Source organism: Ambystoma mexicanum, chromosome 7q (assembly GCF_040938575.1).
Source record: "Ambystoma mexicanum isolate Mex_15411 chromosome 7q, UKY_AmexF1_1, whole genome shotgun sequence".
Lineage (NCBI taxonomy): Eukaryota > Metazoa > Chordata > Amphibia > Caudata > Ambystomatidae > Ambystoma > Ambystoma mexicanum.
This window is the reverse complement of record NC_090941.1, coordinates 1,052,287,030-1,052,359,118: the sequence shown is the minus strand read 5'-3', so window position 1 is coordinate 1,052,359,118 and position 72,089 is coordinate 1,052,287,030.

Here is a 72,089-nt window from a genome sequence, read left to right as displayed (position 1 = left end):
ACGCGCTGAGCTGTGGTTTTGCTGCACCATATCTGGGATCCCTGGAACAGCGTGGTGACGTCAGAGGATGTCTGACTGAACACGGAAACACTGCACCGCTACCCATAGTAACAGGAGCCATGCTGGGAGAGGGAAATAAAGACATAGTCCGCAATCTCCAGCGCTGCCAAAGGGAGCCGCGGCGCCAGCGAGACATGACAGTATGCCCTCCTCTAAGGGCCCCCCCACCGGGTTTGTCGGGGTGAAACCTATGAAAGCGGCGAACAAGCAAAGGTGCGTGGACAGCAGAGGCTGGTTCCCACGAACGGTCCGCTACAGTGTACCCCTTCCAGTGGATCAGATATTGAAGCCAACCATGATGATAATGAGAATCACAAACACCAGAGACTTCGAATTCGGGACCATCATCAGTTGACACAGGTGGAGGACAGACCTTAGAACGGCCAAATCGATCTGGAACATGGAGCTTGAGTTGGGAAACATGGAATACTGGGTGGATTCGGGACCAAAATGGTGGAAGCTGTAATTCAAAGGCTAGAGAGCCCTTCGACCTCAAAACTGTGAAAGGTCCAAAGAATTTAGGAGACAATTCAGACGGAAGCAAGTGTCTGGGAAGGTATTGTAATGCTCACCTGAACTCTGCGGGAACCTTCTGGAACTCCAACTGACTTCTACCTTCCTGGGAACTAGACACAGAATTTCTGTGAAGAAAATAACAATTTTCCCTTCCTTAGTTTTCTCTTGTTAAATAGGAGGAAAAGACTGGTAACTATGGGACCAGCAATAGCTCACCTTGGTATTTAATTTGTTGAGCTCTCCATCCTGTTCTATACAGGGGCGCAAGTCCTGAAGATGGCACATAGGAGAATAGTTTCTTTTATAAGGGGCTAAATGGGCACTTATGGAGAGCAATTATCACTAGGAAAAAAGGAAATGACAGAAACCCTATCCTAATTTGACCCTAAAGTGGCAATATGCTGTGGTGAGATGCGTGTGTAAAATTACAGAAAAACTTCCTCACTACACTGCGTGATGGAATAGTAAACCCCTGAAACAAATAGAAGAGTCAAAGAACTACTCGGTCGGAAACATGGAAACACCTTATGACTTTGCGTAATATGAACATTAGTGTGACCAAAAATATCTGACTAGAAACAAACTTCCAAGGCAAACTCAGCAGAAAGGGCACGAACCCGCTAATAACAACGTAATACCCTGAAATGCGTGAGGGATTCTAATAACATTTATACACAATTCAATGTATCTGATAAGGCAGCAAAAACGAAGCAATTGCATTTGCACATCACTGGGAGTACTTGCGTGATAGAAAACTGCCACGGACTGTGAGGTGAGGAGACCGCTATGACAGGACTCCGGACTATGGACTGTGACTGAGCCGGGACGACAGCAAACTGGAAAATACAGGAAGGGAACTGATATCTAATAAATGTTACTCATGGAATGAACAGTAATTATCTGTGGACAAGGAATATTGAGCTGTGACAGGAAACGGAGGTACGCGGCGAGCGTTCCATCTGAACTCAGACAAACGACGCGAAGCGCGAGCCTCCTGATGGGCGGGGCTTAAATAGCCAGCACATGAAAACAACTAGACCCGCTAGCTAACTGACCCAGAGGCACCACCTAGCGGCCATTAACGAAACTCCAACCAACCATTAACATGGGGAATTAGAATCAATAACCAGCTAGGGCACATTAATTCCCTATGAACCTGCATTTCTTAGGACTAGTATGGGAAAACTAACCTGGGGTCATGACGGTACCCCTCCTCAAGGACTCTCCTCCCGGCTTATTGGGAGATTCTTAACAATCTAGTGGCATGTATGTTTTCTTTAGGTTCCCAAGATCTATCTAAGGGACCGTAACCTTTCCAGTCAATCAGATAAAAAACCTTGTGCCTGACAATCTTGGAGTCTAAAATATCCTTCACTTCATATTCAGATTGATTGTCTTCAAGCTCAACGGGAGCAGGAGCTGGTTCTAAACGAGTATCTGGCGTTACTGGTTTCAGTAAAGACACATGAAAAACTGGATGAATTTGCATCTTCCGAGGAAGGGTCAATTTCTTTGCCACTGGGTTGATGATGGCTTCTATGGAGAACGGACCCAAAAATCGGGGAAGAAATTTCTTTGAACCTTTCAACATCAAATTTCTGGAAGATAGCCACACAGAGTATCCGACTTGAAACTTAGGAGCTACACTTCGATGGCGGTCAGCAAACTTCTTCTGACTTTCCTTGGCTGCAGATAAGCTAGCTTGAGCCCTAGTGTGGGCCGTTGAGATGAATTCATGGAGAGTTTTCACAGCAGGCATCTCTAAAGGTTCTGGAGGTTCAAAGGCAGAAGTTTAAGGATGTCTACCATGTAATGCATAGAATGGAGAAAGCCCAGTAGAGGAATGAGTTGGTTTGTTGTAGGCATATTCTTGTCATGATCTCTGCTTCCAAAAGGTCAGGGTTTTCCCAACTCCCTTGGAAGCAGATCCATAACCCAGGTTCCGAGTGCCAACCAGTCCCAATTGGGACCTTTTGGACCCAGTCCTGGCGCCAGTGGCACCAGGCTCATAAATATGCCCAGTCCCAGCGCTGGAAGCGCCGGGCTCATAATGCTTGGGTGGACTTACCTGCAGCAGACCATGCTGCTTACTTGCCTGCCAGTTGAGCCTCTGATCCTCTTCTGTTTGGAACTACTTTTCCTGTTGGGTGGGGCTGGAGCCACTCCCTAGATTCAGAACACTGGAACTCTTCTGGAAGGCAGGAACTCTTTTTTTACCAGGAACTCTTTTCTTACTTAGGCGTGGCTGTGGAAGGAGACACCTAAGCACTACAGGAGGCTATTTAAACCACACCCGGTGGATGAATCTTGCTTTGCGTTATTCTGCACCCTCTGCAGCAGAACGCTCATCGTGTCTTCTGCATCCGGTCCTGGGCCTAAGGAAAAAGGCTTACCATCCTGAATCCAGTCTTCAGCAACACCTATAAAGACAAGAAAGAACAGGTTAGCATTCCGGCATCTGAAAGGCAAAGGCTTACCTACTCTTCGTGCGCTCCGGAGGTCTTCACACTGCATTCCGGCATCTGAAAGACAAAAGCTTACCAACTCTTCGCACGCTCCGGAGGCCGTCGGCGCTGCATCTCGCATCTGAAAGACAAAACAAGGTGCGTTTAAAGACATTGGGGAACTTTAATACTCACCTGCCATTACTCCTTTCCACATCTAATCCAGTGGGTATTCCGGCACCCTGCAGCCGCTCCGAACTTGTACCTGCAAAATAAAAAGACAGTTAGAGCGCTTTGTGAAGCTGGCAACAAGTGCTTACTTACGTGCTTCCAGGCGCTTCTATTCATCACACGGGCTCCATCTTCAACTCACTTCAGCCCGTCATCCGCCATCGCCGGAACCCTGCAAAACAAGAGACATCATTATTAAAGACTTGAAAGACATTTGAGTTACTCGAAACTTACCGTTCGTGCAGTAAACGACGGACAGCAGTCCTCTGAAGTCAAGAGGCCTGCGCTACCTATCCAGTGAAGAAACTGGCTACAGCACCCTGCCCCGAGGCAGATGGAGAGCTCGGCATTCACTTACCTAAGGTGAGAGCGTTAACCTGTGGGGGTCTACAGGAGAGGAGAAGAGGAAAGAGATAGGGACACCCCAATAACCCCAGTTCATTAACCCCGTATTTTCTATCTGCAGACATCTTACTCTGCACGTCAGGCATACAGGGCACAGAGGTCCAGCCCAAAGAGCCAATCGGGTGCTGCACATCACCTTTGAAGATACGGTAGTCGCCCAGTCAAGACCGGCGCCTCTGCGAGAATCAGGTGAGCGTTACAGAACGCAAAGCCTACCGCAAAACTCTCGCCCAGGCGCTATGGAAACCTCGGATACTGACCACCTAGCCCGGTTACTTGGGGAACTAAGGGCAGAAGTGCATGCAGCTCGTCAGGAAACGAACGCTCTAAGAAGGGAACTAATTATTTCCAAGGAGAGAACAGATGATCTTGCTAGACAATTGCTACAGTCACAAGCCGGACAGACCCCGCTACCCGCATCAGGGGCAAATCTTCCTTCAACATCCTCTATGAATCCAGTGCAGATCATCCTACCTGGGAATGTCCCCCTGGCTCCGCCCGAACGATTTTCTGGTGACCCAAAGAGGTTTGCGATATTTATCAATCAGTGCCGGTTGCACTTCTTATGCCGGCCAGCAGCCTTTCCTACTGATCAAGCTAAAGTAGCTTTTGTACTTTCGTACCTCAGTGGCAATGCGGCAGACTGGTCGATCCCTCTAGTTAATCAAGATGATCCGGTTCTCCATGATTTTCAAGCCTTTCAGCTTAGTATGGAAAAACTGTTTGCAAGACATGCACAGGGGCAGGCCTTGGACAATGAGCTTCTTTCGTTGCGACAGGGTAATCAAGACCTTTTGGCTTATATTGCATCTTTCAATAGACTAATAGTGGAAACTCAATGGCCTGAGGACAAAAGGATTACGCTGTTTTATAGAGGTCTACGTGGAGAGCTCAAAGACGTTTTAGCCCAAGTAGTGAATCCCCCACAAGACTGTTCGGATTATATAGACTTGGTCGTTCAAATAGATCACAGACTGCAGAACAGGAAGGCCGATCGTTCCAAGTTTGATGCTCGAGTATTTTCCAAACCGCCAACTCCTTCCAAAGGAGTAGACTCCGGGGAACCCATGCAAATAGGGGGTCTGAAAGGTCCTCTAACACAAAGGGAGCGGGAAAGGAGAAAACAGTTGCAATTATGCCTATATTGCGGAAACTCAGGGCACTTTCTTCGAGACTGTCCGGTGAAACCTGCCAAGAAGGCAGTAGGAGCTGCAGTTACCACAGTTACAAACTCTGAGCAGGGAAACTACCTCGCCCGACAAGAATAGAGGTCCTCTTGCCGAGCGTGAAAACCAGTTCCGTGACCTCGCATTTCGTGATACTTATGGTCCTCATTAGCCCTGATAATCCGGGTCGATTACATGCAATTGAAGCTTACGTCGACAGCGGTGCCTTCGGCAATTATGTGGATCATGAAATGGTTTTGAGGATGAATCTAACTCTTTGTCCCAAGGCTGTAAAGGACGTCATTACTACGGTGGATGGTACGGAGATAGCCTCCGGGCCAGTAACGCACACCACTCAAGAGGTGACGCTAGTAAGTCAAGATGGACAACATGAGAAGATCGTGTTCGATGTGATCAAGGCCCCTCAGTTCCAGATTATTCTAGGAATACCTTGGTTAGAGAAACACAATCCTCTGATCAATTGGCGAGCAAGAACGGTCCAGTTTCCAGAATGTGTCTCTACGTGTCACCCTCCACCTGGTGTTGCACTGGCAGCAATTTCTTCAGAGACTCCCCAGTTACCTCTCGAATACCTAGAATACCAAGATGTTTTCCGGAAGGAGCAGGCTAACTCTCTACCTCCTCATAGGTCTTATGACTGCCAGATAGACCTGATACCTGGATCTACTCCTCCTTGTAGTAGAATTTATGCCCTCACCGAGCCTGAGAACCTTCACCTTCGACAATACCTGGATCAATACCTGGCAAATGGGTTTATTCGTCCCTCCAAGTCCCCTGCCTCTTCAGCTTTGTTCTTCGTTCCAAAAAAGGAAGGAGACCTTAGAACTTGTATCGATTATCGCTCCCTGAACCAGATCACCGTTAAGAATAGATATCCGTTACCTTTGATCCCTGAACTCCTGGACCAAGTCAGAAAAGCATGCATATATACAAAGCTGGATCTTAGAGGAGCTTACCACTTGGTACGAGTAAAAGAGGGCGATGAATGGAAGACGGCCTTCCGCACCAAGTATGGGCTATTTGAATATCAGGTCATGCCCTTCGGACTTTGCAATGCCCGGGCCGCCTTTCAATATTTTATGAACGATGTCCTCAGAGAGCTCATAGATGTGTGTGTTGTTGTTTACATCGACGACATTCTCGTTTATTCTTCATCGGAATCTGAACATCGGAAACACGTGAAAATGGTCCTCGAAAGATTGCGTCAACACAAACTTTTCGCTAAGTTGGAAAAATGTGTTTTCAACGTGACTGAAGTTGAATTCTTGGGATTCATATTATCACCTGGCGGAGTGCGTATGGATTCAAAGAAGGTCGATGCAGTTCTCAAATGGCCATCACCATCCTCTGTAAAAGGTGTGCAAAGCATGTTAGGCTTTGCTAACTTTTACCGCAGGTTTATCCCCGAGTTCTCTCGAATAGTCCAGCCCATCACTGCCTTGTTAAAGAAAAACAAACGTTTTGAATGGTCTACCGAGGCGGAACAAGCTTTCCAGGATTTGAAGACTAAATTTATCTCTGCACCAATCTTAAAACACCCTCGCCCCGAACTCCCCTATATCGTGGAAACTGATGCTTCAAGCCTTGCCATGGGGGCAGTTCTATCACAAAAGGACCCGGTAACCAATCAGTTGCATCCCGTGGCATTTTGGTCCCGCAAATTCTCGCCTCCTGAAGTCAATTACACGATTACTGACAAGGAACTTCTGGCTATCAAGTCTGCCTTTAAGGCTTGGCGGCATTATCTGCTGGGGGCCCGACACACCGTTACTGTGATTACGGATCACCGAAACCTGCAATATTTGAAAACCGCAAAAGCCCAATCCTCTAGACAACTCCGTTGGGCATTATTCTTTGCCGAGTTTGACTTCATAATTACCTATCGACCTGGTACCAAGAACGGTAAAGCCGATGCCCTTTCTCGGATGGGAGTGGAAGAACACTTGCTCAACCCTAAACCTGTACCAATCATTCCCGAACAAAGAATTCTGGGTGTAATCACCACAGAATCCATAGAGGAAGTTAAGGATAAAGCCAGGCAACTTGTAACTCCAGCAGACATACAGAATTGGCATCTGCAGGGAAAGGACTTTGCAGTAAATGACAACTTATTGTATTTCCAAGAACGATTGTACCTACCCAGCACAGGTTTACAGAAAAAAGTAATCTCTTGTTATCACGACTCTTTAATGGAAGGTCATCCCGGTATAGCCAAGACCTCAGAAAAGATCAAGCGCTACTTCTGGTGGGCGTCTTGGAAAAAAGATATCAGAGACTTTATAATGTCCTGTGGAGTATGCGCCCAAAACAAGAGTCAAAAGGAAAGACCAGCAGGCCTCTTACGCCCTATTGACATCCCACCTCGCCCTTGGCATACGCTTTCTATGGACTTCATCACCGATCTACCTCCATGCTCCGGATACAATACGATTCTAGTAATCGTGGACTTATTCTCCAAGATGGCGCATTTCATTCCGCTCAAAGGCTTGCCAACAGCAGCAACTCTGGCCCGAGAATTTCTCGAAAACATCGTCCGACTGCACGGTTTTCCTTCGGTTCTAATTTCGGATCGAGGTAGTCAATTTATTTCTCATTTTTGGCGAAGTTGCTGTCGGTCGGCTCAAATTGATGTGAGACTATCGACCAGTCACCACCCTCAGACCGACGGACAAACCGAGAGGACCAATCAAACTCTGGAACAGTATTTACGCTGCATGCTGCAACAAACTGAAAAAACTTGGAAAGATATCCTTTGGATAGCCGAGTATGCCTACAATAACTCTGTCCATTCGGGAACTGGGAAAACCCCGTTTTTTCTTTTGTACGGCAGTCACCCTCGAACCTCGGAGTTGGATCCCCTCCAAGATCTTGAAACACCAGCAGTAGACTACCTGCATTCTACAATCACCCAAGCCTTTAAGGAAGCTGTTTCTCACCTTCAAAGGGCTAAAGAACAATACAAGAAAGGAGCAGATCAACATCGGAAGGAAGCCCCTCACTATCAAGTAGGGGATCAAGTCTGGTTATCCACCAGATATCTATCTCTAAAAGGGCCACGCACATTCAATCCAAGATACCTTGGTCCCTATTCCATCACTACCATAGTAAACCCAGTAGCGGTCAAGTTGGACTTGCCCCCGCACATGAAGAGACATCCGGTCTTACACGTCTCTCTATTAAAACCCGTGCAACCTCAAACCCGACTAACCAAATCTCCAAAACCTATTCTAGTTGATGGAGAACTCGAGTTTGAAGTCAAAAGCATTCTGGACTCCAAGATCTCCAAATCTAAACTATTCTACCTAATTGACTGGAAAGGCTACGGCCCCCAAGAGAGATCCTGGGAACCTGCTGAATATGTCCACGCTCCTCGCCTAATCAAAAGATTTCACCGAACATTTCCTAACAAGCCAAAACCCCCGGAGAAGCCCGGTTTGGGAGGGGCCTTGAGCGGGGGTACTGTCATGATCTCTGCTTCCAAAAGGTCAGGGTTTTCCCAACTCCCTTGGAAGCAGATCCATAACCCAGGTTCCGAGTGCCAACCAGTCCCAATTGGGACCTTTTGGACCCAGTCCTGGCGCCAGTGGCACCAGGCTCATAAATATGCCCAGTCCCAGCGCTGGAAGCGCCGGGCTCATAATGCTTGGGTGGACTTACCTGCAGCAGACCATGCTACTTACTTGCCTGCCAGTTGAGCCTCTGATCCTCTTCTGTTTGGAACTACTTTTCCTGTTGGGTGGGGCTGGAGCCACTCCCTAGATTCAGAACACTGGAACTCTTCTGGAAGGCAGGAACTCTTTTTTTACCAGGAACTCTTTTCTTACTTAGGCGTGGCTGTGGAAGGAGACACCTAAGCACTACAGGAGGCTATTTAAACCACACCCGGTGGATGAATCTTGCTTTGCGTTATTCTGCACCCTCTGCAGCAGAACGCTCATCGTGTCTTCTGCATCCGGTCCTGGGCCTAAGGAAATAGGCTTACCATCCTGAATCCAGTCTTCAGCAACACCTATAAAGACAAGAAAGAACAGGTTAGCATTCCGGCATCTGAAAGGCAAAGGCTTACCTACTCTTCGTGCGCTCCGGAGGTCTTCACACTGCATTCCGGCATCTGAAAGACAAAAGCTTACCAACTCTTCGCACGCTCCGGAGGCCGTCGGCGCTGCATCTCGCATCTGAAAGACAAAACAAGGTGCGTTTAAAGACATTGGGGAACTTTAATACTCACGTGCCATTACTCCTTTCCACATCTAATCCAGTGGGTATTCCGGCACCCTGCAGCCGCTCCGAACTTGTACCTGCAAAATAAAAAGACAGTTAGATCGCTTTGTGAAGCTGGCAACAAGTGCTTACTTACGTGCTTCCAGGCGCTTCTATTCATCACACGGGCTCCATCTTCAACTCACTTCAGCCCGTCATCCGCCATCGCCGGAACCCTGCAAAACAAGAGACATCATTATTAAAGACTTGAAAGACATTTGAGTTACTCGAAACTTACCGTTCGTGCAGTAAACGACGGACAGCAGTCCTCTGAAGTCAAGAGGCCTGCGCTACCTATCCAGTGAAGAAACTGGCTACAGCACCCTGCCCCGAGGCAGATGGAGAGCTCGGCATTCACTTACCTAAGGTGAGAGCGTTAACCTGTGGGGGTCTACAGGAGAGGAGAAGAGGAAAGAGATAGGGACACCCCAATAACCCCAGTTCATTAACCCCGTATTTTCTATCTGCAGACATCTTACTCTGCACGTCAGGCATACAGGGCACAGAGGTCCAGCCCAAAGAGCCAATCGGGTGCTGCACATCACCTTTGAAGATACGGTAGTCGCCCAGTCAAGACCGGCGCCTCTGCGAGAATCAGGTGAGCGTTACAATTCTGCCACCCACAATATATCCAACCAAGAGTCTTCTGTTTGGTGAAGCATGCATCGTAAATACTGTTCTAAAGTCTGGTTGGTGCGCTCCGTCTGACCATCAGTTTGGGGATGATGGCTGGTGGATAGTCGAACATCAATCTTGGCCAGAGCACAACATTGCCTCCAAAATTTAGAAACAAATTCACTACTTCGGTCTGAGATTACAATGGAGGGAAAACCATGCGCCTTAACAATGTTCTCCAGAAATATCTTGGCCAATCCAGAAGCAGTCGGAAGTCCTTGGACTGCAATAAAATGTGCCATCTTGGAGAATAAGCCAACCACCACTAGAATGGTGTCAAAACCCCTACATGGAGGAAGATCGGTAATAAAATCCATTGACACGGTATGCCAAGGATTCGGTGGTATATCCAAAGGTTGAAGAAGACCGGCCGGTCTTTTCTTAGTATTCTTATTTTGTGCACAGGTTCCACAGGTTTGAATAAATTGAATGACATCTTTGCGCCATGTAGGCCACCAGTAGTGTCTCTTGATTTTTTCCAAAGACTTTGTGACCCCTGGATGTCCCTCAATCAAGGAGCTATGGTAGTTAGCAATTACTTGTCTTCTCAGTTCTTCAGTAGGTAGGTACAAGCAATTTTGATAATGCGGTATATCCTCCTGCAGGGTGAATTGATCGCCTCGATTAGTCCAGGCAAGCAGCTCTTCAGGAACCACATTCCTCTTGACTTCCTTCAGTAGTTCTTCATAAAAAGGGTCTGAAGTGTTTAGTAATCCTAAAACCCTTTCTCCAACAATGATGTTGTTTGGAACTTGGGGAACAAAGGTCTCGTCTTCATTGCCAATCTGGGACAAGGCATCAGCTTTCCCATTTCGAACTCCTGGCTGAAAAGTGATGACAAAGTCGTACTCTGCGAAGAATAAAGCCCATCGCAGTTGTCTAGCCGATTGGGCCTTGACTGAGCGGAGATACTGCAAGTTTCGGTGGTCAGTAAGGATGGTGACTGTGTGTTGAGCACCTAGCAAATAATGTCTCCATTCCTTTAAGGCACACTTGATTGCCAACAGTTCCCTGTCTGTAATTGTATAATTTCGTTCTGCAGCTGAAAATTTTTTCGACCAAAACGCCACTGGATGCAAAACTTGAGTCTGTGGATCTCGTTGAGACAAAACAGCCCCCATGGCAGCACTCAAGGCATCTGTCTCTACAATAAAAGGTAAGTCAGGACGAGGATGTCTCAATATAGGAGCCTCAGTAACCTTGGACTTGAGAGTCTGAAAGGCAACTGTGGCCTCCGGGGTCCAGGCAAACTTCTGGTTCTTTTTAAGCAAAGACGTGATGGGATGAACCAACTGCGAGAAATTTTCCACAAATCTTCTATAGAAATTTGCAAAGCCTAAAAAACGTTGGACTCCTTTCACCGAAGTTGGAACTGGCCATGATAGAATTGCCTCCACCTTACGAACATCCATCTTCACTCCTTGAGAGGACAGCACAAACCCTAGAAACTCTACTTCAGGAACATGAAATCAACATTTTTCCATTTTCACAAAAAGCGAGTTCTCTCGCAATTTTTTAAAAACTGCTGAAACGTGATTCACATGCTCCGAGGGGGTTGCTGAAAAAATCAAAATATCGTCAATGTATACTACTGCGCAGACATCGAGCAAATCTTTCAAAACGTCATTCATAAAGCACTGAAATGCTGCTGGCGCGTTGCATAACCCGAATGGCATGACTTGGTATTCGAAGAGGCCATACTTTGTGCGAAATGCAGTCTTCCACTCGTCGCCTTCCTTCACTCGGATCAGGTGATACGCCCCTCTAAGATCCATTTTGGTGAATATCTGAGCTCCTTTAATTTGGTCCAACAAATTTGAAATGAGAGGAATAGGATATTGATTCTTGACAGCAATCTGGTTGAGTGCTCGGTAATCGATACAAGTTCTGAGATCGCCTTCCTTCTTGGCAACAAAAAAAAGAGGCGAAGTAGCAGGAGACTTAGAGGGTCGGATGAAACCATTGGCTAAGTATTGGTCTAAGTATTTCTTCAGGTGAGAATCTCCTTTCCCCGTTAATGAATAAATCCGACTACACAGAATTTCACTTCCAGGAAGAAGATCAATCTGACAATCATAGGTTCGATGTGGAGGAAGCTCCTTGGCCGATTTCTCTTCAAAGACGTCTCGGAATTCTGCATACTCGGGAGGTAGTAAGCCGATTATTCCTAACGTTGATACAGAGACCTTCTTCATTAAACAGGAATCATCCTGGGTGTTTGTTTTACAGCAAGATTCTCTACACTCAGCAGCAAAGGTCAGAGACCGAGTTCGCCAATCAATCCTTGGGTTATGTTTCTCCAACCAGGGCAAGCCAAGTATAATTTGGAGTTGGGGAGAGCTAATAAGGTCGAACATGATTCTCTCTTCATGTTTCCCCTGACAACACATAATAAGGTTCTCCGTGCGTTGAGTAACAGGACCTGAAGCCAAAGGCATACCATCGACTGCTGATACATTGTCAGCTTCGTGCTTGTTCACACGAGGAAAACCTATCCTAGTTGCCAAATCGATATCCATATAATTTCCAACTGCTCCACAATCGATGTAGGCTTGCAAAGTCTGCATTCTGGTTGGTTGTTTCGTACTGGATAAGGTAATGGGAAAAACAAAATGTGAGGTCACCAAACCTTTTTCCATGCTTGACAAGTTAACCTCTACACTTGTCGGGCACTGGAGTTTTCCGAATTCAAGTCCTTCTTGTCTGGGTTAACACCTCCAATAGGCTTCCGGGAAGGTTTAATAGGACACTCCTTGAGAAAATGACCAGCCTTACCACAGTAAGTGGGGCGCACAAAATAAGTTCTGTTTTCTGAGCGAGAGCGATCCATCCTTCTGTCTTGCAATCTCTGATCAAGTTGTACCGTTAAATCAATAAATTCTGCAATTCCTTCTGGAGGATTCACCACCTGAGCCAGGACGTCTTTCAATTCATTACGTAGTCCTCTCTGAAATAAGGTGGTTCTTTTCTCTGTGGGCCAATTAGTTTCTGCCACCAATCTGTTAAAAGTTGCTACATATGCCAACAATTCCTGGTTACCTTGGCGAAGTGAAAACAACTCATTATCCAGAGCCTGAGCATGACGTGCAAACAATTTCTCCATCTCCTTCTGAAAGTCTGCAAGATTTCTCAAAATCGGATCATCCCTATTTACTAACGGGATTGACCAATCAGCTGCATACCCACCCAAATAGGATAATATAAACGCTACCTTGGCCTGATCAGAAGGAAATACTCCAGGGCGACAGAGGAAATGAAGCCGGCATTGGTTGAGAAAAACCGCAAACTTCTTAGGATCTCCTAGAAAGCGTTCAGGAGGAGCTAATGGGATATTGCCGGGAACAATTACTTGAACTGGTGAGGGAGGCATGACTGAAACGGGGGCAGAAGCACTGGCAGAAGGCAAGGGAGTTTGACCCGCTTAGGCTTGCAACATCTGACGAGCTAAATCATCAGTGCAATCCCAGTTAACAATTAATTCTCTCCGGAGAGCACTGGTTTCTGAGTGGGCTGCATGGACCTCAGCCCTTAGTTCTCCCAATAACTGGGCCAGCTGGTCTACTTCTGGAGTTTCCGTAATGTCCAGGCAGAGTATTTTTCAAAGTGGGCTTCGCGTTCTGTAACGCTCACCTGAACTCTGCGGGAACCTTCTGGAACTCCAACTGACTTCGACCTTCCTGGGAACTAGACACAGAATTTCTGTGAAGAAAATAACAATTTTCCCTTCCTTAGTTTTCTCTTGTTAAATAGGAGGAAAAGACTGGTAACTATGGGACCAGCAATAGCTCACCTTGGTATTTAATTTGTTGAGCTCTCCATCCTGTTCTATACAGGGGCGCAAGTCCTGACACAGGAGAATAGTTTCTTTTATAAGGGGCTAAATGGGCACTTATGGAGAGCAATTATCACTAGGAAAAAAGGAAATGACAGAAACCCTATCCTAATTTGACCCTAAAGGGGCAATATGCTGTGGTGAGATGCGTGTGTAAAATTACAGAAAAACTTCCTCACTACACTGCGTGACGGAATAGTAAACCCCTGAAACAAATAGAAGCGTCAAAGAACTACTCAGTCGGAAACATGGAAACACCTTATGACTTTGCGTAATATGAACATGAGTGTGACCAAAAATATCTGACTAGAAACAAACTTCCAAGGCAAACTCCACAGAAAGGACACGAACCCGCTAATAACAACGTAATACCCTGAAATGCGTGAGGGATTCTACTAACATTGAATCCTCTATCAAGTGCTAATGATAGAAATGTCCCGTAGGCCAATAGTACACATAATGCATTCCGACCCCTGTGTTTCCTCTCTGAGTCTTCTTTCGGAATGTGACTGCAGTTTGTTTGTGTTCCCGTGTTTCCTCCCCCTAGATGATACCCTGTCCCCCCTTGCTTACTTTTGTAAGTGGTAGGTGTGTCCCCCTATTTGGTGCTAAATTAGCACCTTTAATACAGAAGGAATGGGAGAACCACTCTTTTACAGTCAAATGTCTACAGGTGATTGGCCAAAAGCAAGCCTGATTTTAAGTGGTCCAATCCCTGCCCCTGTAACACGTGGAATTTGCCTTGTTGCATCATACCCAAAGTGCTTTGTATTTTAGGACGTAGTAGGGATAAGAGGGAACGAAAAGTACAGAGAGACTAAAGATGGTGAATCTTTTCACAACTGTGCTGAGCTCCCTCTGACTTTACTAGTCCTGACACCTTCTAAGACCCATACATCAAATGCTCTTTAGTTGAAACACGTGGGTGTGAGGCTAATCTTTTGGGTAGGGTGTGTCCTTTGATTGCTGATTCCCAGAGCAGCAGATAGGATGCTCTGCTGGAGAGCGGTGTTGCCAACCTCACAAAGGACCAAAAGAGAGACCAGTCTTTCAATCTCCTGTCCAGCTGGCTGGCAGGGACAGGCATTCAAACCAGAAAACACAAAACTCTTCCACATCTATCCAGGACTCACAGTGTTGACACATGCATGATATAAATGAGATGTGATGTAATAATTATGCAATCCCTCTACTACCTTACCACATGGAATATGGCTTATCCTTTTATAATTGCCCTGCCACCAGGTGTGGAGTTCAGCATAATCATATTGGAACAGAGGTGTAAAACTAAAGGAAATCACTAATCTGCAGTTACTTGGCTCTCAGAGCACCTGCCAAGCATGGCACCTGTGACCTCCTAACCTTCTTTGTACCACTGCAGAGCAGGAGGTGCAGATCAGGAGACTGATGCAGCAGGGCAGACGTGTATGCCATGCTTTTGCCATGGAGCCTAATGAATGGCCGGTCTGAGATGTAATTACGGTATTACTCAAATTGACCTTTTACAATTGACCTTTTGCACAATTGACCTAATTATAGTTTTCCTAATTGACCTTCTGCACAATTGACCTTTATATTATTTTAGTTATTTTATATATGTATTGGGTTGATTTTGGATTATAAATAATATAAGGGGATTGGGTGGGGTGTTGCAGGGGGTTTTGGATTGGGTGGGTGGTGGTGGGTGGTTTCCCCCGTATATATGTCCTAATTGACCTTCTAAATTAGGTCAATTCTCCGGAGATCAATTCTCCCGAGGTCAATTGTGAAAAGGTCAATTAGTATACAAACGTAATTACCCATCTCTTTTCATTAATGTATTAATACAAACTAAAAAAACAGACTTCTACACACTTGTAAGGTGCAATTCCTTACAATGGAAGCCTAACAAACACGGTGAAAGCCTATGTTATTAAACCCGACGGTGCTCTAAAAGTGCATTCAGCTAATACCCCTCCTTGGTTTGATGGTGATTCAAAAACATGAAACATATTCTCTTGGGGGTCTTCAATGCTACTGGAGGAACTGCTTTTCTAAAACGGTGTACTCTGGGGGGTGAACACGAAGCTTTTGTTTCTAGTAATAGAAAGGATGGTGTGGAAACCTTAAAGAATCAGCACAACCTCTGGCAAATTCTGTTAAAGGGTAACATGGGGGCATGGGTGTAATTTTAGGGGGGCAGGGGTATTTGTCCACCCCAACTTTCATGACACACTATTCTGTCCCCATTAATTTGGCTGGGGCACCTTTTCCTCAGATGCAATGTCCCCCCCAACATTTTCAGCAAAGTTACTCCAATGCATGGGGGCCACAAAGTTCAGTGTTAATATAGTATTTGTTATTTTTAGTTGACTGCTTGCAAAATGTGAATTACTCATGGCTAGGGGCATAATGGGTGACATTATTAAATGTTTTTTCACAATCTGCAATATTATTTTACATACTATAATTTGTATAATTATTGTACAATTATGTGGTAAATGCAATGGTTTTTGGAGGTAAAGGTGAGGATTTTCCTCTGCCAAAATGCTTTAGGGAAATTCTCCACTTAATCTCCAAAGAATGAGTTTGGCAATGTGGAAAAAAGTGCAGAAATTGTGCTTCTGCCCAAAAATAATGAGTGGTAACTGAATCACCACCATATATATACCACACTGCCAGACCTGCAATGAGGCCCCAAGTGCCTTAGTGTTACCTCATATATTGTTGCACTTGAAGAACCTGCTACTCTTTATCCCCTCCCAAGTTTAACAATATTTTCATCTCATAGTGTTCCTTGTGTACCTCCCGTACTATTTTAAAAGAGCACAGTTGGCATGTTAAATGGACGTGTTTACTCACCTGACAGCTCTGCTGAACCGTCCAAGGATTGATTGCTATGAGAATTGTCCAATATTAGACACTCTAAGTCCACTACAAGAGCCACAATCTGGGTCTCCTGAATTACTACCAGCTTGCAAGTGACCTTGTTTGGTTGCCTGTTCCAGGCATATCTCATGATGGATGGTCCCTTTCTCTGACTCCCAGCAGTCCGCATGCTATACCGTGAGCGTAAGAGCGTCCCATCAGTCCTTCGAGTTCCTAGGATTTATCAGCAGGTTCTTTGTACAGCACAAGAGTCAAGTACAGCATCTCTTCTTCGAGTAGGCACCTTATGTACCTTCACTCACTCAGGCTTTCTTCTTTCATTCCACCAATCGAATTAGGGGATTTAAAGAAAGATTTTGGTGGACAACCCATCAGGCTGATCACAAACACCACTAAACACACAAGGCCACTCCCACAGGAAGTTTAATAACCTGCCCAGTGTCATGAACAGTTCTATGCCAGTTCAAACCACTATGGAGGCTGCCTCACTGGGCTTGCAAAGCGTCTCATTAATTCCCTGAAGAAAAGAAGACCCTGAAACAAAGTGGCTAAAGCTAGGGATTAGACCCCGATGGCTACCATAAATGGTATATATGTGGCTATTAATTCACTATATCGACTTTCACATCTGGTGAAGTCAAAAGGTAATACTAGCTGCCACCAGCCTACCCTCAAATACCAATGTAGAGTGAGACAATAAACTTAGGAAAAAGGGGGGAATTAAAAGGCACCACTGGGTCTGTAAGCCTGATGGGTGATGCAGGGCCATGATACTCTTAAGGACTGGAAAATTCATGTAGACAGAGGAGGAATTCGTAAAAAGTCCCTCTGTCGGACAAAGTAAATTATAAACCCCCAGAAATTATGGAGGGGTATATGCTAAAAGAATATGGCTCCTACAAAATGAGATTGCAGAACCCACAAAAATTAATTCCTCTCCTAACTGCTGATCAGCGTACAAATAAATCCTTCACTCCTGTAAATGGCTAGAGATTGAAAGTAAGTTCTTGCGTCACACTGTAGAATGAATGTATTTATTTTCATAAGGGTTATGCCGTGTCTCTCCATTGAACTTAACAAGCAAATCGTGTGGCTATCCTGGGTGCAGATACTGCAACAATGACTTCTCCAAAAAGGACAGAATAGGAAGATCTCCTGATTTCAGTCTGTGAGCCACTTCCCTGAAAGCCTGACATACTAAAGGATGCTTCACTTTGCACACTGCAGCAAAACAAGAAGATCCAAAAGTAGGATCCCCCCATCCCCTGCACACTCTCATAAGCTGTGAATACAGCAAATATTCAAAGTATAGACTTTTAGGACAGTAGGTATATGATAAAATGAAACAAGCGAATACATATATAGTAATTATACAAGAATAAATAATAGAGATAGTCCTTTTTGTACACACGTCAATTTCACATGTGGCTACACCAACGTGTTGGTACAGTATTTGGGTGAGAATGCCCAACACCAATAGCCTTTTGGATGTGACCCCACATCAAAATAAGTGCATTTTGTTACTAGACATTCCCAAGGCCCTGGTGGGCTGTTATTCCATCCCTAAGGCACCTCTTTCATCCAAATCATGCTCTTAAGTGTAGGGAAAGGCCATCCCATTGGGGCTTACCTGGGCTATGTGGTTTGTTGCGCAACCCATATAGTAACACTAAAAAATTGAAGTAAGGAACCAAATCCTACACAAAAACAAATGAGGACCAGCATAAGTAAAACAACTTCCCATAATTCACACATAGATATGATGGTTCTTGATATTAAGGTGAAACCAAACTTGAACGGGTGGCGCTATTACACTGCTGAGACACTTTAAAATCATCAATGTTTCACATTCAAGAGGGCAATGGTGCAAAGAGAAGAGTTCACGAGTCTGAGGTAGTTCACTGTAATAGAAAACAAACTCCAACCGCAACGCCCCGCATAACAGGATCCATGCAAATAAGTCAATGTAGAGCCAAACTATGGCTATATAATCTAGGTACAATAACTTACCCCCTCCCGTATTCCCCCTGCCACTTCTCAACAGGCAAGTATTTCAACAGGACACAGATCCCCAATAATATGCCAATTACAATCTCGCTAACTCTGTGCCTCATACTATGGCTAAAACATCATCATTCGATCAATCGCACTGTGAAAAAACCCCAACATGGACATATCAGTAGGAGCGCAGCGCCTCTTAGTCCCGCTGTTACCGCTGTCAGGTCATCCCATTCAACAGTGTTGTTCAATCGTAGCTTACCATTCTAAGCAGAACACTCCTGCAATACAGCTTTCTCCATATGTCTAGATCACCATGGAGACTGAAAATGCTACCAGCATACACGGTACGCCAACGTGAAAATACCAGTTAAATTTAGTCATCAGCAAACACTAAATAAGGACTACCGGTGTGTTTCCCTTGCAACGTTCGTCCATCTTGGAAAGGCTTGTGTCAAACTATTGATAGTTCTCCACAAATACTACATGTATGTCACATGTTTCAGAATCCTTGATCAGCTACTCCAATCCACCCTTGTGGATGGGAAAAGAGTACATATGTGCCACAAATAAACCTCTATCTATGGAAGTTAATTACAAGATCGTAAACCCGCTATGACAGATTGCATACTGTTAACATATGCAGGTCCCTAGGGGGACATTAGTCCCAATCATGATAAAATATAGTGAACACGTGCTGCCTGTCTATTAGGAGAAAAATAATGCAACTATAAGGCACCATCGTACCGTGACTATGCATAAACAGCATTGCATGGTCCAAAGTATCCCCAGAAATGATTGAATCCACTGCATTGCACAGTGTCAAAGTAGCCCGAAAATTATTGAAAAACAATCTTCCGACGGGTCAACATCCAAGGGATATAGGGATAGTTGGTGGGTGCTCAACCCCTTGCATTTCAATTGGAAACACAGTCTTGAAGACAAAAGTAACAAGTGGATCTGAGATCTCAGTTTCTGGAATGTGTTAATGCATATATATCTGTCTCCGTCAAGTAGTTCATCTACATAGATTGCAGATTTACGTCCCATCAAGGTTAACATTACTGTTGTATTTGTCCTAGGTTATACAGTACAAAAACCAGTATTGTATGCTCAAATAGACAAAGCATATTCCAATTGGTAGTCACATTTCAAGAAAAACTCAGGATATGCATTGGGATTTTCATCATACCCCTGCATGTGGCATAAGGGAAAACACAATCTAATGTAGTATTTAGTAGGAGAGAAGACCATAGTCCAACCCTTCCATGCATACTGTGTATAGTGATACAGTGATACATACATAGTCATATGGATAAAGTCAATCTCCACCAATGGTAATATCTAGATGGTAGATTACAGTATCTTATATAAAACAATTCAATGAGCACTCCGCATTGAGACCTTTTGGTTGTACAGTATCCAGTAAGTGTACCCAATACATTTCTCTCTGGAGCAGGAGAGACTGATAATTATCTCCCCCAGTTGGATGTTTAACTACTTCAAGCACCTGGAATTTCATCTGGGTTATGGAATGATGTGTTCCATGAAAATGTCTTGCCCCTGAAGATCTAGGATTATTACATCTTATGTTAGACTTATGTTCAGTCCAACGTTCCTTCACCGGTCTCAATGTCTGGCCAATATAAAGTTGCCCACACTTGATGGCATAAATCACCCCTGGGGTGTGGCAGGTATCATAGTACTTCAACCAACATAAACATGGGAAGGTTCCCTTCTTTTTAGTTCTCAAGAATAACTTTGTCCCGGGCGGTTGGGGGGTTCTGTTCTTACAAGTTTTTCCCTGAGGTTCCCCCCCTCTTGAAAGCCCTCATGGGAGCTTTGGGAAACAATTGATGTAAGTAAAGTTGGACCATTGTGCAGCATGCCCCAATGTTTTTGGATTATTTTGCTTATCTGGAAGCTCTGTCTAGATAACTTAGAGACTTCTTCTGTGTGTTGAGTAGCTGTTCTTTTGATATCTCACTAGACCTTGACTTAGCTTCCTCAAGAACTTCCATTGGGTAACGCTATTCTTGAATCTGTCAACAAATGTGCTGCACTCAGTATCTGGACCAGCAGGGTCTGATATCATTCTTTTAAGTCTAAGTATTTGACTATATGATATGGGTGTCCAGTTAAAGGCTCGAAACAAAAGGATTGAATGCAAAAGGTGAGAGTGCATTCGACCGAAAACCAAAGGATCGAAACATTTTTTTAAATGTATATTTATTTTGCTCTAGTTTAGCTTTAAAAGGGTGTTTTTACACCAAAAACGGGAGACTGGGGGGGGGGCCCTCCAAAAAAAAATATGTCGATCCTTTTTTTCGTTCGAATTGACTCGACCCTTTTGTCATTCGATCCTTTTGATTCGGTACTATGACCTACAACCTATGATATGATATGGCATTCATAACGTGCAAATACACAAGTGTTTCAAGGCGCAAGAGGCAAGGGAGGGGAACAGAGGGAAGACAGAGACAACTATCGTACTAGGCCAGGTGATATTGAGATCATGCAAGTGCAGGGGAGGGGGAATGGGGAAAAGTGCGAGGGGAAGGGGGAGGGGAAGTGCAGTACATCGGATAACAGTAAATAATAAAAAACAATAAATAAGAAGTGTGGCCAGCTGGTGGCAAGTGCAAGGGTAAGTGCAGACATCAGGTGTCAAGTACTGGTAGGGAGGGTTCCATGTGATAATTCCGCCGCAAAAATATTGCGATACAAAAATATTGCCATATTTTTGCGACGAAATTCACAATGGACTCTGCGGCGGGGACCCCCGCAGCCCCTGCATCATTTATTTTTTTTTCAAATTGGTTTTATTGATTTTAAACAAGGATATTGCAGTATTCAATACAAACATACCAAATTGACTTGGCAATTGCATGGTGAGAAAAAAGGGAGGAAAAGGGAGGTGGGAAGGAGAGGGGGCGGGAGAAGGAAAGAGGGAAAGGAAGAAAGGGAGGAAAGAAGAAAAGAAATTGCGTTACAGTTGCTCGTGGTACCAAATATCCTCGAATTGACCCCCGCCCACCTCCCCCCACCCCACAACCCTGATGGTTACGGAAAACAGCAGATATTATCATAGTCCAGGAAAGGAGTTCATCAACTGTTTCAAATGCTAAGTCAACGATACTTCTTGTGACACACAGAATCTGAATTAAAATTACGGCTAAACAATATAATGGCGTTCAGTCATATCGCATTGCACACTTGGCATTTTACGAGGTGTACTTAGCTCGAAACGCAGACCATTCGTCATCGATGGAGGTGTGGTTTCCATGGATGCCTGCTGTTAGTTTATCCATGTTGAAAATATTTCGGGAGACATTGATCCACTCGGTTTTCGTTGGTAAGCTCGTTCTTTTCCACACAGTTGTGAGACAGGCCCTCGCTGCCAACAAGAGTCCATGTGTCATTTTGGGTACCTTAATCACTAGGCCTTCCGTCTCCACTAGGCTGAATAAGATCGTGAGTGGTTGTTTCTCCCTCTCCTCCCCTTCAAGCTCTTTAATCCAACTGAGGACTTCGTCCCAATATGCTTGGACCGCCCTACACCCCCAGCACATATGCCAGTAGTCAGCTTTCTGGCCGCAACCTCGCCAGCAAATTGGACTTACATCCTGATACATTTTAGCTAGTCTAACCGGGTCGATTTGCCATCTGTATAATAGCTTGATCCTATGTAATTTATACTGGCATGAGATAGAGGTTTTCGAAGTCCCTCTACATATCTTGAGCCATGTCTTTGGGGAGAGGTGTCTGCCGAGATCTGTTTCCCACTTGCATTTTAGAGTGGCTGAGGGGGTTGTGTTGACTTCTACCAATGCAGTGTACATGTCGCTTATGAGGCCTTTGGAACCTGAGCGGGTGTCCAGAATTGTCTGGAACGGGGTAACATCCCGTTGCAAAGCTTCCCTCCACACCTCTCAAGTCATTACACTCTTTCATTTTAGATATTGGAACACTGAGAGTGGACCCAGGCCCAGGGCTTCTTCCAGTTCCTGGATGGTGATAAATGTGTTATTTCTCCATAATTGTCCCGCCCTCTCCAGCCCTGCATCATATCACGAATCGTAGCTGCCTGGATCTGGGATATCATCCCGAACACCCGGTGTCCATAAGTGTGATAGGGGGGAGGGCCATGTTGTGATCCGTTTCATCCCTTTGTTTGGTTTCCATATTGCCCATATAGTCCCGAGAATGGGATGGTTTTTAATGCTGTTGCGTAATAAGGGTCCTGGTACCCATAGCCATTCTGCCACAAAGAATGGTCGGAGGTGGTAGTTGTCTAGGCCTATCCATTGGGGTTCTTTCTGCTGCCTGACGTGTGGGATAAGCACTCGTAGTTGGGCAGCCCTATAGTATAGCTCTATGTCTGGGAGGCCTACCCCTCCATTATCCTTCCGAAGGTGGAGTAGGGCAGCTGGGACTTTGGGTTTTTTGTTTTGCCATAGAAAGGTGTGTAGGGCTTTTTTAGTGGTCGCAAATAATTCTTTAGGTATTTGGATTGGGAGCATCTGAAATAGGTTGAGCAACTTTGCCAAGATGACCATTTTGATTGTGTTCAATCGGCCCATCCATGAGATGGTGAGTCTTGTCAACCTCTCAATGTCTTTTCGGATTGTGTGTATTATTGGGGGAAAGTTGGCTTCAAATAGACTGTGCAAGTCTCGGGTCACATTGATGCCCAGGTAGCGCAGCGTGGTGAGACTGACCTTCATCCCCAACGGTGCAAATCGATCCACCTCTGCATCTTTAGCTTTGTCAAGCGGGAGGAGGACCGATTTTCCTGTGTTAATCTTTAGACCTGCTAGTTGCCCATATTTGTCGATAATTTCCATAGCTGCCGGTATCGAACTTAGGGGGTTGGTTGTATGCAGGAGGATGTCGTCTGCATATAGACCCAATTTATATTCCTGGTCCCCTACCGGGATTCCCTCCACCCTTTTGTCAAGCCTTAGCCTCTGCGCGAGCGGTTTAAGGGATAATACAAATAGTATGGCGGACAAAAGGCAGCCCTGCCTGGTTCCCCTCTTCAGTGGAAACCATCTTGAGTAACCACCGTTCACTGCCACAGAGGTCTTGGGGGATGAATAAATTGCTTTGATTGTGAGGCGGAGTTTGGGTCTGAGACCTATCCAGACCAGAACCCTTTCCAAAAACCCCCAGTCCACTCTGTCGAAAGCCTTTTCGGCATCGAGTGATAGGAGAGTTGGGTTGTCGTTCCTCCCTTGTGCCTCATATATCAAATGCAAGGTTTTCCTCATTGTGTCCGCTCCCTGTCTACCCCTCACAAAGCCGACTTGGTCTGAGTGTATTAACTTTGGTAGGTGTGTTTCTAACCTGGCCGCTATTACTCTGGAGTATATTTTAGCGTCTATGTTGAGGAGTGATATAGGGCGATCTGACCCGCAGTATTTTGGGTCTCTGCCCTCTTTAGGGATGACCGTTAGAAGGGCCTGGGCAAACGAAGGGGGTGCCCGGCCTGTCTCGAAGATGTCGTTGAATAAGGTCACCAGGAAGGGGGTAAGAAATGCAGTGAACGTTTTGTAGAAGCCGGGAGTAAAGCCATCATCTCCCCGTGCCTTCCCCAGCTTAAGATGTTTGATGGAATCAGAGACTTTGCTGCCCGTGACTGGTGCGTCGAGGGCTTCAGCTTCAGAGTGTGAGAGTGCGGGGAGGCCAGTCTCTTTGAGGTAAGTGTCTACGCTCCCTAGTGGGGGAGGTGGGTTATCGGTGTATAGGTTTTCATAAAAGAAGGCGAATGCTTCTTGTATTCCTTCTGGGGAAGATTCTATTGTGTCTATAAGGGTGCCATCTGTCCTCTCTATCATGTCTACCCATCTTTCTGCCCGTTGTGCTCGAAGCTGCGCCGCAAGGAGGGTGCGGCTTTGTCCCCCTTTTCATAATACTTTTGTTTCAAATATTGTAAGGTCTGGGTAACTTTGCCTATTTCAAGAGTTTTAAGCTCCTCTCTAAGGTCCTTGGCTTCAGCAAGATGTACGGTTCTGCTTTGTGGGGATGTTTGTGCTAAGGTCTCTGCCGTGTGTAGTTTCTTTCTGATGGTAGTTTCTATTAAGGTGCGTTCCCTCTTTTTTCTGGTGCCTTCTCTAATCAGGATCCCTTGCCAAGTGGCCTTAGCTGCTTCCCACACATTCACTTTTGCAACTTCACCCGTGTCGTTAGTTATAAAGAATTGCTTGATTTCATTTTCTAATTCTTCCCTGAAGACTATGTCAGACCATAATGATTCACTGCATCTCCACTTAGTGTTACGTGGGGCAAGGCCATCCCAGTTTAGGTACACCACGACCATATCATGGTCCGACCACGCAATGGGACATAGGTCTGCGGTCTGGAGTATTTTCATTAGGCCCTCAGAGAGGAATACATAGTCTATTCTTGTGAGCATGTCATGAGGGATGGAGCGGAAGGTGAATCCGTTGTCCGTTGGATGGAGGTGGCACCAACTGTCAGAGAGGCCATATAGGGCAAGTGTTATTTTGATGTCTGCATACTCATTTATCTGGAGAGGCTGGGAGGTGTCTCGTGGGGTTTGCCTATCCATGGCGCTATTCATCCATGTATTAAAATCGCCCCAATTATCGTGTGACCTTGTGATCTGTTAAACAGCCATTCAGTCGTTTTGAGGAGGAATCTTTTTTGACCCTGGTTAGGTGTGTAAATTGTATCTAAGGTTATAATCGTGTTCTGAATGGATCCCACTACTGCCAGGGCTCTACCCTCTGTGTCAGACCAGGAATTTAGGATCTTCATGCGGAGGTCCTTACGGATCAGGATCCCAACCCCTGCCCTTTTCAAAACACCCGAACTCCAGTAGGTATGCCCCACAAAGCTGCTGGGAATCCTTCTCTCGTCCCCCTTCTGATATTTTGTTTCCTGCAGGAACATGATATCTATATTGGACCTCTTAAGTTCTCTCGCCACGATGGAGCGTTTTGTGGGGGAATTCAGACCTTTCACATTAAGTGTGCATATACGTAATTTGTGAGTTCTAGACATCGTTGCCATTGTTATTTTCGTGTAGAGGGTAGCCCAGTAAGTGTATCTGTTTTGTTCTCTTATCTCTAGATACCAGCTGTGTGTCTGATGTTTTGTTAGTGTGCCGGAACTTGTGTAATCCTAATATGACCGGTACATATTCCGGATGCTTTGCAGTCTGTGGAATCAATGATGTCTCCATCCAGCTTCCCCATTCATGTTGCTCTGTTCCCTTTTCCCCAGTATCCCCATTGGGTTGTACTTCAACACCCTCCCCACCCCCCCATCCACACGCCATCCGATTCGACTGGGTTATATTCACCCGGTCGTTCTCAGACCACCAGCGGGAACCGTACAATGAACGGTCCCATCTGTATAATAATACAGCTTAACAATGAGCCCCCAACTTCCCCCCTATATTTTAAAAGCTTGTTAACAACCTAAACTATATTTCAAACTTAAGGTCTTGTTTGTGCGAGCTCGGTATCGGGCTTCCACAAAGTCAGCTCATGGGAAATCTTTGGCATTGTGGTAGCTTCCTTCATATTGCCACGTTTCCGTGTCCCTTACTATTCCGGATGGCCTGCAAGCCCCGGCCTTCTCCCCCCTCCCGAGCGCCAATAAGAAGGTGCATTAGTTCTTGTTATATAAGTGTGAACATACCCTCGCCAGGTTCTAGGGTATATCATCTGCTTCAGTGTGGGCAGGGTAAGGGGGCTTGAGTCTCACCTTTGTCCGCCGTCTTTGGGTGTATGTTGATCCGTAGTTGGCGATGGCCTTCAGGCGGTTAAAAGTCCGTCTTCGGGTGCACCCCTGGAAAAGAAACTGAGAGATCCGGGCGAGTTCAGTGTTCAGTGTCCGGGGAGTTGTTTATCCGCCTATATTTCCTGGAGCCAAACATCTTCATCCTCCGCGGGCCGTTGGTGTGCCATTCCTTAGCCTCCGGCCTTTTTCCACTCTGAGTCGGCTCCTCCTCATGGGTCCCCAACAGGTCAGCAATACAGTTCCGAAAGTCCTTTTCGGAGATTAGCTTTATGGCGTTGCCCTCCCACTGGAAAGTGAGTGAGAAGGGGTATCCCCAGCGGTATCTCACATCTTTCTCTTTCAGCATTTTGGTGAGAGGGAGACATTTTCTTCTCATTGCCAATGTAAGTGAGGATAGGTCTTGGTAGATGGAGATGTTCGTGGTGCCCAACATCACTTGTGGGGTACGTCTGGCTTTTTCCAGGACCCTGGCTTTGTCTGTGTAATTATGGAATCGTGCGAGCACCGTTCTGGGACCTCCTGGTTTTCTCCCGGCTCTATGAACACGAGCAATTTTGGGCTTGTCTACCGAGTCATCGTTGAATAACAACTTCATTATGGTTGCAGAGTTCTCTTCAAGTCTGTCTCTGTCTCGCCTTCGTTTTCTGGAATGCCAAAAATGCGTATATTAATGCGCCGCTCCCTATTTTCCAAGTCATCGACCTTTAGGCGAAACTCCTCTTCTCTAGCCTTGAGTTTCGCAATTCGTACATCCATTTGGGTCTCTAGATTGTTCAAGGATGTCTGTTTATGCTTGACCTCTTCAAGTCTGTCCTCAATCTTATCAATCCTCTGGGTGATTTTATCGATCTTGCCACCAAAATCTGCTCTCATACTCTGCATTTCAGTGAGGATATCAGCAACATCTGCTTTAGTCGAGGCTGCTTCGGATTTCTGTGTTGTCATTGTAGCGGCTCCAAGAGGGCAGTAGCTATCTTGTGATGGTGTAAAGTGGTATGGGGCCAGTCTTTCTCTGACGTTCATGTGGTGGTTTATGAGGTATGAGGACAAGCGGGATCTTTCGAGGAGTGATGGGGGCAGGGTGGTGGGGCCTGTCCCCGAGCACGCTGTCAGGTGGTGCTCACTGGTCAGAGGGAGTGGGGCTTCTGTTATACGTTGTTTTCCGGGATACACCCTCCTCAACCTACAGGGGCTCCCCCAATTGTTTGATAGATGTCTGAGCGGTCAAAGCAACGGATCTGAGAAGGGCACACGCCCTGCAACACAGTGGCCCAGCTCTCAGTGACGACCTTTCAAGTGGAAAGCCTGGGCCTCAAGATTTTCCAAAAGTGTTCGAGAAAGGGTGGAATCTGGTGCTTGATCCAGATCTCATAGGTTGCTGCTGCCTCTCAACTTCTGGCTGTGGCACCTCAGACGGTAGCTTTCCGGGCACTGAGTCTCTGCACCAGCCGTGTTGTGGAAAAGTCTCCTGTGCGGAGGGCGGTGGTGTAGGTTTCCCTTGGTCGTCAACCACAAGACCTCAGCCAGGTCCCCTGCAGACGTTGCTTCAAGGGTCTGCCTGTGGGTAAATCAATAGGCCATGCGAGGCGTACGAGACCGACCCTGGGGGACTATCTTGCGCAAGATCTAAGCAGGTGCTCCCGTGTCGGGAGGATCAGCGAGGTTCATCTGGCCTAGGTGTACTGGCAGACGTGGGGTGCAGCGTTTGGGGACAGGGCTCCAAGGAGCCTGCCTCAGTAGGGGGGAGCTTCGCAGCGGAGGGGCCCAATAATGTTAGTTGGTGAGGCAGAGTCTCCAGCCGGCCGCACCCCGCTCCGTTCGTACCTTCTTTGCGCTGATTGCTGAAGTTCCCGGGCACCCGCAGGATCCGGGCCACAGCGTTATCGAGTGGGGTTCTCGCGCCTTATTGTCCGTGTGGGCTGCTCTCCGTGGATGGGCCTCCGGGGCCGCGGGTATGTCGGTAACTGGTCTGGCAGGCTGCTCGCAGGCGGGGTGTCGAGGGGAGGTCGCCGACCCAGGGCGGGAAGCGGCAGCCGCGGGCCTCACTTGGTTTTGGCTGTGTAGGTTTCTCTCTGGGCTTCACGAGGCTGTAAGTCTGTGAAAACACCTCAGTTTTTCGTTGCGTTTTTTTCGGGGTGTGCTGTGCGCTTTTAGGCATCAGATCCGCTCGATGGATCCGTCTGGGGGGGTCCAATAGTGGGGGCCCATGCCACTTTGGCGGACCTCGGTGCGGAGCTCACGCGGAGGAGCTTGTCATCCGTGCGTCCCCTGGTGGCCAGTGGGCGCATCATTTTTTTAATGTGCAGGGGACACCCCCGCAACCCACGCTCCCACATAATATCCCCAATAAAAATATTGCCCATGCCGAACCAAACGGCCATATTTACGATGATATTTTTGTTGGGGATATTAATACCTGATACCGTAGGGGATACAGTAAACCTTGTGCATCTGTTGGTTTATGGTATACAGACATTGATATATTGCCTTCCTTTATTTCCAAACACACATCTACAAAATGAAATGTGAGGGAGCCAATCTCAATAGTGAATTTAATCTGTGAATGTACTTTGTTCAGGTAATCAAAGAAAAGGAGGAGGTCTTCTTTCGATCCACACCAACGTCCAAAGATGTCATCTATAAATCTCATCCATACCAAAATTGCACACTGTTTAGCTATCTTACAGCACGAAAAAAACATGGGGGACAACACCCAAGATGGACAAGGGGAGGCATTGGAAGCAAAACATCAAACTCTAGAGTGCAGCCTTCAGCAAAGTTGATCTTCTACTTATGCGGATCAGATCCCACTTTCCTTGTGACACACACCATCAACGAGGAGTGTGAACATAGTTGTTATTTTCCAGCAGTAGGACATTGGCATTTCATTTTAATATTTGGATGAACCTAAAAGAACCACCTGTGACTGGGTCAGGAGCTTGACCATGTGAGGGGGGAGTTGAGACCTCCCCAAGCTGGAGTAGTTGGCCTACCATGGTGAGAAGGGCCGGTTCAACACTACCTCAGAGGTGGGGTGAGTGAGTTGGAGGGGGGCAGTCCTGATCCCCTGAGTTGGCCTTGTGTTGTATAGCTATGAGTACCAATGTCTGTTCCACTGTAACTACCTACATTTTTTCAGGCCAGGAGACTTTTTCCTTTCAGAACTACCACATTGAATAATGCACTGCGACAACAGTGGAATGAGCCAAACGCAAGAAGGAGGATGACAGGTGCGAGTCTCACTCCACCGATGACCACCATAACAGTGGCAAAGATGCAGCTTTCACCAAAAAGAGAGAGAGAGAGGCCACCAAGGTCAGCCCTGGCAGCCCCGAGCTGAGAAACTGAAGAGAACATTGGTTAATAAAACAGTGGGCGCATCAACCACAAACCCAGGTAGGGAGAAGAGTTGATGGAAAGAGATTACAGTCAGCAGAGAGCAAAAGATTAAACAAAGTGCTGAGGAGTGTAGAGAAGTGTTGGTTGAAAGTACATGTATGGTATTCTGTGTAAAGAAGAGTGGTACCATGCTTGAGAGACTGCAGCGATTGTTGTGAATGTGTCAACATGTGAGAGGAGCAAAGGGAGTGAGAGAGAGGGCAGTGTGACAGTAGGGGTAGGGGAGAATGTAGATAGTGGAAAGTGAGAGTGGTACTGACTGAAAGAGATGGAGCATGACATAAGGAAAGAGAAGGGTAATAGGAGAGAGGGAGTATATATAGTGGGGATGGTTGGATAAAAGGAGGAGGGAGAGGTAACAGTAGGGAGGAGACGGGACGTAGAGGCCAGTGAGAAAGTAGTGTGAGGAGATCTGAAGAAGAAGATAGCGAGAGAGAAAGACAGCAACAGAGGGAGAAGTAAGAGAGGGAAAGGAGAAGTAGAGGATGTGTAGTGAGAGAGGTGAGATAGAGCATATAGCGAGATAGGGGACCTAAGAAGATTGAAGGGGGAGGAAGAGAGAGAAAGTCAGTAAAGGCAGAAGGAGAGAGAGGGAACACAAAAAGAGAAAGTAAGCATACGAAAGAGGAAGGGGAGGAGAAAGATCAAGGACTGGGGGAGAGAGAGAGAGCAAGATAGATAGACAGAGAGAGAGAGAGAGAGAGAGAGAGAGGTAGAGAGAGAGAGGGAGACAGAGAGAGACAGAGACAGATTGTGAGAAAACTATCCTAACATTATTGAAATCCACCTTTGGGAAGCATCTGAATAGTGAAACCATAGGAAGACCTTGAGGGAGTAAGGTGGGTAAGGCTACTACATGTAGGCCCTCATTGAATGATTGGGTACGAGCCAGGCAGTAGGAATTACCCATCTCTGCTCTTTCTTCACATCCTGTTGGGGATTAGGGGTTCCTTGGATAGAGTGCAGGGTGCCCATGAGAAAGACAATGGTGATACTACGTTCCCCCTTAGTTGGGCCTTCCTATCATCATTCAACAGATGTGTCTTTTAGATGGAATTACCCAATCTGATCATTTACATTTTGTCGTTAGATCATTTTGACCTAATAACAGGTGTTAGTTTTGATCTTTTTTCCTTTTGACCTTATCACTTGAAAATAAGGACCAGAGGTTGTGGGGGTGTCCCCCGTTCCGTTTGTTTAAGTATCTGCGGCCTCGGGGTTGCAGGGTTGTCCCCCGCTTCCTTAACAATGGAGCCAAGGGATAAAAACTGCACAGGTCCCCATTTTTAAGGAACAATATAAACAGGGGTCCGAGCAGTTTTATTGCGGCCAGTCTGCCCGCGAACAAAACATTTGCGGGCAGATCATATACATCCTTTGAGATTGATGATAAAAACCCTAAACTTCAAAACAAGGCCTCGAGTTTTTAAAGCCATATGTGGCCACATCATACGGACAAATGTTACTATTAAACACAGATAATACATTCTTCCTTCAAGTCATTATAGACGGACTAAGCCTATGGATGTCTCGTGTGGTCTATCAGGACCATTACTAAGTCAACTGAAGCACATCTACAGTAAAACTGACCAATTTAGCGTGTGCTACTTTCCACATTGTCACACAGACAAGTTCCCTACTGGCTTGCTTATTCCTTCTATGAAGGAAAAGCTTTTGATAAGGTTGGGTGGTGGTTCTTCCGACTGGTGATGTTGAAAATAGGCTTTCCTAATCTCTTTCTGTCTCTGATAAAAATCTGTACTGAGACGGCACAGCTCAGTAATTGTCAATCATTGATATCATTGCATTTTCAAGTTATGTGTGACACTCCTGCTGTATTCTTTGTTCATCAGCCACTTTGTTTGGTTAATAAACAAGCTTGTTGGAAAATCAGCATCCTGAGTGGATGCGTTAGATGGGGGATCAAACATTTGATTGCACGTCATGCAGACAACATAGTGTATAATACTTCTAACCCAATCTTATTTATCTCAAATGTAATTATGAGAGCCAAATAATTGAGCACCTTTTCTGGCTGTACATTATTTACAGCAGATGTCCAATGATGCAATGATCATGCCATCACATTTCAGATCAGCATGGTCTGGGCACAATGAAAGTGAGGTTATGTCTGAATATCGAACGAGTTGGCAGTATTCATTTTGAGAGGATCCTGATAGACGTAAAAACTCTTTTATAACAGCGGGAGGTCAAATCACTCGACTCTCCAAACATTTGATCCTGTTCTAGCCATTCTCTCAAAAATTGAACTTTATCAATGTAATTCCCTGATTTTTGCATGAATTTGAGACAAAACGTTTGACACCCCTAAATCAACACTGGTCTTTGCTTTCCTAAGATCAAATGTTGAAACATAGTTGCTTTGGTCACTAGATTGAAGAAAGGAACACATTCTTGGACCAACTTTCTATTTGGCTGTATAGGGCACTCAGGAGCGCTACTAATTACAGGGACCCAGGTACTTCAAGAGGGTGAGGACATTTTTCTTAATTGTCTGCAGAAGTGCCAGATGTGTCAGGTACCATTATAGCTATATGATATACTTCTGGATTTCCTGTTATTTTTTCACATAGAGTGGCCTTGGGCTTCTAGCCAACTACCATATATGCGCCAATTTCTTGATTCGGTCAGGATTCCAATGTCTTTTGAGCAGTTGGTAGTAGTAGTAAGATTTAGTAGATTTAGTACATGTATCCACAGTCTAACAGAGAGATAGCTTTGCAGGATATCAACATGTTATTCAGATTTCATACAAGCCACCTTCCAGGGTCCTTGTTTGGAGACCTAACACCGGTAGGTCATTCCTGCTATCACTATTCATGCGTCGCCCAGCGGTTGGCTTGTATGCATCCCAATCTGCAACATGCGTGTCCTGATAAATCACCCGCTTTGGATCCCATGCTCATGTAGTTTCACTAAACTATGTTGCGGGTCTTCTGTAGATGGAACTCGACAACATCACCTTCAGTAGCAGCAGGTGTTTTCTTTTTTTTTTTTACTGGAGGAGATCTAAATATTTCCCGAAATTATGACCGAGCATAGTGAGGCAACCCAAGACCACCAATGTTTTTTTCTTTGTTTTAATATTGATATTGGGTTAAAATGGAGCATTGTACACTTTCTGTGAAAAACTGAGTAAAAAGCCCGTTTGCAATTGGTTTTGTCAAGTAACTCGACTCCCAAAATGTAATAGCTTCAAGTTCCTACGCATAGCCTTCACACACACTATATGCCAGCCTAAAAACATGTACACAGCGTCTGTGCCTATACGTGTCCATGCTGGCTGCACCAATGCATGCCAGAATTTCTATGCAACAACATACTCATGCACATGATGGCAGTAATGCTAATATAAGAAAACAGGTCCACACTGGCTCTGCCAATTTTTTTCAGTATCCCCACAAAATATCATGCTCCTGTTGGCTTTGCCTTTAACACACAATAAGACATGTCCTACCTGAATGCACAATGTAGTCCAGTCTAGACACGTAGTAACAACATTCTTGCTTTATCATAGATGCTAGAATAATAAAACAATGTCACAGTAAGGATGTGCTAGACTGGCTGCCCCAAAATTCCAGTCTAGCCATGTAATAACACATCATCCTTTAGTTTATCAAGCATAAAAACAGTGAAAACATGTTATTGTGTGTCCCGCCTGTTAGGCGGAAACCTGTGCAGTTCCCTCTGGGACCACTGCAAAAGATTAAGGACTACAGGTGTTTGGCAGTAAACCCACTTGGTAGCAGTCTGTACCACACAGATTCACTTGGTAGCTGTGGCTGAGCAGTCAGACTTCCCTCAAGAAGAGTTAGGCAGTATGTGGAGTATACAACATAGGGCAATTCTTCACAGTAAAACAAGCAAACACGCAACAAGGCTTCAGTGTAAAGATATAAAGGTATTTATTTATAACGACACATCTATAGAAAACACTCTGGCACTATTACAGCAAACACTTCAATTACAATTACTCTACGAAGAAAAAGATCAATCTCCCTAACAATAGTTTGACGAGTCTAGGTTTTACCAGCATCACTTATTTGCAGTCAGAGGTGTATGCTTAAACCTAGATGGCACTCTAGTATTCGTTGAGATGGGAGAGAAAAATAAGCAGGTTACGAAATCAACACGGTTCCAATACTTAATGGAAAAATGCAAGGCAAGAAGACAAGAACCACGGTAGATCATAAAGTTCAGAGGCCAGGCCCACTCGGAGAGAGGCAAGGCGATATGTCCCAAAAAGTATCTTAGTGGAAATGCGTTCTAGTCTTTGTAGCAAATTGTTATCGGCAGATTGGACCAGTTCAGAACAACACGCTAGAAAAAGCTTGGAGGCGACCCTATTGAGAGGCGAGGATTAAGACACCTCACTCTATCCGGCAACAAGGGAAGCCAGGCGGACACAGTACCTTGATTGTGGAGAGACAGCTCCGGCGGGGGATGTTGTTCCTGGCGGTGGGTGCATGTCCGGTCTTTGCCAAGAGAAGAGGGGATCTCGTCGTCGAAGGAAAGTTGAAGATTGTTGCACCACCAGGGAAGAGACCAGCCGCGGAGTGCTCCGTCACAAGGCACCACCTTTTGGTCGCGGTACAGGGGTAGTGGCTATCCGGTTGCCGAGGTGCTCTGCACGGGCAATTCGACCACTGCGTCCTGAGGCGAAGAAAAAGCAAAGGGGACTGGTTGTTCCCACCAGTCAGGGGAAGAGACTCTCCGGCAGGGAGATCTCCTCTGTCGTCGGGAAGTGGTGAGTCAGTTCAGCAGGGCTCCACCGGAGGTGTCATCGTTGCAGGTCGGCTCAGCTTTACCCTCGTTGGATTCTTAGGTCCTGTGGCAACTTCTGAAGATCCAGTCCCAAAAGCCCTGCTTTTATGCAGAAAACCCCTATTCATTCAGCCTAGCTGTCAATCAACACACGCTAAGTGGTGAGCGCGAAGGCTCACCACTTGGGCCAATCACACCAGAGTGCGACCGGAGTTGGCAAGACAACTCGGTCGAGGGTGCCTAAACCCCCTCCCATACCCCTGTGGTAACCCAGACAGAATGGCACCACTTTGGAGGGTCTCTGCACAGAAGCCCGCCAAAAGTGGAACAAAGGGCTCGACCTTTGGTTTTGGAGTCACAGAGACGAACACAGACGCCATTTTAAAAACCGAGTTCTGGCAGAAAATACCATCCGATAGACTTATTTAAGATAAGTAGACTGGTGGTGCGTTAGAGATTAACGAGAAAAAGTATCAATCTCTAACAATGGGAAGAATCCCATGGGGTTATATTCGGGGTCGAACATAACAAGTAGTTTCCACTGCCACCAGCCAAAACTCGACGAGGGGGGACGGGACAGTGCCCCCTCGAATAACTGACCCAGTAGTAATCGAATTACCCCTACTAGTACGTCCACAATAGGATGGTTTGTACTAGTTCTGTTAGTGAATTTAGGTCTAGTAAAGCCAATGGTGACTTTACATGCCCGGGGAGACAGTAGTCAGTCCCCAGGTATGGAGTCTATGATGGAGGTCCGCTAGGACGCCCCAGTGTTACGGCACGTAGGGTGCGGTGTAACACACATAGCAAAACATATGAGACCCTATGGAGTAAAGGACCCGATAGCCCATAGAACACATTGACATCCCAAGGAATTACACACATACATGTCCAAGAGTGGGAGAAAAGAGTCTCACTCTTGGCAGGATGGAAACAACAAACTCCAGGAATCCAGCAAAGCTGCTGGGGGACTCACTAGGTTAGGAAATTCAGCCTAAACAGAGAATTCTCCCTAACACCGCCTACTCACCATCCCCACCCACTTCCCTGCCCAGCACAAAAACACATGCATGCACATTCACAGAACACATTCACACACAGCATTCACTCTGACTCATTCACATGTGCAATCTTGCATCATACACTCATGAATTCACACACACATATCCAAAAAAGAAAAATCTTACATGTACGTAGCTCTGGATTCAGATCCCAGCAGCCTTCAGAAATCACTCCGGCGCCCGCTCACAAGAACAGAAACCAGAAAGCACAGAGGACTTCCTGGTTCCTGCAAATGCATGCAGGTTCTGCAGCGCTGATGATGCAACAGCCCTCATACTGTGTATGTGCGGGGAGGAGAAGGAGCGCCCCCACACTTACAAATATGCAGCTGCCCATCCAAAATCCTCCAATGGCCATGCGCATCGAGGGAAGCAAAATACCATGGTGCAGCTCCTCCATGATGTGCAAGGGTTTTGGTGTGTCCGCTCCCCCTTCCCCATTACGGCCGAGCCAACTGTGATCACTTAGTGGTTGTTTTTTTTTCAAATTCATTTAAAAGTCCTCACTTTATAAAGCCATCTTCAACATCCTATTATCATTTTTCAATAAATGGATTAACAGCAAGCAACCTGCAGATACAAGATGGTAGGAAGCAAGTTTGAAACACTGGCAACATATAGATACTACATAGGATGTTTTATAAATGGTTGAACTCCTTATTATCCACTTGGAATGAGTTAGACGCTGTCCAAGGCTGGATACGGATTGTGATTGCCTCTTGCTTGACTGTATCTTATCGCTTTGTTTTTATGTATTTTTATGTTTTTCTTTGAAATAAACCTCTCTTCCAATTCTCCAATGCCGAGCGAATCCGGTCAGTTCTTATAAACACATATGTGCGTTTAGGTAAAAAATGGAACCAAGCATGCTGTACTTGAATTTTTTGACAGTGTATTAAATTGAATCAATTTCAATGTCTTGCAATAAACATACACATATCACCGCCACTTCCTTTCAAGGCCTTGCTTCAGGGTCCTGGTGTCCACCATATGAGAAGCTGCTAAGTGGAACCAGAGCACATGCTTGCCAAATGTGGGTGGAAAATCACCCCAAAACATTCATTTTAGATAATAATAATAATAATAATAATAATAATAATAATAATAATAATAATACTATGACTACTGCTGCTGCCATTTATTATATTTATTTAATGGTGCTTATGTAGCTATTTTATCCAGAATTCTTTACAGGAGTGAAAATCACTGTACATTAAACATTGAAAAGATGGTATGAAAATGCCAGCAAGAACAAGATCTTAATTGACAGGACGATTCCAGGATTTTAGTAAATCATTTTTCAAATGTTTTTTAAACTGAGCAGAAGAACAGGTGCCAATGTGTAAATGTAAAGAATTCCAGAACCTAGAAGCAAGAAGTTGAAAGGAATGAAATTGTGAAGAGGCATAAGGAGGATGAGGGCCAGACAACAGATATCCGAGTGCAGAACTTCTGGAAGGATGATACAAAGAAATTAGAGACTGAGATACGGTGTCCGCAGAGCAGGAATACTTTTAAATACCAAATAAAGGACCACCGCTGATATTTCACAGGGCAAAAAAAGAAGAATTCAAATGAATTCCCAAATTCTGTGCATGAGAAAAATAGAGATCCTAAGTGGAGAAATCTATATAAAAGAAGGAGGGGAAATACTAGGAGAAGAAAGAAAAAGCGGTCTTTTTTTGTTATTGAGACAGAGAAAAGGTAAAGATATGCAAGTTTTACCTGTAGATAAGCAGAAAGACGCTGATGAATGGAACCATCAAAAGAGGGAAATGACACCAAGTGTATATGTCATCAGCATAAAGGTTCCCCTGAAATGCAAAGCTAGAGATGAAATGCAAAGAGAAAAAAGAAGTGCACTCAGGACGGGGCCCGGAGGAACCAAGAAGAAAAGGAGCAAAAAAGAAGACGCCTGTCAAGAAACAGTGAATGAACGATTAGAAAGATAGGACGGGACCTACTTAAAAACAGAGCCTGAAAGTCCCATAGAGGAAAGAGTAGAAAGCAAAAGTAAGATGATCAACGGTGTAAAATGCTGCACCCAGATCTAAGAAAATCAAGATGGAACGCAGCTTGAGATGACGAGCATGCAGTAAAGAGTTGTAAACCAATACATGTACAGTTTCAGTTGAAAAATGGGGACGAGAACGAAACCCAGATTGGTATGATATGATATGGCATTTATAGCGCACCTGTACACAAGTGTTTCTAGGCGCGACAAGACTTGGAGCGGGAAACAGAGGGAGGACAAGACAATGATCTTACTAGGCCTTGTGTCAGTCAAATCGTGCAAGGATAGATATGAAGAGACAAAGAGAGCGTAGACAAGTAAGGAAGAAGGGTGATTGGGTGAAATTAGCAGTAGCAGAAGGATCTAGAGTTGTTTTTTTAATATAGTAATTAGATTTGCAGTTTTGAATGTAGAAGGGAAAGAACCTGAGGCTAATGAAAGACTGTAAATGATAGTAAGAACAGGAGTCAGGGCAGGAAATGTACATTTAACCAAGGAAGCAAGTAAGATATCTGAAGGGGCAGCATTAGGGTCAGTCCAAGAAATAACGAAATTGCATTTCCCAGAAATGCAGGGAAAGGAGGAAAGGGAAGCCATGAAACCCAAGAACTGAAAGACTAAAGGTCTTTAGATGCAGGATCAGAAACAGCCTCATTATTTACGGACATTCTAATACTGTTGACTTGAGCCAAAAAATAATTTAGCAAAGTCATCAGTCATGGAAATAGAAATAGTAAAAGGATCAACGGGAGGAGGGGGAACAATCTTATTAAGGGTAGCGTTAAGTCATTTTGGGGAGTTAGTCTGGGAATGAATCGCAGTTTGAAAATAGTTACTTTTAGCTTGTTTTAGGGCAAAAGGGTAGGAATTAATTAGCGTGGAAAAGAGCTGATAGTTAAAGGTAGATTGGTTTTTCAGGCACCAATCTTCGGCTTTCTGAATTTGAATCCTAAGTGCCTATTAAAGAAGATAAAACCAAGGACGGGAGGTTTACCCTCAGCTGTAAATCCAGACAGAGAGAAAAGATCCAGGGTTGAGTTAATAGCAAACTGGAGTAGTAAGGAATCAGTCAGTATTAGTAGGATGAGGCTGTTCAACGTCAAGATATGTGAACAGATAGAAGTAAGAAAAAATTAAGGGACAGGATAAAAAATAAGATGGAAGCAGAATATTAAATTCTCCTGTGAAAATACATCAAGAAGTCAATAGGGAGACATAAGAGAGAAGGGAGTCAAAATCCTCATAAATATAACTAAGTGGGCCTCGAGGACGATAGATATTCAAAATGGAAAGAGGCATGTGAAAGGAAAAATAAATAAAGTGTCATTCAAAAGTCGAAAAGTAGTAGTAGGGGCAGTAATCCAACACAAATTAAAGAGGAGAGCAGTACCATCACCAGAACACGAAAACCTGGACGGATGTGAAAAGGATGAGCAAGTAGATATTAAAGCTGCCCGAGAGGGAGTGTCAAAATGATGCAAAGAAAATCAAGTTTAAAGGAAATAAAGAACTAATTACATTTCATGGCAGAATCAAATGAGCATTTGAAAAGCCAAGAGTGAAAGAAGAAAGAGCAGAAGCAGGGAGAGGATAAGAGCAGGAGACGCATGTTCATCACTCTGTCTCCTAAAGTTAGAAGAGTGAGCAGGAATGTTCATAGATCACAGGAGACCTGGAGTGTAAATGAGAAGCAGATAAAGACAGAAAAAGAAGATTGGTCCCATGGACAGGCTTAGCCCAGGGGAAAGTTGAGATGTCTGAATCCGGGTGACAAACCGGTGTGCGCCGGGCAACCAGAGAACTGCAGTGTCCTCAATGAAGACGGCCTTTAGCGACGGCCGCCCGGCGATGCCCGCCTTAGGAGATGGCTATTCAAAGGTGTACCGCTACACTGTTCTACTATTATTACACCACCACTATTACCACTAATAATGACCATGATACCAGTAATGATAATATTCATGGAAACTGCTCACAACACAAAGGGGGCAGGTGGAGGTTTCCGAGGGTTATTGTATATAGTTGACTCTAATTATATATGTTCATATGCAAGCAGATAACGCACAATGTTTATCCTAATTTGCTGAACCAAAGAAATGTTTCCTGCTAGCTCTCTTTTCATCTTGTATCGCCTCCTTTTACCAGCCCTCCTCCTATGGCGGGAAAGCCTGGCATACATGCCCAGTGGGGTACATATAACTTTGGGTAAATATTTGTGTTTTTAAACAGGAATCCTCTAGGGAAGGGAGAGGTACTGCCTGCAATTTATTTTTTACAGCGTAATGCCACTCTATTTAACTCCAATATGCAGGCTGGCAGTGAACCTCTAATGCGCCTTGCACCCAAGAAACGCCACCACACAATGGCAGTGCCTATAAAATAGTGTCATGTTATCTATCTGTGTCATAGATCTACAGGTGAGGTGGCCTGAAATAATAATGTCAGGGCCTTGGAACAGCATATAACCCACTGGCATATGGAAGGAGTACCAGGGCATGTTATGGCAACATTCAGGCATGCAAAGCTATTATTTGGAAGAGTTTAGGAGAAGGGTGCATATGCATGCAGCATATGGTGTGGGGCGTTGGCTTATTTCATGAATAATGGGCCTATGGGCTGGGCAACTGGCCTCATGATGGAAGTTTATAATGCAGCGCACCTGTATACAATACACCAAAGAAACATATGATTTGAAGACTAGAAATGGTGTCATAGAGCAGCCATTTCGATGTCAGAATGTTTTATTGTAAACTTGTTTCTAAGGGGAATCTATTTTTCTAAGTTTCGTATAATTACTGGGGTACTATTCCTCTGCCTTTCCCCACTTACGTGGCTTGATCCTGTCTAGGGAGGATAGCTTAGGGGCAACCGGCTCACCTTGGAAGCAAGATGACACGGAGCAACTCGGGGTCGATCCCCGGTCCGCGCTTAGAAACCTCTGTGTATTAAGCGCGTTATAAATAACGTATCATATCATTTAGATGCCACCCTTCTACCATGAGTAGATTCCGAAGTGAATTTATTTATTTATTTATTGGATATGGATAAGGCGCTTATACAACAGGACAGCGTTTCAAAGCGCCACAATAAGCAACATGAAAACGTGCACATCCAGAGTAAATGAAGGCAGGCCAGTGTTGTAAGAAAGATGACGGTCTTTATCCATGGAGAATGCAGCGCTGCAGCACTGCACTGTCATTCCAAAGGTGCAGAGCCATGCAGTGGCCCGTGCATCACAATGTGGTCAGTGTTAAGCAACTGTGGTTGAAAGTGCTGGACTAGGAGCAAATCAGCCGCCGAGGGCCGTCCCTTGCTGTGGGGTGCACACTGGTCCAAGTGGAGTATTAATAAGACATCTCACATGTCTCACGAGTTATTCCAAGGGACCTTCTTTTTGCCGTAGTTAATGCATCTTTTATAAATTAGTGATCATTATTTTGTCCATTGCATTGTTATACTGGAAGTGCAAGCAACTTTTGCATTCTTTAGCAAGTAACATTTTCGTTGAAGTATTAGGTCCCTTTCCAAAATAATAGCCCTTCCTTATATTCAGTCACTCAACTTAATGATTTTGCAATTAAGCTGTTCCTTGCAAAGGAGGTGTCTCCTGGGTTTGCATTCTGTATAAGTTAAAATGTGCATTGTTCTCTCAAGCAGTTAAATATAAATATGTTTAGGTAGTAGATTTATAAAATATGAATTTAAAATACTGCTATACGAATGTTACACCTTAGATAGAGAGCATCATGTCTGTTAAATTTGGGATTAAGTTATTAAAAACAACAGCGAGCACATTCAAGCCTTCATTATGTTGGCATGCCGGCTTCAGAGGGAAGCAGAAGATTCCCTTCCTCCCCAACCTGTAACATTAGGAATGCCCACATAATCCACACAGCTCCAATATCTAGCAAAGTGGAAAGCTGGTGATTTTTTGACAAAGAACGAATAGGAACTCACCCACAGCATGCTCCGGGATTGGTGAACAGCAACCATTAGAAGAATTGGAGCCCCTGGCTGAAGGTTCTGGGCCTATTATACCAGGTCTGAATGCACCTGTGTGCTGGGACTGACCAGAATCCTGATCCCCTGGAGAGGTGGAGCCAAGGATCAATGATGCTAATTAGGATCCTTAGTGATTGATCCTCCGGAGGAAGCCATTCTTTCTGCATACAGCATTGTTAGCAGGTCACACGAGACAAGATGCAATTGTGTGATCAGTTTGACCCGCATCATTAAAGCCTTTACTGATTGCAATAATAATGTGTGATGTGTAAGTCACAAGGGTTGCCAAAGGTAATCGTCTTTATTTTATTTTTTATTTATAAAAAATAAGTAAACAGCGCTCAACCCCATTTTCTGGGGGGGGGGTATTTTGCTCAACTCTGTCTGATCCCCCCTTAAACTGTTTAACTTTTGCATTTATTTCCAGATGTAGTTATTGCCAGATGGTGGAAGGGAAATGTTATCAGCTGCAAGTTTTAATAAGGGCCTCATTTCAGTCGATATTCAATGGAAACCATGTATTGTGCATCCAACAGTGGAATGCTCTCAAGCATTGGCAAAGCATCCTGGTGTTGTGACTTGCCTGTGCTTGCCAGGATCTGGGCCTCAACTGTGAGTACAGTGAATGTGAGGTTAAAGGAGTGGATGAGGAACAAGGCACTTTTAATGTAAACAGGCGGGATTATGAGAAGACCCGTGTGACAAACCACAAATAAGGCATATTGGCAGCAAAAGGAAAGAGAGCAGCAATCTGGTTTCTGCCGCAAATAATCAAGAATGGAACTTCACCTTGTACGTTATGCTGGTAAATAAGAATTGGAGGCGAGGCACTGGACTGTGTAAAATGTTCCAGACAGGGAGCTGTAAATAATACTGCCTCTTCTGCTATTATCAGCACACATCCCCAAATACACAATAAACAAAATGTCCTTAGCTGTGTCCCGAGGCAACCCGGCACTCTTCCACAATCATAAACTAAACAGATATGTCCGTATGGTATCATAAAGGCTTAGGAGCCCTAAGTGACTCTTGGTGGCCAATGAGCTTTCCCTGTGCTACAAGCAGGAACCAAATGGCTCCTGGTTATACAGAACCATACTGCACCAAAACTGGCAAACCGGTTAGCAATACCGCAAAATAGCATATTGTTGAAAGCCAACAATTGACCTACATTTAACAACATGCCTCCATCAATGAACCAAAGTGTACGATCTCAGAACCATTGATAATTCCGCAGATGCATCCTGGTAGGACAGGTTATTTGGCAGCTGGCGAAGGGCCAAAGGCAAAGGGCAGCTCCCACTCCCTGTTTGCCCCTGTTTGCCCATGGACACCGGACTTTACACCCTACAGCTGCACTCCAGGTAAGTTGGCATGGGCGGGGGCCACATCAATTACTGTGCTCTGGTAAATCTCTGCCACTCCTCATTACTATTACTTGTGCCTGACCTGATGTAGACCCACAGAGTGCACTCTCTTGTTAGCCAATGTGTTGAATTCAAAATGTTCCAGAGGATAGGCTGTGAATTGCACTTGGAGTTACTGGGAGGTTTAGCTATGATGTGACTCTAGAACTATAGCAAAGTGTCCAGTGTGTTGCACTCAGAGGATTCATGGAGATGGTCAGTCTCTCGCTCAGGGAGGAACTTTGAGGGTAGATGAATTGTGAGGGTGGGCAATGTGCTGCACTTAGATGGATTTAGAGAGAAGCAATTTGTTGTAGAGGAGGAGCCAAACACCAATACCAGAAATCCGTCACCTAAGGTACCTATATGTTGGGAACCGGAAATAGTGACAAGCAAGACACCTTTAATGATGACAATAACACGAGCAGCCTTAGGAGCAAAGTATCCATTGAGAAAACCTTTCTTTATGTATCCACAAAGAGCTGACAGTCTCTTGGGGAAGATCCCTGAAGAGCGAGAGAAGATGGACGAAAGTGCAGACTGGTGATATCACATGATGTAAAGTGACACACAGAGAAGAGATAATAGAAGAGAAAGTAAAGTGAACATATAGAATCCTGTGACAAAGTAAAGAAGTGAGTAACCTTTTACGTGCAAAATGAAGATTGCATGTGTGAAGAGCATGGAAGAAAATGAAAACCATGTTATAACTGTACAGATGCTGGAAACACAAGTAGACTAAGTAATCATAAAGGTTGGCTATATGTAGTGAATAGATTGCGGCAATGCGCCAAGGTATAAATATGCATAGGAAATCTGAGTGTTCCACATCGTGTTTTAGCAAAACAGAGACCCCATGAGCAGGAAAGCTGAAAGTGTGGCGTAATTGATAAAAGTAGCTGATGAGCAAGAAATAATTCAAGTGGGCCTGGTTGTCTCAGTGTCAAAAGGCCAGTGCAGCCGAGAACTGGTTGTCGAGCTTCAAGAGATACAATGAATTGAAGAGGCAGGCCAAGCCTTGCCAAGGTACATCAAAAGGACAATGAGTGCTAAGTTTTATTCATTTTAAAAACCATTAAATACGAAGAAGAACCCCGAAACGTGGTCTCCAGTCATGTGATCTAGATGGAAATAGACTTGGGCGGACGACCCTGGCGCGAGAAGATGAGGGCATGCTCACACTCCCTTTTTATTCCCAGGAGTTGTGAGGCTTACAAGGCTATGGTCAAAGGCTAATTGAATGACAGAAAGTAAGAGTGATGATAGATGCTGGACTAATTGGGCGGGGAGGCATGGTCAAGCCCAACCCACCAACACCTGGGGTACCAGCTTGCGTGCTGCTAGCAAATGGAATATTCCAGAAGGGTACAAGCGTGCCAACCAATTACAGAGGGCCACATATCAAAGAGCCCTATAGTTTGTGAACCAATAAATCGTTGTGTATTTTATGATGATGAAGATGACTTGCACTAGAGGAGCGCTTAGTTGCCCACATGACGATAGAGACCCAATCACACCTCAATACCCCATAGAAAGTATATGTAGATGTTTTCCATTATTCAACCACAATCCAGTTTAAGTTTTATAGTTTTCCACATAGTGTGATGTCAGTGATGATGAAGTTTTACTATAAAAGCTTGTTTTTTATGTACATTGTGGAGACCTTGCCATGAGACGTCCATCGATGTCCGTTGTACTCCATGATTTAGAGAATTGTTAGTAAAACAGTGTACCTTTTGCCAGTTTTCTGAGTCAATCTTTTTATTGATCTTTGAGCAACTTCTGCATCCCCATCCTTCCCATAAGAGCACCATCTCGTCTTAGAGAGCCCTATATGGGTTCAAGTGGTAGCGTGTCAGATGGTTAGATAAAAGATCCATCGGTTTATTAGACTCAAGATTTTCAGATAATCCGATACCCTCTGCCATCTAGCTGGAAGGACACGAAGTTTCCTTTGGAGAGCGGCCGAAACAGTCAAGCTTGCAAGTAAAGAAGATACAGGTGACCCTCCTTGTTTCCACAGGCGCCGAGAGGACTGAAGGCAACAGTGGCTGGATTGAAGGAGGGGAGACGATACTGAGGACCTAAAGCTGAAACATAAATGGTTAGTAGGCTAAGAAGAGTGGCAAACTGTGCGGGTGGGATTGTGGTAATATAAAGTAACAGGGAATATTTTAGTGTGTGACGAGGAACATCAAGGTATATGATAAAGTGTTGGAGTGAGACGTGTAGTGTCGGAAAGCCTGCAGTCCTCGCTCAAGGAGCGCAGAGGGTAGTCTTAAAATCCAAGAGGATAAAAATAGGCGACATGCAGACAGCTCTGTGAAAGAAGACAATTCACAATCCATGGGAGTATTTTAGAGCCTAAGTGAAAAGTGATGTCATGACGTACATGTGAAAGTTGACTAGTTTGTCTGTTTGTGAATTTATGTTTTTAAGGAAGTATTGGGAGAGACGGCAAGGATAGGCTCTGTTGAATAGAGGTAAAAATATATTATCTATCTTGGGACATTGTCGGCGCCGACTGCAGGGTAGATCAAAATCATTGAGAAGTAAAGGCTTGGTCGGCGAGTGTGGAGCATGCTCATATTTGATTATTTTTCTGAAACTTATTTTGTGTAAACGCTGGTAAGTATAGACAGTCAATTGAGACTTGTCAAAATGGGAGAAGTCACACCACTGATGCACATTTGCGCTCTGAAACACCTGTGTACGAGCGCAATATAAATAAAATATATCATATCATATCACGTGTAAAAGCTTGCCAAAAGACATGCCCAAGATCAAACAGTACAGTGCAGAATGGGTAAAACGCACTGCGACTAAGAGGTTCATGCCATGGCTACAAGGCGGATCATTGTCAAAATCAGTATTACAGCACATAACCACATACCTGCACGCAGCGTTCACATTAAAAAAGTTAGAGAAAAGGTAAGCTGTTTAGAGCTCTTCAAGATGTAAAAGGAGGAGCGTGAGGACCCACCCCCTGAGGAATGGATGCTTAACCAGAGCAAGGAGAAGAGTGGTGAGCCTTCCGCTCCCCCTACTCTGTCGGAAATAAACAACGATAGTACGCAAGATGTAGAACTATATTGATTGAGAGAACTGAAAGCGACAACAGGGTATAGTAATCCGCTACATGAGCCATCTGCGTATAGCAGTGGTGATAGTTCAGAAGAGAGTAAAGGAAAGGAAGAAATCTTTAAGGCCTTGCAGAACAAAGAGGAGAAAGGTGAACGACCGTACGTATCTTTAGATATAGAATGGGAGATTAAGAGATGGAAAGGAGAAAAGGAGAAAACTGATGAGATAACGCTTGTGCAGAACAAATGGATGGGTGGACAGACATTGCTCAAACTTGATGGGAAAAGCATTGATGAAGTAAGCAAGGGGAAGACTAAGCCAAACATGATAAAAAGATGAAAAATAAAAGAAAGAATAGACGAGCGCAGAGTAAGAGAGGAGAATCGCCACCATATCTGAGTATATTAAGGTCATTGCCAGGAAGAAGGCGATGCAGAACCGTTGTCCCTACTATGGATAGCCATTCAATGGAAGCCAACAGTGGAATTGGGTTGACACAGTTCCCCCTATTGGAGAAGGGAGGGCCAGACTGCAGTATATCCCTTGGCCGCAGATGGACAAGGATAATATAAGATGTAAACTTCCCAGTTTAATGATGGGTGCAGAAAAATTGATTTATGAACTACAAAACATGACAGCAGGAAATACTCTAGCCATAGGTCATAGGGGACATTAAGGGTCTACCAGCAGCCATTCTTGGGGGAAGGGCTGATGACATTTGGGCACGAGCAGGCTATTCTAGTGTCACTGCACAGAATACAAGTCATGATGGAGCGCCATTTAATAATTGTAGGGCAGACGTATGGAGAACCCTGAGGGCGCAGTATCCTGAAACCTCAGATATGGGTGCAATTATGGCAAGTAAATTGCAAGAAGGGGAAGATCTGCTTGCTTACATTCAAAGTATTCAGGAACAGTGGACTTTGGGAACTTGCAAGCCTTAGGGGAAATCAGTGGCAGTATTTTACCACATTTTATGGCATGGACTGCTGGAGCAAGTGCAGAGGCAGCTCAAGAAATTAGTGGGTATGGAAGCAAAACCGTGGGCAGAAATACAGTTGACTATAGTGCATCATTGTCGACTGCTGCAAGAGAAGAACAAGAAACGGGAAGAAGCTAGGAAGCTTGAAGAAGCCAAGCTAGTTCAGAAGAAATTGTCAAAATACACTTTAGAAGGGGCAGTTTTGACAAGCAGAGAAGTGCTAGGAATGCATCAGCCTATTGGTGTATCGCAGGTAAATGATCAGCGACACACAGATCAAGGAGGAAGTGGGTTTATTCAAAGAGGCCGAGGAGTGGGTTTCAGAGGAAGGGATGGTTTTCAAAATAATCAAAATAGCTTTCAAAATGTGCAGAACGAAAACCAGAATATGCAATGAGGCCAAATTAGAAGGGCTCCTCTTGAATGTTGGGCATGTGGCATGAAAGGCCACTTTGCGTGTATGTGTGGAAGTCAAGGGTATGTACAAAATGGGCAATTTTCAAGAGGGGGCACAGCTTACCCTACGGCATATAGCCCTCAAGTTAGAAATGGGATTCCACAAGTTCAGACAGTGTATCAACAGCAAGCGCTGCCAATGCAACAAGCACCGCAAGTAAAGCAAGCACCATTGAGTCTGCCGTAAGGACAGTCTCAACACGCACCGATGCAAATACAACAGAACAAAAACACGGGACAGCTAATGACACCTAGAGTGGGGAGTGCAACTGTGATGGGAGGGAGTCCTTTCACAGGTACTGGGATGAGTATATATCCACAATAGGACAGCTCACAGGGCAACTTGATGTGTTCAGTACTATCGGTAATACCAGACCCCAAGAGGAACCGAGGGTTGATTTATCAATAGGAGGCAACTCTTTTTCTTTTTTGGTAGACAGGGGTGCAACTCGCTCATCTATACGGGAGGGAACATTTCTGTTATCGGGAAATGCTGTGAATGCTCAAAGGTTCTCTGGAGCTACAAGTAGAGTTCTTTTTACTGATGAATTGCCAATTTATGTGGGAGAATGTGACATGTCTGCGCCTTTATTGGATTCTTGGCAGACACCAGTCAATATTCTGGTGTGAGATTAAATGACAAAGCTTAACAAGATGATTTCATTTACTGACAATGGTATAGTGTGTTCCACTCCTGGGATACACTATTTAAATGTGGGCAAATTTATACTGCCATTTACAGGGTTTATTGCTCTGCGGGGAGTGCCACTTGAACCTGAAGTTTTTCTGTATGGGATACACATTTTGTTAACATGGTTGCCTGACGTAGTGGGAAAGACCATGAGAATACCTGATGAGTTTCTGTTTAGACCACAGATACCTACGGATGGAGAGCGGGACAAGTCATTCCTCTAGAAGTAGTTGCAGCTGTAGTACGAGGGGAATTGGCCATGTGCGAAGGATAGGATGAGGGCAGGCCATTGGGAACAGTGATTGCTAATGGGAAAGGGCATAGATTGACTGATGTTACAGATGAGGAGTAGTATTGGGACATACCTGGTGTCACACATAGGGCTCTTCTACTGTTGTTCCAATATGATAGAGATAATGGGGCAGAGTCTATCAGTGAAGTATGCATCTGCTCGTCTACAAGTAACTATCTGAATTCCAGTCCTGGATCTCTGCCAATACCCTTTTCTTGAACAGTGACAAAATCGAAAATTTGAATTTTGGCAGAGAAGTCTGTGACTTACTTCAGTTGAAATTATCTGACCTACTGGTATCCCTCCGCAGGTCCTGTGCAAAGCAAACAAGTCTGGGATGCAGCTTTGGCAAATCCTCCTCTTTCAACTCCCATGTGAATGTAATATCAGACAGCACCCAAATACAACTGCACCTCCACAAGCAATATGAACCTGTCGGATATTTTAATTGGGTGACATCCAATTCAGGGGAATTTTCCACCCACTCCAACCAGAGGCTCACACTTTTTATTTATTGAATAAAGTTAGTTTTATGAACCTGGACCCCCAGTTTAATAATATTGTTTCCCAACAGCCTCCCTCCCCTTATGGGACAAGAAACACTCTGAGTTGCCCAGAAGATCTATTAATGGTATTAAGTTAAAAATAGTTTTAAATCACTTGGAAAAAAAGATCAATTTAGAAAGACTGCACTGTGACCGGGCACAGTGATCTTTCTAAATCAAACTGCCAAGCCACTGCAACACACAAAAGCGCACAGAGGCTGACAGGCATGGGCAAGAGAGGAAAGGAGCATCCCTTGAGGTAAGTGTTTAATGTTTTGTTTGTGTTCATGCGTGTGTGTATATCTGTGCTTTGAGAGTGAGTGTGTATTGGGCAGGGTCTGGGGAGTGGGTGAAGGTGTGGAGGGAATCTGCTTCTGAGGGCGGTGGATGGGGGTTTTGGGAGTGCTGGAATATAATATTTTAGCATTTTAAGGGCCACACAAAAACAGCATCAATAAAATCAGTCATATTTGTGTTTGGCCTTTAAAATGCAGACATATCACATAGAACCCTATCTATTAATAACAATATAAATAAACTTAATCAATTTAAGTATACACACATTATGTAGCTATGAAATTCCAACATCAATGATCAAAATGGAATTATTATGAAAGTGGACTTTTAAAAGACACAGCTATCTAAATATTTTTACTTCATATTCATTGCCAATAAAAATCCCCACAACTCAATGAATCTGTCAGAAATTCAAACCGCATCCTAGAAAACTACATTGAAACCAGCTACTTAACATTCCTACACGTGAATCACTTACAAAATGAAAGGATATGTTTACTAACCTCTGTTCAATTGTGTTTCTATTGCATTACCAGTGGGTGGCAATTGAAAAACATTTCTCCCTTTCCTTGAATGGATCAGCACCCATATCAGAACTCTGCTTGTATACACACCATAGTATCTATATAATCAAATCCATAATTCCAGAAGCACATATGCTACTGAACTATTTACTTATCTCCCAAGTTGTAAAAAACAATGGTATCAGGTATTAATATCGCCACATATATGGTCGCCGTAAATAATATCGCTGGGAAAATGCAATATTATTTGTGTGACCATATATGTGGCGATAGGGACAAAAAAAATGTTTAAAAAAAAAAACATTATTTGTTCCATGCAATAATGTCGCCACAAAAAACGACAATTTTTCGGCAATATTTTTGTATGGCGATATTTTTGTGGCGACATTATTACATGGAACCAAAACAATGTATGTACCCCACTTCTCAGTACTGACAGGGGAAGGGGTTTCATCTTTTTCCTTTGTAGACTTGCCCCCCTTAGGATTATTTTTCCTTTATATTATACTTACATCGATGTTTCATTTGCCATTCTCACAGACAGGAGTGTACCCACTAAAGAACTGGGACAATTCGCCCCCTCTAGGAATAGGTGGGCATCAATGTGAAAGATGGGTATGGCTTTCCTCTACAACCTGGTCTTCCTCTTTCTGTATTGGAAGGTTTCTGTTGTTTCCTCCACTGAAGAAGGCCTGGGTCCTTAGCTGCAAGTAGCCCTCTGTTACAGTGATCTGTTTGTATTCTATAAAAATGGCTCCAAAAAGGAAAGCATATCCCATTCCCTTGTCTGATGTTATCAATTCTCCTTTCTCACCCTCTTCCACTAAATCAGGCAGTGAGTGACTAATATCTATATCTCTATGGGTTTGAATTGTACAGAGCAGAAACCACATCCTTTAAAGTTGCGTATCATTTCTATGATTTAATTGGTCAGGTGATGTGACTGGACAGTGCTCCAAAAGGGACATCACACTGAACCGACCCCTCCATGATCATTGGGTATTTAAATGGAGGGGGCAATCTAGTGGAAGTAACTTCTAAATGTGATGGTATTTAATTGTGGAGATTTTAATATTAAACAATAGTAACTTTTGGAACCAGTATATTCCACATAATGTTACTCATCAGTTACTCACATTTTTCTCACTCAGACAAATCAAAATGTATATTTAAGGATTTAAACTCAAGCACAGAGAAGTTTGAAATGGGTAACATTTGTTTTTATAGTGAGGCCTGAAACTAACACCATTCGGATTCTTGCTGTGTTGCTATGGGTTGGAGGAAGGAAGGATTATCATTTGTCAGTTCAGGCCTAGCTTTATTCAGGTTTGATTCATTGATATTGCAGCCTTGAAAAGTCCTTTTATCCACCACATTGCAATCAATTGCCACCTTAAAAGAGGACAACATTATAACTTGTTGTTTGTAATCAAATTTCTGTTAAAGATCAACATTTTCAACATTTATAGGTTTCAAAATACTGATTTGTAATCCTGTAAAGGAAATAAAAACAGACACCTGCTAAAAATGTGGGCCCAACTCTGCTTGTAATTTTAAATGCAGTGGTTTTCATCTTAGATTGGACTGTTTTTCATTTTAACAATGGTTGCTGGATACTTTCTGGTAACTGATGAGATTTATGTTCTTGGATTTATCAGTTACTTTGGACATATACTTTCGTCAATGCACTGCTAATGTTGCAGATTTCCCTGCACGCATGTATTTCAGATGCTATGCACAGGCTGCAGCTCACATATGTGTGTTCAAAATTTAGCTTTTCTATTTCTGCATTCTTTTCTTCAGTATAGATTCCTCTACAAACCATACATCACAATTGGTACAAGTACAGTGTCTCATTCACTGCCAATTAAAAAGCTACAATTCATCCATGCCTATGCCTCGAACCACAAACCCACATTGCCTCTGCATCCAAAGCCCTTTAATGTTTGTCAATTGGCCAAAAGATCAAGATGCACCCACTGCCACCGCACATGTTGTGCCATGAAGGAAAGGAATGGTACACTTTGTCAAAGCTTTAATGGCACTTTATACTAGAGATCACAATTTGTTATTTTATGATCGATTTAAACCAATTATTTGTCTATGGTTGCAGAAGCAGCACTAGATAGTTAAGAGTTGTGTAAGACATTTTAAAAACCTGTTTCCATTTGTTGATACATAAATCCTTTTTTCAATTGCACTCTTTGATCATGAACTTGAACGTGTTGTTGCAGTCCCACAAAACCTTTCGGGGAGTGTGTGAATCAATTATTTGAGAATTGAGAGGCATCCGAGGGATATTTAAGAGCAAACCCCCTTTCTGTCTGTACATTTTGATGGGGGCTCATTGTTGAATTTGGATGCACTTGTGAGGCAGTCACATCCTGAATTCTGCAAATGATCCTGCAGTGTAGTATGACCTTGCTACAGTTTGCTGTGAGGACTTTCACTAGGAAGCTCCTCTTTGCAGCAACCTATGGATCATCAGGGTAATTTACAGTTACAGTGGTTAATATCTCACTGCATATGTGAGAAAGGTGCCAATTGATGCAATGCTTGGGACAGTGATGTTTAGAGAATTAGATATGTGATGGGGTCTTACACATTCCACCCTCCTCCGAGGTTTCACTAATTGACTACAGATGGTTGACCATTACCAATATTATCTGGCTGTTCTAGTCCTCAAACCACAAGATCAGATGGCCTCTGCACTCATGCACTTTAATAGTTGCCAAATGATCAAAAGATCCAGATGCAGCCACTGCTACCACGCCACACATTGCGAAAAACAGACTTAAGCCATGAAGGAAAGTAAGGCAATGCGGTGTCAATGCTTTAAGATCGCAATTTGTTATTTCATGATCCATTCAAACCAATTTATTGTCTCTGGATGCAGAAGTAGAAATAGCCATTTAGGAGTTTTATAGGAAATGTTAAGAAAAAAACAGTTGCCATCTAATGATACATTATTCCTTTTTTCAATGTCCCCATAATGTGTGAACTCTCTGATCATGAACTTGAAAGCTTTTTTGATGGCCTTTGTCCTTCAGAACCTTTTAGGCATTGGGACATCCATCTTGTGAGTATTGGGAGGCATCAGAGCAATCTATAATGGCAGCCCAGCCTTCATTTTGGGACATGGTGATGGGTGACTCATAGTAGAATTTGGATGCATTTGTGAGGCAGTCGGTTCCACTGGCATGTCACAACCTTGATTCTGCAAATGCCGTATGCAGAATCAATGCCGTATGGCATTGATTCTGCAATGCCGTATGGCCATCATTCATCATACCATGGCTCTCTGTGAAGACTTCCACTACCATACTAGTGGATGATAGCTCTCTGTGTATGTGGTGTATGTGAGAAAGGTGCCCATTGATGCCATGATAGAGACAGCTCTATTTACAGCATTAGATAAGTGATGGGGTCTTACACATCACCCCCCAAGTATGTTTTGCTGTTTGACTAGAGGTGTGGGACCATTACCAATATTATCTGTCTATTGTATTCACTCTCTACCAAGGGATTTGCTTATGTACTGGCATTATGGCCTTTCTGTAAAATCAAATTACCTTATTTTAATTGCATGGTACAATATTTTTACAATGTCGCAGATAACATGTACCTCTCAACATAATAAGGCATTGCTTTTTTGGGATTGCATATCCTATCCATTAACTTACAAAGTTTCTCAGTATTAATCATGCTGGGCAAACAAACTAAGGAAAGGAAATGCTGTACTTCAAGCTTAGAAAGGTGTCAGGCACCAAATGGAAGACAGCACTCACACATGCACGTGTAAGTGTTGTCATCACCTCATACTCTCCCTGATCTTAAATATCACTAACATTCTCCTGCCATTTCTATGGTGCCTTGGGATTATTGGCCTGAGAACCTTAGTTGCATGTTATCTTCACTTTCCATTTAACGTTGGTGTCCATCACACTCTAGGACCAGGATTCACATGTTAACTCACCTATAAACTTTGGGATCAAGGCATTCTGTGACAATGTCAAATAGGTAACAAATTGCACTAACCTGGGCAGACTGCGATCCGGAATGGAGACAACTGGCGGGGGTTGTGGAAATGGATGAATCCCCCGTGGGAGTCCTGCTTCACAGCTCCCTGAATGATAAACCAGTTAGGAGGAGAGCAGGATCCCCAGGGAAACCCTCCTGGGGGAAAAAACCCTGATCGGCTACAACTCTTCGGAACGGGAGGTGGAAATCTGGACGATCCTCTATGCACGCTGGAAAACGAAGAGGGTCTGAGACCTTTCCAGGGAAACAAGATAGGACAGGTAAGTTCCAGGAAGACTGGTAGCGAGAAATAAGTGAGAGTGTGAAGAGTGAAACCACGTACAAGGGATTAAGGAGGGTGTCCTCCAAGGAAAGAGACTGCTCTCGGAGGTGTCCGAAGGCTTGAGAAGCTGGTCCTGTTCCAGGGATGTGGTGGCGCTAGCAAACAGAGAATAGAAAGTAAGCTTTAGAATGCCGGGGAGAGAAATCTACTGAAGGGAGATGAGTCTGATTGTACTCACTAACACGGGCGGCCAACCCGCCAGAAAGCCCACGAATCCCACCAAATACGGCCAACAGCTGAGTCTAAGCAAGGGAATAGAAATCAGAACAGAAGTAAGGATTAAGGAGAAACTCTGGGTCGATAGAGGAAAGGAGTGTGAGTCCTAGAAGCGAACTTACGGAGCGTCCACAAAGGCCGAAGCGGCGCGTATGCAGGCAGCACTTCCTTCCTTATCAGGAGTCACGTGACCCGGCGCGAGTGCGTCAGATGTACGTGAAACAACTAGGCCGTTGTTGTCTCTGGGAAAAGTCGCCGTTATGGGAGCCTGCATTATCACGTTATGCGCCGTTTTCCCTATTCTATGGCTTTGCCACCATGACCAACGTTGATAATGTGTAACAGATAAGCACACACATAAAGAGTGGTGTGATAAGGGTATTGCCCATTTGCATCCTTTCGCGCATGTAAAGTATGCAATTAAAAGACATTTCTACCATCTCGAGATAGTCAGCATAGTTTGTGTTCACCTTATAAGTGAACACCCTTTCCTTCTTGCTCTATGAGACACAAAGGTAATTCTGCCAGCTTGCAAGACTGATGCTCGGAAGATAGCTCAGCTGGTGGTGTGCTTTCTGCTGAGATCTGTACGTGGTCTACAGGTTCCTTGCAAATCAGTCTTCCATTCTTCTGAGGTTGATACATTGAGTACCAATACCAATTGTGTAATACTAATTGAATATAGGAATGGTCTATGTAAAGTGCTTTGGGTATAAAATCTCAGATGTGAGTCATTTCACCAAATCCACTTAACCTAAAGGAGAAATCTTCACATTTATCTTTCTTCAAATCTTTTTTGTATGATGCTGGGGAAACTCCCTACCAACCACACCCTAAACCCCCTTCCTTATCCTAACCCTTTACCTCACCCCATGTATGTTTTAAAATGTACCTACTAAACTAACCAATTTGAAGAAAAGAAGTGCGAAGATTTCTGAATAGGTGAAATTGGATTCAGTAAAATCTACGGTATCGTAAAATCTCTATATGATTATCCAATTTCTTGTATGTAGACATCTCGCATAAGTGTCTCCATTCTTTCTCTAGAGGTCGCATGCTGCACCTCAAATGTTCATTATTAGGTGAAATTTCCTTACATATTACCTGCTAAATAGTGAAAAATAGTAAATCAGTGAAGCAATAAATCATGCCATTAATATGTTCTTCATTGCATGTTGCTAGTAACAAAACTCCACACCAAGCAGCACCAAGAACAGCAATTCACTAATTCCTTCAAACATGCACATTCCAGATCGTGTTGCTGAGCACTCTTTCCATGCACACGTGCCAACTAGATGTTCAGTCATAGCATTCTTCTGCCAATGTTGACCCTCTCTTCCTTTAAATCATGCCTCTTGCGAGATCTCATGTTGTGTCTTCTGACCACCAATTGTTGAAGTTTAGGTAACCTGTGTCAGTTTTCCCTTGTGTATGACCTAGTGGACAACTTAAGATATGCCCCAGGTGGCTTCATGGTCACATGTGTGTTTTGTGAATGGTCTTCAAATCGTCCATGACCCTTCACCACCCTGCCACAGTTCTAAAGCTTCCCATATGAGGTTATCAAGGCGTGAATTGTTTCTATAACTTAAAAAGGAGATTCCACTTTGGGAAAGTGACAGCATCAAGGTATTTAATCTTCACACAATCTAATCTATGTTTGTCTTTTACAGAGTTTCTGCAGTAATAAACACTCTTATTATTTTTTTGACTAATACAATTCCTATTATTTATAGATGTGTAATCAATGTTAGATAAGTACACCTTTATCAACCAGGCAGTACACTGTCTTGTATGGGACCTTTTTCCCCAAATATCTCAAATTGAGATGCACATGAATTTGAAAAATCTGAGAATAGGTGGGCAATGAATGTTCTTTACATGGCTCTATGTGTTTGACATACATTGTTTGCGGAACAATCCTAATTTTAGAATCCTTGTCTCTAGCCCCATTCATCAAAAAATGTGCTTTTTAATGTCGGTGCCCAATTTCTGATTCTTTTTCCTTGATTCAGACCCCACAGACATGTCACTTCCATGCACACTGCTTTCTTTCTACCCCCTTGCTGCTGCCTCTAACTTAGTTTTGTGCCCAGTCACTCGGCCACATCCTTGTCCTTTGTTTTCTAAAGGGTCTTTTACATACCACAAATCCTCTTTTGACAGTGCCAAATGCACACTCACCTGTGCTCCCTTACCTGGACACCTCCACCTTGGTGCCACCACAAATTGTGGCCCTCTGCTCCCACCTTCCACACCACTGAATATGAAAATTGACTACCACACAACTTTAGGTATTGCAGCGTTGCTTACTGTGCTGTCAATACACTTATGTTCAAATGCAAGGATTCCTTCCATATCTGAGTGGATGCTCTCTTTCAGGACTTTTTAGAAACATTCAACTTTCCCATTGGTCTCAGGATGCTAGGAAGTACGTGACTTATGAAACACCCTATTCATATTTAAATATTCCTACATTTCCATTGATTTGAATTGAAACCAAATATCCTTTGGTGGTATAGCCTCTGTGAAAATGTATTCTAAAAACGTAATCTCATCCCTTGTGTTAATCTAGTAGCTAATTTCTACCTCTGTGTATCTAGATAGACTATCATCTAAGACTATGCAGGCTGGTGTTGTTACAGAGTCCCTGACTGTATCCACATTGTCCAATGCTTTCCCTCTGTAGCTTAGGTTTATGAAAGGTATACTGGTTAGCAGTTCCTTCTTAAGAGGGAGGTGTGGACACTTCTATGTGTCAACATCCCTGCAATTTGTAGTTACCTGAAAGTCTTTCACCATAGACCTATGACCACTTCTCAATTTAACACTAGACTATGATTAAGATGCTGCAGTGTATAGTATTCATGGAGCTTAGGTACTTTGACACATCTCACCCTCCACGCCTTCTTTCACCGCACATGTTTCTGAAAATGTTGACCAGGCATCCAGAAGAACACAAGCCTAGATAAAGCAAGCCTAGGAACAAAAGTCTTGGTATCAGAAAAAGTAAGAAAATTAAACCTTTTTGAATGTTATGAAATTGAAAATTGTCAGGAAGAGCAAAAGAAGAGATATGGGAAAAAGGAAACTGATGGTTGCAGAAGGTTAAGTGTCGAGGCAGAAAGTCGTGTGAAAGTAAAGTGACAAAAAGAAGGAAAAGGACAGGAATGGGGAGAAGAGGCAGGAAAAAAGAATTGAGTGAGCGGTCGAACTGGATAGGGGATCTTCAGTCAGAAAGGGAAGAGTGGTGTTGAATCGTTAAGGAAGAAAAGGAACCAAACACATGCAAGTAATTAGCAGAAAAGTGACAGTTTATCAGTCAAGAATGTTTATTTCGAATATAAACAATCCATAAAACATAAACAACAATATTAAATTACAATGTATACGATTCCATAACACTGAAATGAATACTACAGTCAATCCACCGCTTAGTTAAAATACATAACACATAAATCAACATTTAGCAATATAAATGTATCCCGACACTACATGATGTGTACCAATTTAATACATAGAAAACAACAGCCTGGCTTAGAATCACAACATAAGACCAAGCAATGATTTAAGTGGTGGTTAAGGCCAACACAGATATTCAGTCACATGAAAAGCCTTCATGCTGATATTGTTAGTGTATATGCGGCTTTCTATTGCTCAGATGTTAGTGATAATTATTGATTCCTCCTTGCTCATGCCCTCCTCAAATAGCCAGCAAAGACAACAGTTACCTTACCCTCAGAGAGTGCCTATAAATACTTAAGTGCTGGTGTATTATCTCTCAACCCGCAATATATCCATTAAAAAGCTTTCCTTAAATGTGCATATGAGGTCCAACAAATAACGAAATTGGCGAATGTCTCCCTCGCCCCGCATAAACAGCTGGGATTTACAGACAGGACCTTCCACCATTGAAACAGCACTGCTTTCAAAGGACATACATTAAACCTTGCCTTGGTAAGAATGCACTCCTAGTGCTGAATGCAGTGGTTGGGACGGCTCAGCATTGTGACCAAACTTGGTCGGCGGCCTCAGTGGGCAAGGTGGGGGTCCCCTACTAAGACACAGAAACCACCAGGAGCTTCCATTGTGAACGGCCAGCAACAGCGGCACAACATCTGACAACAGAGGGCGTCTGGAGTGAGCCAACCGCCCGGATCATATGCCACGTGGGAGCTACTGTGGTTTGCCAAAGGGTCGGGTGAAGGCATCTAACGGCTCGGCAAGGCGACAGAGGAACTTGATGCACGGTCGAGGTAGGTGGCGGTCACGGACCCGGAGTCAGCAGGTAAAGGGGTGAACATGCTCCCCCCCACTACAAAATAGCAAGCACGACAGTTAAGGAGCTTGGGTAGCCAGCTTCAACTGCATAGGTATGCAGCGGCAACCAGAGACTACACAGAGCCGCGTATAACGGTGCCCACAGCAGTAATACAAGCAGGCCAAAAGTGGAGGGGGAGCAAGCTTGGGTCTAGCCCTAATTGCCCCTTGACTTCTGGTGAATGACGGCATATGAAAGAGGTCCAGCTATAATGTACGCAATACCTCTTGACGGGGAAGGCTCTGCTTTGTGCCCCAAGGCCACATAATAACATGGGCTGGAGAAATAAAGCACTATGATTCACAAGTTGGGCAAGGAGTTGGAACAGTGAACCTCTGGAATGGTTGCACTTTCAGAGGATGACGGACAACAGAACAGGCAACACCTCCCCGGCTTTGAAGGGCCACTTTAAGTTTACACAACTGCTAGGGCAGAACGCACCAGACTGGGTTTCTCCTTGACCTCCATCTATGGTAAGCTAACTTCTGAATCAAACATAAAGTTCACAATCTGAACACACCTGGCATAGCACTTAGGTATTGCCAGATACAGCGATGCTCGCTCTACACAACAAGGCTTGAGGGGACATGGTGTACCTGTAATTGTAATTTTAATTATTTATAAAGCACTTATACACAGGTGAAGTGCTTCAAAGCCCCTCAAGGCGGGAAGGGAACAAGGGAATACAGTCGTCATTCTTAGGCTTTGAAGATTCAGAATGATCTAATAACAGTAACTTGCATAGTAGGCTGGGGCATTTCTACTAGTATATGTTCATGACAAAGAGTGAGGGGACAAGGGGGGTAGAGAGAAAGGAACATACAGTACGATAACCTACAGTACTAGGCCTCGCTAGGGAGGGAAGACAGAGGGAGGACCGGAAAGACAGACTTTCTAGGCCTAGTACATTTAAGGTTGTGCAAGTGCGTCCAGTCTGTCAGGAGCCAGGGGTAAGAGCAGAGTGGTTGCACCTCTCATGGAGCATAATGCAGTAGTGCCTAGCAAAGTGCAGAGGCCAGGAGGCAAGTGCAGGACTGACGGGGGAGTCTAAGAGAAAGAAGAATGGAAGGAAGCAAGGAGAGAGGAGGTTAGCCGGGGAGAGGGAGAGAGAAAGAGGAAACAAAAAAGATGGTTTTGAGTAGATTCCGGAACGTAAGGAGGTCCGGTGCAAGACAGAGAGAGGCAGGGACGCTGTTCCGGAGGGAGGCACCTGCAGAGGATAAGGATCTACCCCCAAATCTCTGTTTGGAAAAATGGCTCACCCGTGGAGAGTTGGAGGAGGGCGAGTGGAGGGCTCTAGAAGGAGAGTATTTGGGAAGAGAGCATTGTAGATAGCGGGGGCCCCGGCCCCAGCAATCATTGTGGACTATGCAGAAGGAGTGCTGAGGCTACATTGTTGGAAATTGACTGACCCAGTCAGCATGTTTGGCACATGACGTACTAAACAGCCCCTTCCCTCTCATAGCTTCCAAAGCAGTGCAACACCCCGTAGCCAAATGTAAGGGTGTCAAAGAAGTTCACCACCAGAACTCATAGTCCTGTCAGACCCGGGCACTGCAAATCTGCATTGACACCTTGCTGTGTGCTCTGGTGTGAGGAGCAGACTGCAGCTGGTCTCTTCACTAGTTTGGACTTCCTTTCTCGTGCACCTGATTCGTCTGTGCCTATCCTGCTGCTATGCTGCCTAGTGAGTTTGCTGTGCATTGTGCAGTTTCCACATCCCTATCTTTCTCCCCCTGCCATCTCTCTACTCTCCCCTCCATGGTGCTCCCATCTCCCCCATCTACTCTAAAAGATACTCTATCAACTATCCCAATCCAGGCCTTCCCACCAGTGACACCTATGTCAGCGCCTCTTCCAGGCAGAGTGTTACTGACATCCTATTTGTCGTTCTCTCCCCAAACCTTTGGATTCTATATATGGTCTCAGTCCTCTTCCCTTTCTCTTCTTCACACATTAATGGTGGAACCCCATCTGACATACTCCTGACACACTTCCCATTCTCTAGGGGCATCATTAATGTCTACCACAATGGAATTGTCATGGCACAGGGCTCTCAGCCCAACTTCCTCCTTCGTGATAGGTATCTCCAGTCTCTCATCAAACCCCCCTTCTCCTGCCATGTCTCCTCCTGCCAACCCTCTGGCCCCTTCGCCACCAAAGACAGGCTTACCACATTCCTGTATGCCTCCTTGGAAAACCTTCAAAGGTGGCAACAGCTCCACTCAGCTACCCTCAACTCCTGCTCTGCTGTTAAACACTCCTCTGACATCTGCTACCTCCTTGAAGACTTCACACTTTACATCCTCGTTCTCACCAAGACATGGTTCACTGCCAGCTCTGACAATATTTTTGACACACTCTGCCCGGATGGCAACAAGATGCTCTCTAAACCCAGGTATAACCGGCTTGGGATGGAGTGGCCCTGATCTTTCCTGAATGGGTCCCTGCTACTATCATACCTACTCAGACCTACTCTTCTTTTGAATGCCTCATCTATAGGCTTGTTGTCTCTGCAATCCTCTAGTTGACTCTTGCCACCATCTACAGGACCCCTGGTTGGGTCTTCCTCTTCCTTTCCGAGTGGTCTGACCTCACCACTTCTCTCCGCCATCCACCTCCAAGCTTCTCTTCCTCCGAGACTTCAATATTCAACTTGACTCTCCTGATGCAGCAGCTGGATTCTTCCACAGCCACAGTGACTCTCTTTCCCTCACTATTCTTCCCTCCAGTCCAACTCCCCCAGCCGTACAAACCTTTGATGCTCTCATCTCTGCAGACATCCCCATCTCCATTCCTCTCACCTCACCCCTCTCCTGGTCTGTCCATGCCCTCCTGTCTGCTCAGCTGAATCTATGGGATCCCCCAGCTAAGCTTCAAACATGCACTACCAGTCTCCTTCTCCGTTATTCGACCAATGAAACTTGCAATGTCCCAGGCCATGTTGCAGTAGCATTGTGCCATTACCAATGCTAAACAGTCTCATTACGCCTCACTGATTGAGACCTCCCTCAACCATTCTAAAGACGCATTTAAGGTTGTCCGCAGACATTGGCTGCCAGCAATCTCTCTTTCTCCTTCCTTTATTCTCTTTGGCAACGGACCTCACCTGTGGTGTCCCTCAAGGGTCTACTATCTCCCTGGTCTTATTTGATGTCCACGTTCAGCCGCTGAAAAAATAAATTTTCTACCATGGCATCCTCTGCTATTCTTATGCAGATGACACGCAGATCCTGGTCCGTCTTGACCTGTCTATTCCTGAGTCAGTGGCCAGGTTTTGTGCATGTCTTGAGGCCGTTGGGGAATGTATGCAGAACAACTGGCTCAAGTTGAACTGAGAAAAGACTGAGGTGTTGGTGCCCCCCACCTCACGGCTTCCTCTTTTTGAACTACTGACTTCTGGTCTCCCACTCTTGACTCTTTTCCAATACCTGTCTCCACTGGTAAAGACCTAGGGGTAAGGGTTTCCGCCTCACTATCTATGGAGCCCCAGGTCAGTGCTGTTTGTCAGCAGGGCCACTTTCAGCTTAAGATTATTTGCCAGGTTTTCCCTTTAATTCCAGCTCATCTTCACGCCCCGGCAGTCTCTGCAATTATCTTTTCCTCTACTGACTATAGTAACTTCCTCTTCATCGCCCAACCAGCCTACGTGTTACAGCACCTTCCGATTATGTAGAACTCCACTGCACGGTTGGTCACTTCCACCCCCCCTGTTTGCACATCGCTCCTGTTCTGGTCACACCACATAGGCTGCCAGTTATTAAGCGCATTCACTTTAAATCTATGTGCCTGGTTCACAGTGCTTTCTATGGACTATGTCGGAGTACTTACAGGCGAATTTGTGGACCTCCAACCCTGGCAGTGCTTTGCATTCTGCCGATGCTTGCCTGCCGAATCCCTGTGGTGTAATACAGCCATATTGGGGCTCTCTCCTTTTCCGTGGAAGCGGATAACCTTTGGAAAGCCCTTCCTCTCTCTCTAAGTCCTACAGTAAACCTCCTTGCCCTTCGTAAGGCCTTGAAGACTCTTCTTTTTTTAAAACAGTTTCCACTAGGAGTGCTAAAATGCCTTTGGGAAAATTCTGCACGTAATACATGTAAATAAAACCAAAATCAAGCGAGCGTCAGTTGCTGCTTTTGCTGCCACTTTCATTCCCCCTGCCACTCCAGCCACTGACTCTCACACCGACCCAGCCCTTTGGTAATCTTCACCTCTCCATCTCCAACACTCTGGACATCCTTGGCCCTGTCATGAGTATCCGCATTAAGCCTGCCTCCAAGCGCAACAACTGGTATGATTCCAACCTTGCCTCTCTGAAACACAAGTACAGAATTGCTGACTGGTAGTGGCAGGTCTTGAGCACTCCAAAGGCAATACAGACTCTCCATCCACTCAATGAAGAAGGCGCATATCCAAGCCTGCATCTCTGGAGCCACGACACAACATGGCTGAACTGTTCAGAATCTGCAAGCAACTCACCCGATTTGCAGTCTACACCTCTCCTCTGCCATCCCTGATCATCTGCATTGCACTGGCCTCTCATTTCATAACCAAAACTCAGCATATCCTGTCCTCACTCTCCTCTTTATCCCACCCTTTTTTATCTAAACTCTCTCAGGCCTCCCTTGATCCCCTCCTACACTCCTGTTTCTCGCCCATACCACCGGAGGAAATCTCCACACTAGTCCTCTCAATGCAAGTCTCCTCCAACCAGGTGCTCCCCTGCTCTTCCCGAACTATCAATGAGAACATTGAATTGCTTGCTCCAGCCTTGGCTTATTTCTGCAATCACTCATTTGCTACTGGCTCCTTTTCACTATCACTCAAGCACTCCCTTGTGCACCCTCTTTTCAAAACCCAGTCTGCCGACCCCTCCTGTCCTGCTAACTAACGCCCTACAGCCATTAACCCCTTCCTGGGCAAACTCTTGGAGAAGCTGGTCATATCCCAGCTGATCCACCAGACTGAAACTGTTGGTTGTCTCCACGACCACGAGTCTGGCTTCAGAGCATCCAGAGGCACAAAAACTGCACTCCGGAACACCTGTGAAGACTTGCTCTCAATTTTCAACTCCAATTCCCTTTCCATTCTCATCCTTCTTGATTTTTCCTCTGCCTTTTTTATTGTTAATCCTGCCACCCTTTTAAATCATCTCTGTGATACCCTTGGCATCACGGACCTGGCACTGGACTGGTTGATCACTTTCCTCCCTGACCGACCTTCGCAGGTTCAACTAGGCCCCTTTCTCTCCCTCATTAGACTCTCCACCTGTGGCATCCCTCAGGTTCTATCCTCTCACTGTGGCTCTTCAACATCTACCTTGCCCCTCTAGCCCATTTGATCTCTGCCTTCTCTCCTCACTTTCTCTCTCATTCCTGACTGTCTTACTGCTGTTCAGGCATGTGTGCTGCTAACAATCTCTGCCTTAATGCGTTAATGGTAGTAAAACTGAGATCCTTCTCATTGGGACCCCTGCTCCCTCCTTTCCTCCTACTCTCTGGCTGCCCTCCATGGGCCCCCTCCCCTCACCCTCTTGTGAGGCAACAAGCCTGGGTGTCATCTTCAACTCCTCTCTCTCCTCTCCTCACATCGTGGACCTTGCCAAGAAGGCCCACTTTCAGCTGCACCTTCTAAGAGGCATTCTCCCCTTACTCACCTTCCCCTAGAATATCATTGTCTCTGGAGCTCTGGTCCTCTCTAGGCTGCACTACTGCACATCCTCTTCCTCAATCTGCCTAAATCCTCCCTTTTCCCACTTCAATTAATACAGAATAAAAGTACATGACTCATCCTTGGCCTCAAGCCCAGCAAACACATCTCTCCAGCTCTAAAATCTCCCCACTGGCTCCCGTTTGTTGAGAGGATCCAGTTCAAGACCCTATGCATCAACCACATGGCTACCTCTCTCCCCAAATACCTCTCCATACCTCCCTGCTAGAGCCCTTTGATCTTCTAGTTCCAACTCTCTGCAGATCAGATGTTTTTCCAAGCAGAGAGTGAGGGGTAGATCTCTCTCTTCCAGAGGATCCTCCCTCTGGAATGGCCTCCCACTACAATGGCCTCCCTACCCCTCTCAAGGTTGAGCCGGATCTCCTTAAGTTCCAGAAGCTTCTCAAAACCTTCTGGTGTCCTTCTTCTTTTCCTAGCCCCCTACCCTGCTAATGGCCCCCTTTGCTACATTTTCACTGGGTGCCTGGTTCCTTCTGAGTCATTCAGTCTGCCCTACCACTTTGTTCTCTCCTGACCCCCGCAAACTTGCACTTGCCCTACCAGGCTCCCTCTCCTTGTAACCTGGTGGGGCACACACCCCTACTGAGCTGGATCCAGCCCTGTCATCACACTTAGCATGTGGACCCTCATTCCCTTCACTCCCTGCTTTCCTCCGCAGGCACTTGTCCACTTGGCCTACCCTTAGCACTTGCCTAGCCCAGGGGCCCTCATCCCTCTTCCACCCAGCAATTGCACTCTCTTCACTCTTCCCTTCCCACCTTAGAATTAGCGCAAAGCGCTCTGACCGGCACCCACCCCCTCCCCAGTTCACTGCACTTCTTGTTACTGCACTTACATGATTGGAATGACACAAAGCCTAGCAGGACTATTTTCTGCCATTTTTCATCCCTGCCCCACCCCCCTTTTGTCGTTTGGCACCTAGAAACACCATTTGTTGTATACGTACATTATAAGTACCCAAGAATAAACAAGCAAGGTCCTATGTTGTCTATTTGTGACCCATCAACAAATACTTTCCAACCCCTTCTGTAGGTGTAAGTGGTAAGTACACTCTGACATGGTGTCTCTCCATATCAACGTGTCTTCCCTGATCTGCTAAATTATCAAATGCTTTACATTTCAGCATGTTTTTTCAGAACTGTATTCAGAAGTTACGTTTTAGCTAAACACAATCCCATATCTAATTTATACAATTGTGATCCAACATAAGACAGCCATCCTATTTTGTGGTGAATTATTGAAGACGGCATATTCTTGACTAAGGCTCTTGCTAAGGTGCCTTCCTGTCCTGTCCATAAAACATGCAGGATAAATCTGGCCTAGTGAGTAATAGGTCATTCATAAAGGCAGAAGACATTTCCAGATGAGTCGTATTGACTGATGTAGAGGGTGGCACAGACAGCAGTCAAACAAGGAAATTATCATCTGCTTTTTGTAAAGGGGTCTGGCTTCCCATAACCCCAACTCTCACAACCATATGACCCTGCAGAGATAGCCTCACCCCTATAAATTGCTATCAGATGGTCAACTGAGTAATACTGGAGACATAACCATTTTAAAAATGCCCCCAACCATGCCTAATTTTAGCAGCCAATATCTCAATGTGCTTATTCCAAGTCAGTCTATGAGTCGATCGAATTACCGAGTAGTCGAAAGTGTTGCAGGGAACCAATCTTTCACCATACAAAACAGAACCAGAAATGCACATGAGATAGCAGATACAATGGTTTACTAAAAGACCACTTGTAGTCATATAATGTGAATACTCATCGACCAAACATTGGAGTGATGTTGGGGTTCTGGCTAAAAGCCCTGCATCAAGGATAAGAAGTCTCCTTTAAACATCTGACATAGTAGTCTCCAGATTAGCTGTCAGATAATTGACATACAGATCAAAATGAAGGGGGACAGCACAGAGCCCCTTCACACAACTTGAATATGTTTACTTAGTTCCCCTTCACTCTCATAACAGACTCATACTCTTTGTCTTCACACAGAGCCATTATCATGTGGAGCAATGGTTTTGGTAACCCCATACTACTACCGGTTTGCCACAAGAGACTCCTGTCCACGTGTTCAAACACCAAGCTCATACCCCTGAAAGCCACGTAGAGAAGAGAACCCATCATTTTGACGTGTTTGGCCAAGATTCGATAGGGATTTAGACCCTGACAAATTGTACCAGTGCCAACCCTAAAACCCAAATGGGTGTTGGATAACTTGTATCCCAATTTTGAGTCTTTACCAGCAAACAATTTAGAAGTGCCATCAAAGAGAGCAATCAGATGACATGAGAATGGATAGCACTTGTTACCGTTTTTGTGTACTGGCATAATTATCCCAAACTTCCAACTCATTGGTAAACAGTTCGAAGAAATCATAGCATTGAAAACGTGTACAAGTATTGAGATCCAAAGATCAGTCTGGAAGCAAAACATATTTTTGGGAACACCATCATTCCATTGGTTTAAGTAGTCTTTGCCTACCCGTGACATATTCAATTTCCTCCAATAAAACTGAGGTGAGTCTCAAGTCCTCTGGCATTGAAGTTTACTACATGAAGAACATGGAGATGACTAATCCAATACACTTCAGGAATGTGAACACACACGTTTTCCTATTCATATTAGTTTTCTCTGCTCTCCTTTTTGGCAGATCGTCTTTGCTTTCACGCCTTCTCATCTTGATGACAACTGTATTAGACTTGGTGTTTTTCAAATCATTAAGCAGACATCTCTTTTGTAACTTTACAGGTAACAGATAACCATGTTTTTTTTTGTTTTTGGAATATCTTTTCCTGTGGGATGCAGGAATTCAGAAGATACTCGGGCAAATTGCTATACATTGAATACAAGCTTTTACAATATCCATAGGCTGGGAATCCTTACTTAGACAGCTCATTAACTTGATTTTACTGGTATAAGTCACCCTCCTGTAAATAGTGATCTTCCTGTCACTTTCCCAATGTAGCAACCTACAGGGACAGGACTGTTCTAATCACATGAGTAAAAAGGGAAAGAAGCAGACATTCCTATTTGAAAATACATGGAAGTAATATCCTTCATATTAAAAGCTGTAGATACATACAAACAAATAGGAAGAGATGCTTGTTTAGAATGTCAAGAAGGTGTAAGGAAGTAAGAAACATCTCACTTACATATTACTAACTTCCTTACATCATCCACTGAAGGAATAGGAGCTGATGGCAGAGATAGTAGTGGAGCAGAAATAGGATAAGCACTTTGAAATAGGAGGGTGTTTGAGGCTTAGAAAAAGTGGAAAGGAAGATAATTAAGCAGAAGGAGAAAGGTGCAGAGGAAGTAGAGGTACTAGAAACAGAAGGAAAAAGAAGAGTGCAGATCATCCCTGTTAGAAGGGAAGTAGGTGGCAACATCAGAAGCTGACTATGACGTGTTCACATGAGGCAAAAGAGCAAATGTGCCTAGGAGATTGTTAGGAAGAGTTAACGGATGAACCTAGTATGGAGAAAGAGATGTGATAAGTAATTTATATTACTGTTGTATAGACAGGGTAAAAATAAATGATAAAGTAATGTGCAGCAATCTCTAGCAAAGAACATGTTTTGTGATGAAGACTCTCACATTTACATAGCAAACAGCACATAGTCTGAAGGAAAAGAATTAGCCAAAGACAAAAAGGCCTAAAAGATAGAACAAACTGAGAGAGAATGTCACCACAAACATGTTAGATAAATATAACATGCATACTCCTTAGTAAAGCCATCTATCTGTTTGAACAAACAATAGGTTTGTCACATTAAAACCTGAACAGTACTCAGAACTCAATCCAAAAATGCACACATTGATAGATATTAAAACCATAAAATAAACCAGGAGGCAAACATATAATCCTTCTTGAATATTTAACAATATTAAGTATAAACATGGATTTATTTAAATGTTACCTTATATTTTTCCCTTCAGCGATTCAACTAAATCCCTTCACATAATTTCATGCTGCACTTTCTAAATTTTCCTTCCACACAAATATAACTTCATGACGTTAAATATGGATTTGAAATGCTAGTCTAAAAAAGCAAAGGGCCTCATTACACAGTAGGCGGTAAACCATGGCGCTATTAGCGCCATGGTTCATGCCGGTAATTTACCGGTACCGCCTTGGAGGAAAGGGGAATTACCGCCCTATTGCAAGGTTGTCGGGGCGGTAATTCCTCCTTCCTCCATTGCCCTTCCCCATTCCCATTTTGCCCAATAGGGCATAATGGGAATGGGGAAGGCGCTAATTACGGTACCGCAAATTGCGGTACCGTAATTAGCACCCTGGTCCCTTTGCGGGTTGGATTTTTAACGCCTGCAAAAAGCAGGCGTTAAATTCCCCAACCCGCAAAGGGACCTCGTAGTAAGGCGGTAAGGATTTACCGGTACCAGTAAAATACCGGTACCGGTAATCCCTTACCGCCTACCGTGTAATGAGGCCCGCAGCCTCTTACTCCACGCTCTGACTAGAAAGCCGGCTCTGGCAAAAACCACATTGTGCTCTCTCCTTGATTTTTTTAAATGTAGAGAATCTACTGTGCGCCTATATTACTCCTTCTCAGAACACGTGTAATCTAGGGCCTTATCACCATGTGATACAGAGGGCATATACAGAGGATGTGCACTTCATCTTCATTGATGTAGTGCAAAACTGCTGTTTTTTCAGAGTCTCCTTAACTTCAAGGAGCCTTGTATAAAGAGGGACTACTTACTTAAGTAATCTGAAATGACGAGTGACACTATGCAGGATAATCACACAATGATTAACTCCCCACAGCTGCGAGAAAAACTATTCAGGCAGTCCTACAAGCTGAACTGGTTAAAAAGGTCTCAAACTCCACCCACTAAAGTTACACCTTTCATAAGGAAAAACCAGAACACTTTAGCTACATCATGGGGCTGGTCAAAAGACATGGTTGGGTGAAAAATCCGGAGGCCCTATAGTGCTACATACATTGGTTATCTTTGATTGGGCAAACACATTTCCTGGAACAAAACCCTTTGACAGACATTTCATGATGTCATAATATCATCATATCCTGCCCCTCAATCACATAACTAAGCTGACCAGCAGAAAACCTCTGCTCTGATAGGCTTTCATAGGGTCTCATTACACGGTAGGCGGTGGACCAAGGTGCTATTAGCACCTTGGTCCATGCCGGTAAATTACCGGCACCGCCTTGGCGGAAAGGGGAATTACCGCCCTACTCCAAGGTTGGTGGGGCAGTAATTCCCCCTTCCAGCATTGCCCTTCCCCATTCCCATTTTTGCCCCATAGGGCATAATGGGAATGGGGAAGGTGCTAATTACGGTACCGCAAATTTGCGGTGCCGTAATTAGCACCAAGGTCCCTTTGCGGGTTGGGTTTTAACGTCTGCAAAAAGCAGGCGTTAAATTCCCCAACCCGCAAAGGGACCTCGAAGTACGGCGGTAAGGGTTAACGGTCACCGTTACCATTAACGGTGACCGTTAACCCTTACCGCCGTCCGTGTAATGAGGCCCATAGTCTTATGTTTCATGAAGATAATGTGAAGTGAGCAAGGCCATGTATATTTCAGTCCTGTCCTCATGATTGGCTTCCTGTCCTTCACCCCACAGCCCCTGCCAGTCTTTCCCATAGTTTTTCTTGCAGTGTGCCAACTTTGCGCTGAAGAAACCCAATGTCCTCCTTATTGGCTCCCTATCCTTCACCCCACAGCCCCTGCCAGTCTTTCCCATCGTTTTCTTGCAGTGTGCCAACTTTGCGCTGAAGAAACCCAATGGCTGCATGCTAGAATTCACTATATTTAATTAATGTATGGCCACGTAATCTTGCTTGAACTTCCAGGTGCCTAGCACAGTGGCCTTCAAGATACTGCTTGAAGGGGCATGGCCAGCTGGCGACCGATGAAGACGTGAGCCCGTAGAGCTCCCGAAGCCGCCAGCCACATTCTGAAATATATCCTGGGAATTTGGGCAAATATATCCCTAAAAAGGTTCCTCAAAGTTGGCGGAAATCCAGTAGGAACACTATCTGCAACTGGTGCTAATTCCGAAGCGTCAATCCCAAGATATCTACAGCTGGAGAGAGAAGCAGTCGGCGCCAAAACGAAACCAAAATGGCCGACGGTGACACAATCTAGAACTACAGGCGCTGCCTCTCGCGGAAGCCGAAGATAAATCGTATGAAACTGGGAGAGACCCAGCCCACAGATCCGACGGAAGTGGCGCCTGGAAAAGTCAGCCGCTCCGACTCTGATAATCATTGCTGACCGAAAAGAGCAAGCACCTCCCCTCCCCCCGTGGCCCTCGTTGGGCTAGCCATCCTCCGGGACGACATCCCGGCTTCACCGAGGCCTACAACACCAGCGTACCTTGGGAGACCTACCTCGGCCAGCGAGTGCGCGCACCCAACACACGGCAGGCCGAGGACCGTGCGGGCGCTCCGGTCCCCCGTAGAGCGCCTGCCGCCAGCAGCAGCGACCACTGCGGTGATGAAGGGAACCTGGAGAGCAGCGCAAGGCAGAACCGGTAAGGAGAAGGGGGAGGAGGGGAGGCGATCTCCTGAGACACCGAAGCATAGCAGACGGCACCCCGGACTGACCGTCTGCCCGCCCCCCTCCACCTCCCTGACTTCCAAAGCCCGACCTACTGCTAAGAATAGCCAGGGGGAAACCACACGCTGTACCCCCACACACCAGAAATGGGCAAACAAAGGATTAAGAGAACTGGAACCCAGAACACAATGGAGCAATACACAACGTCTACCCCGACACCGCCTATGGATCAGAATAAAACTGACGAATCACCAGAGCCCAAGGATGACATATCCCTTAGAGACGTGATGAATGCCATCTCCAATTCTCGAACCGCCATGGAAGTCAAAATGGACAGCATTTGTACAGAGGTCTCGTTGCTGCTTCATGATCTCCAGAAATTATCATCTCGAACAGGGGAGGCAGAAACGCGCATATCAGTGACGGAGGACAGTATAAGAAGCATGGGTCAACAAATGAATACCGCGCTAGACCGCATCAAAGCACTGGAGGAGAGGCTGGAAGAAGGAGAAGGCTGTTCGAGAAGGAATAATATGCGAATCCTCGGCCTGCCCGAGAAAACAGAGGGACCCAGCATGGAGCTGTTCCTCGAACAATGGTTCGCCGATCTATTCGCTCCCAAATCCCTCTCAAACTTCTTTTCAATTGAGCGGGCACACCTGATACCAACTGGCAGGCCAACTCCCAGAGCACCACCACGAACAGTGATAGCCAAGATCCTAAATTACAGGGATCGAGATGCAATACTCCACATGGGGAGGACGAAGGAGACCATGACATATAACGGCTCCAGGATAGCCTTCTTCCCTGACTTTACTAGAGAAGTACAAACAGCAAGGCAATCCTTTGACACTCTTAAAAAGCAGCTACAAGGGCTGAATGTGAAATACGGTTTGCTATTTCCGGCACAGCTGAAAATATACCATAAGGGCACAACAGTGCACTTCACAGACCCAAAAGAGGCATGGAGCTGGGCGGAACGCAACCTAGAAGGTGAATGGGGCCCATGGAGACGGCGAGAAAACCGGAGAAACAGACCCCGACCAAACAGACCACCAAATGAGCCGCCACAGCAACAAATGGAAGAAATACTACAGAACGTAGATGATTAAATACAAC